At 43.9% G+C, this 72,089-nt stretch overlaps 1 protein-coding gene and 3 long non-coding RNA genes across 4 annotated transcripts; 2 read left to right on the forward strand and 2 right to left on the reverse strand.

The window, feature by feature from the left end:
- The first annotated feature begins 18,068 nt into the window (after positions 1-18,068).
- On the forward strand, positions 18,069-19,721 carry LOC118473109 (uncharacterized). The gene is made up of 7 exons (XM_035961718.1): positions 18,069-18,311; positions 18,387-18,510; positions 18,599-18,869; positions 18,955-19,039; positions 19,119-19,243; positions 19,328-19,399; positions 19,475-19,721. The coding sequence occupies exons 1-7, from the start codon at positions 18,223-18,225 to the stop codon at positions 19,573-19,575; spliced, it is 867 nt and encodes a 288-aa protein (XP_035817611.1). The 5' UTR covers positions 18,069-18,222; the 3' UTR covers positions 19,576-19,721.
- Positions 19,722-30,839: 11,118 nt separating this feature from the next.
- Positions 30,840-31,510, reverse strand: LOC103635388 (uncharacterized). The gene is made up of 4 exons (XR_557354.3): positions 31,394-31,510; positions 31,147-31,316; positions 30,980-31,057; positions 30,840-30,868 (listed from the first exon to the last, which is right to left on the reverse strand). It is a non-coding gene; the product is annotated as an uncharacterized lncRNA (long non-coding RNA).
- Positions 31,511-35,465: 3,955 nt separating this feature from the next.
- LOC103635390 (uncharacterized) lies at positions 35,466-35,858 on the forward strand. Its single transcript, XR_557356.3, has 3 exons — positions 35,466-35,599; positions 35,673-35,748; positions 35,839-35,858. It is a non-coding gene; the product is annotated as an uncharacterized lncRNA (long non-coding RNA).
- A 15,371-nt stretch (positions 35,859-51,229) lies between these two features.
- LOC103635384 (uncharacterized) lies at positions 51,230-53,128 on the reverse strand. The gene is made up of 3 exons (XR_557350.4): positions 52,630-53,128; positions 51,883-52,558; positions 51,230-51,787 (listed from the first exon to the last, which is right to left on the reverse strand). It is a non-coding gene; the product is annotated as an uncharacterized lncRNA (long non-coding RNA).
- Between the last annotated feature and the right edge of the window lie 18,961 nt (positions 53,129-72,089).

Consider the following 72,089-nt stretch of genomic DNA (forward strand, 5'->3'; position numbering starts at 1 on the left):
AACTCGTCGGTGACGAAGACGGCTAGGTTTCTGGGTGTCTTAGGGCGATTGGTGTGGTCTAGGGAGGTCAGGGAGGGTCCATGGAATCTAGTGGCAAGGGCCAAATCACAGTAGGAGCACCGAAGGTCGGAGATCCACGGTGAGGCGACAAGGCGGCGACGGTAGTAGCTCTAACGAGCAATTGCGCATGACAGAGTGCAAGGGAGGGAAATGGAGGGGCAGGGGAAGTTCCTTACCTCAAGGCGAGACTCGGGGTCCCCTCGAAGGCTACAACGGCACGATGGCAGCTTGGAGTGATGGCGGCGACTCCAGGACTGCACCAGGGAAGAGGTTAAGCGAGGATAGGGCGAAGAGACCAGGAAAAAAAAGAAACTGAGGTGGGTTCCTAGTGCATCGCACTCAGGCAGAGCGCACCATGGCAAAGGCGACGACAAGAGCTCAGCGACGACGACGTAACGACCTTTGCGATGATAGCAGTGTTGTTGTATGCTTTGGTGGGGAAAACGGGTAGGGAGAGTGCAAATGAGAAGAGGGGAGGATGTTGGAGGTCTGGGGTCTTCATTTCAAGTCGGGGTGAGGCATGTGGGATGGGGTCATGGTGTGCGGGCGACAGTTTATCTGTGCGCAACGCATGATGTGGGCGCGACCACGGTGGACCGGTCAGTTGCGGGCAGGGGGACAGGGCTAACGAGTAGGGTCCGCTGGTCAGAGAGAAGTGAGAGAGAGCGCGAGAGTGAGCACTGACAGAGTGGGTCCATGGCGCAGAGTGTGGCGGAACCGCCCGAATTATTCCAGCTTAAGTGCCCAAGTCACACCCTTAAAGGCAGCAACACACTTAAATCGGAATAACCCGTCACTCCCTTGGATCTAGTCCGATAAAGCTACTTATCCAGGATCGAATACCACTAGCTCACTCGAAGGTGAGGCACAGAGAAATACAATAAAGCATAATACCACAATTTTAAGAAGTATCATTAGTGATTACATTACCGGAGTTTCAGAAATAATAACCATAAATTTTAATGCAGCGGAAATAACTAACGGAGAAAACCGAGTAACATGGCGAAGCCTGGCCACGCTACTCCTCCTGGTCCTCTCCTGCGGAAGCAGTAACCCTCTCGACCATCTATCCCGGTGGCAGGGATGAAGGCCAAGTCACACCAGCAACCAATCATCCTAAGGAGTACCTGCAAAAATTATGCCACAAGCAAGGTTGAGTATACTAATACTCAGCTAGACTTACCCGGTGTGAGGAGTCTACTCCTCTACCTCTAGACATGCAATTGTTTGGCTGAGGGGTTTGGTTTGTCAAAATCACTAGCTGAGTCTAAAATCAAGTTTTAGCTTTTCAAGTTCTAGAATAATAATTTAGACTAGATGAGTACCTAGCTATCCATTCATGGTAGCAAGCAATTTAGTCAACCAACATCTTTTGCCAGTATCCTCATTTCCACTTATTACTCAATGCAGTACAATGGATCAAGCAGTCTCATTAGATGTGAGAAGCAGACGATTCGAATCGAGTTTTAACCTTGCAAGCTAAGGTAAACCTAAACACACGACATGTAGGGCACTCCGTCCCCACACATATCAACCGTCTCCATCGATTCCCAGTTCGCGGCCAGGCCTCACCACCTTGGCATACAATGCTCCACTGACCCCGCCCGCCGCCGTGCAGTGGCCGCACTTGTACCCACCATATCTAGAATGGGAGACCCAGTCTCAGGACAAGTGAGGGGTAAAGTCCGCGCCCAGCTTCACTCAGGTACTAGGCTTACCGGTTACCATATTTCCCGACATGTGTTTAGTACGTTCAAACGCTTGACACAGGTATCCGCACGTTAATCCTTATTCCAATTTCGTAAAATAGCATATATAAACGGTTATGCATAAAACCGGGGCTTGCCTGGAATTCAACACTTAGATAGTGTTTGCTGGGGGATACTCGCTTGGCGAGCATCAACTGATTAGGTCCATCGTTCTTCAGGTCGTCCACCAACTGCATCTTGTGGTTGGCACCACATCACTTGCACGATCATCATCTCTCGGTCCTAAATGAGATGCAAGATGCATATGTATGAATATAATGAAAGTAGCACAAGATATACAAATACACGGTAGCAAACTAAACATTAAATTGTAAGCCACAGTAAACAACCATACGCTAGAATTAGTTATCTACACGTCATCGGGCATATGTAATCAATATCATTAGAAAGACGACAAATACTTTCTAAAATTAACCAGCGCAAACTTGACATCACAAGTATGGGCATTTATTTTGTTCACTTTAATCATCCATTAGTTACTTAGCATTAAATTAGTTAAGTACCTAAGTTCACTACGACTTATATATAGACAAACTTAGTTGAAAAGAAATTAGTCACTTAATCGGGCTTTACAATTATTCACTAGGCAACGCTTGTTAGACTCTAACTAATCTGGTTCACTAATTTAGCGAGACATGTACTAGTTACTTATATATTTAGGCTCAATTATATTAGTCACTATCATTATTACTCATGTTCAATTAACACCCAAAATAAGCAAGCAGTCACTCAAGGCAGCACAATAGAGTAGACCAATCAATCGCATCTAACACATTTGGGACAGCAGCACCGCAGTTATTTGTTTTAATCATAACTCTTAAAATATTAATCCAAAAATAGCAAACTAGAACTTTCTAGAAAGCTTAAAAAGTGATCTACAACTTTGGTATTTTTACCCCCGCAGGATTCAGCACTTAGCAAGGTCAAAAGTGTTAACACAACAGCTCTGTCCAGATTTGGACAGATTCGGACTTTCAACTTCAAAAATTCACAATTAAAGATTCAGACATCCAAACAAAGTGATTCTAGACTTTCTGGAAAGATAATGAAATTGTCTACAAATAATTTATAAACATCTCAAGGTTATTTAATATGCAATTTAGGATAAAAGACATTAGAATGCTTTGCTGTCCAGAACTGGGCAGATTTAGACTTCACACTTTAAACATCCATAATTAAATCTTCAGATCACCAAAAAGAGTGATCCAAGACTTTTTGGAAAGCTTAGCAAATGTACTACATAATTTTATAATCACCAAGAAGTGATTCCATGTTTAACTAAATCAAACAATACAGTTTTCGAAATCTGTTCTGTCAGTGGACAGAACACAGCAACCAGTTTGTAAAATTCATAATTCTCAAACTGTCAGGCCTATGGTTGTGAAATTTTAACACAAGCAAGATAAGAAAAGCATCTACAACTTTCTTATAACGACCATGAACAGATTTGTCGGTGTTTCGGACCCGCGAGGACCCTCAACCGACTAGTGAATTTGTCGTTGCGTGTCCCTGCCCAGATGGGTTGATGCAAGATGGAACACAAGAGGGAGGATGAGGCTTATATTATCTTGCACCGGGTTGCTCGTAGTAGGGGTTACAAGCGTCGCGAGAGAGAGAGAGAGGGAGAGAGTTCCGCCTTGAGGTGAGGTGTCTGAGTTAGCCTCCTCCGTGTCTCTCCCACTCTGCCTGCCTCCTTTAGGAAGGCCCTGGACATCCCCTTTTATAGATACAAGGAGATGGTCCAGCTGTACAATGGGGGTGTAGTTATGTGCTAACGTGGCCGGCGGAGAAGTACTTGAGCCCTGTAGAAGTGCAGATGGCGTTGCGGCCCGGGGTCCTGCTGACGTTTCTTTGCTTTCGTAGAGAGTTGAGAACAACTAATGTCATGGACGCACGCAGGGAACCATCATTACCTGTTACCGGAGTAACCTATATGGGACACTGGTCTTGTTCCTTCGTAGACTGCGGCAGCTAGCTAGGGGTAGGGTAATGATGTATCCCTTGTGGCGTGGTCGGTCCGAGGCCGAGGTCGGGTGAGGCGGAGACTTCTCCTGAGGCCGAGGCTGAGGTCGGGCGAGGTTGTGACTCCTCCCAAGGCCGAGGCTGAGGCCGAGGCCCGATGTCGGGCGAGGCGGAGACCTTCTCCCGAGGCCGAGGCTGAGGCCAAGGCCTGGGGTCAGGCGAGGCGGAGCTCCCTGTTGCGCCCGAGGCTGAACTCGGGGGAGGTCGTGACTTACTGTCGTTAATTTTACCCTGGTGGTTGGCACAGTAGTCGGAACAGGGTGAATAATGTTGTTTTCCTGTCAGAACGATCAGTAAAGGGGCGAAGTGACTGCGGTCATTTCGACCTTGCCGACTGAGGCGCGCGTGTCAGGATAAGGTGTCAGGCGATCCCCGCATTAAATGCGCATGCGATACGGTCGGTTGGTAAGGCGATTTGGCCGAGGTTGCTGCACGACAAAGTTTGCCCGAGCTTGGCTTCGGGCGAGCCGAGGGTGCGCCCACTGCCTGAGGAGGCCCTCGGGCGAGGCGTGAGTCCGTCCGGGACTGTAGTTCTTGCCCGAGGCCGGGCTCGGGCGAGGCGAGATCGCGTCCCTTGGTAGACGAGGCCTTGACTTGAACCATGCCTATCAGTCTTTACGGTTTGTTCTGAAGATGTTTTCCAGCCATGTTAAGGAGTATTGGGGGTACCCCTAATTACGGTACCCGACAGTAGCCCCCGAGCCTCGAAGGGAGTGTAGGTACTCGCTTGGAGGTTCTGCCGGATTTTTTGCAAGGGGACCAGCCTTTCTCGGTTATATTTTGTTCTGATGGGTGCGCGCGAGCGCACCCGTCGGGTGTAGCCCCCGATGCCTCGGAAGAGTGGTTTGACTCCTCTGAGGTCTTAATTCTTTTTGTGGTTCCTCGGTCGGCCTTGTTGTTCCCTCATGCGGCCTGGCCGCGGCCCGGGTGCATGGTCAGGCTTTGAGCTTTTAAGTTGGTTTTATCGACATGGTCGACAATTTGGCCGTAGCCTGGTGCGAGAGCAGCCTCCGAGCCTCTGCACGGAGCGAGAGGACGATCGAGGACTATCTCGGCTTTTTATTGTACGCCCCTTCGTCGCCTTTCCGCAAGGAGAAGGGGGAACGCGCCACGTTACCCTTGGTGGGCGCCGAACATGGTGTTTCCAGTGAGTTGCTATCGGGTGATCCGAGTGGACTCCCGAGCCCCGTTCGATAAGGGTCGGCTAGTGACCCAGAGGCGCGCTCCAAAAGTACCTGCAGGTGATTTGCTGGACCCGGACCCATTTGATAGGGTCCGAGGGCTCAGTGCCTCCCTCCGGTGGGATTCCATTACAAATCGTTCTCGTTGGTCTTGGAAATGTCCTAGGGTATCTTGGGAGCGTAGCCCGAGCCTTAGCCATGTAACAGATGTACCCAGGGTCATCCCTGACTCTGCATGCTCTGGGGCGGCTGTCGAACCCTTCTGAGGGGCCAGCCTTCGATCCCCTGATCAGTAAAGGGCTCGGAGTCCGAGTGCTCTGAGGCGGTTGCCGAACCCCGCAGGGCGCAACCTTCGAACCCCTGATCAGTAGGAGGGCTCGAGGCCCGTTTCCTTCGCTGAGAAGGATCCTTTCAAAATATCCCCTTTACCGATCCCTGTGGCAAGAGAGAGAGAGGGAAAAGGAAAACATGATATAAATTTAAGCAATGTGGCGCACCTTTTTTGAGGCGGTCATCATGACGAAGACGAAACGGCGCCCGCTTCGCCTGCCAGAGGTGTCGCGTGCCCTGCCAGGGAGTTAATGCAGCGGGACGGGCGACTCGTGGGGCACCTGTTGCGCGTGCGTGAGTCGTTCAAGGAACGGAAAAACCGTTTTGCCTTCGAGTTTGAATTTCACGAAGGGTTCGGGCGAAGTTTTGGGTGGATCTCGCCCGGGCCTTTATATACCCGGAAGAGGGGCCGGCGGTGGTTCTTTACCCTGCCATCTGCGCTTGCCTTCTGCTTTCGTTTTCGCAACCTAAGAGAGTAGACAGAGAAGAGAAAATCGCGCACCTCATCCCCTTCGCCTCCACCGCTCCTGCTCGGCGATGGCCGACAAGGCGACCGTCATTCCGCCGCGTGACCCGTGGCCTTTCTCCACCGTTATCGTGGAGGATCTGGAGGCCCTTGTCACTGATGGTTTGCTCCGTCCTCTCTCCGGTGGGCCGCAGCCTGAGTGGATGGCCCCCGGGAGCGAGGCCGACCTGACTCCGCCGCCGGGGTACGTGGTCAGTTTCATCCCTTTCCATGAGCAGGGGTTTGGGATGTCGGCGAGCCGCTTTATGTGGGCGCTCCCGCATTACTACGGGGTGGAGCTGCATAATTTCAACCATAACTCCAAAGCGCAAGCGGCCATTTTCGCGGCGGTTTGCGAGGGGTTTCTAGGGATTGACCCCCACTGGGACCTGTGGACCCATCTCTTCTCCACGGAGTTCTTCGCTGCGTCGACAGACGTGAAGAAGGTCCATATGGCGGTGCGGGCTGGCGGCTGCACCCTCCAGCTGAGGTCGGGGCGGGCAGCGCAGTACATCCCCGCCTCCCTTGCATCTTCGAACAAGGGGTGGCAGAACCGGTGGTTTTATCTCCAGAACGACGACAGGATGCTTCCGCCATTTTCTCAATGAGTGGTGATCGCCGCCGGTGATAACTGGCGCTGGGAGGCCACCCGCGAGAACCAGGAGAAGCTCCAGCCCATTCTACGTGCCTTGCAGAAGTTACAAGCCGAGGGCCTTACCGCTGCGGGGGTCGTCGCCTCTATCCATAGCCGGAGGGTGCTCCCCTTGGCAGAGCGGTGGTTGCGGCTTTCGGAGATGAAGTCGGGGGGTCAATTTGTAGGGTTCGCGGATGTCCTCGACTCCCCTCTCCGCCGATGACCTCCTCAGGCGGGTGGCGGGTACGGTAGGGAGGCTGGATGCTGGCGCCCTTAGCCAGCCCCCGATGCGTCCTGACCGTGGGTATGTGTCCCTTGTAAGTGTCCGGTCCTCCTCCTGTTTTGGGCTGAGTTTTTTATGTTTTTAGCTCTTACTGTTGGGATTTTCGTTCGTCCCTAGGGGTTGAGGAGTTTTAAACTCTCCCTGCCACCGGTCCCGGAGGACGCGGCGGACCAAGCCACGCGTAGGCTCGCCGTGGATTAGGACAAGGAGAAGAAGGACGTGGAAAAGGCCCGAGCTCGCGAGAGGATGCGAGCTCAAGAAGCCTTGGAGAAGCGCCGTTGGAGGCAAGAAAGGGACGGGCTCCCGTTGGAGTCGTCGCTGGACACGCCTGACGACGACGACGATGATGATGATGATGATGAAGATGATGACATGGCGGTCTGGCTTGGCCTCAGTCCGGACCCGAGGCTGGGCCAGGGGTCGTCAAGCCAGCATCCAGGTGGGCTGACGCCACCAACGTTTGGGGTCGGGACGCCGAGGTCCCGGTCCGAGGAGCGGAGGCGGGCCGAGGGGGTACTTGACCCCTTGGCCGAGATAATCGGGGTGGCTCCAGGGGGTCAGGCCGAACCGCATGTCCCCCAAGAGCAAGCGCCTATGCCGGCCGTACAGGAGGTTGGTTCCTCGACCGTCGTGGCGTCGCCTGGGCAGGCCGCCCCCTCGGCGCCTCGGGCGTCCGAGGTGGAAGCGGCGTCGAAGCCGGCTGCGGGGCAACCTTCAGCAGCGCCTGCGGAGACCGAGACCCGAGGGGTCTTCCCGCAGGCACGATTGGCCTTGCCCGGAGTGGGTAAGTATCTGAGGGAACCTCTGTTTTGGTTTTTTCGCTGTGTGTCTTGAACTTTCCCTCTCCCTCTTTCAGCAAGCGGAGGCAGGGCTCAACTGGTCTGGCCCCCACGAAGGCCCTTAAGACGAGTCCGGCCTCTGCAGCCGGTGATGTGGCGCGCCACGCCGGTTGGCTGGCCTCCGCACAAGGCGCCCTCCGGCAGGGGGCCCAGGCAGCACGGGTTGCCCTGGGGCAAGCCTCCCAGGTTGACCCCCTGTTGGAGCGGCCATCATGCCAAGGGAGGCCGTTGACGCGGCCGCGGCTCCGAGCCTTCCTGCCTTGTTGCCGGCGCCGACATCGATTCCCGCCGGGGCCGTCGCTGATTCGCCCGTGGATCCACCCGTTGCCATCGATGTCGGGATGGCTGAGGCGCCCCCGCCCCTGGTCATCCCCGACCTCCCCATTCTCGACCATGAGGAGAGGGCGGCCGTCGTTGCTGAGGTCGGTGAGCGGAGGCCAGTCACCTTAGCCGAGGAGAGGCCCAGTACGTCGACTGCGATGGTACCCGATGCATCGACTGTAGGGGGACTCGACGCCTCGGTGGAGGGGCGCGCAGAACCGTGTCCCGTCTTGGGGAGCAGTGGCCTTATCCCCGCGCAACTCAATCCCAATGAGTGGTGTGGGCAGCCGCTCCTGTTCTGGAGTCACGACACCTCAGAGCCCCTCCCCTCCCTCAACGATGAGTTGGAGGAGCAGTCTCGGAATAATTTCCGTGAATATACCGAGGCGGCGATGAGGTCGCTTCGGTCGACCATGGAAATCCTTTCCAGAGACGTCCCCAGGGTCTTCCAGGTAAGGATTTAGACGTACACCTCGCGTGACCAGGGCATTCTTTGTGATATCTTGTTTTCCTCCCTCAGGAACTTGCGGACGTGAGCACCGCTAAGTCGCTGTTCATCTGCCGCGAGAGCGACGTCTGGGATTCGCTGCGGTCCTAGTGGGCCGCGCTTACCGAGGCCAATGAGCGCCTTGCCCAACGGAGCGCCGAGGTGGCGGACCTTTGGCTGCTCTGTGATGAGCTGAAGTCGGTATGTCGACACTAAAGATCTCTTGAGTAGACTGAATTATAATCCGCTTTGGATTAGATGGAGGTCGGTCTACGTTCTTCATGTATGATGTTCCTGCCAAATCAAACAACACATATACATATAAAACGTAATGGAGCAATAAAAATTCTGCTCATATGCAACATCCAATTAATGTATAAGCTGGCTATTTCATGCGTACTGGCCCTAAATGTACGACGAGATGTTTATGGCATAACATGTTGACGTATATATCATAATTTTGTCAACAAAACAGCATAACACGGTATTGTTTAGAGCATAAACGTGTGAGACGTTGAAGAGTATAAATTTGTGTATCCATTTAACAATGAATTTATGCTGAATTGTTTTTTGATAAATGAAACAATCACTATACCACAACACCAAATTAGCGTCGGACAACTGTCGCTATAAATATACTATTATCGTTGAACCGTTAGTCGGCATATCTTGCCACAGATGGTGAGTCGGTATAAATCTATAGTCCAACTGAGCATCAGTTGTTATATGTATACGTGAATAGCGTCGCTTCGTTAGTCGGCAATTCGTACCAATAGTTTCACACCGTGAGTCGGCATAAAAGCAGTGTGCAATTTGGGGCGCCGTGCCCGCGCGAAAACACAAAAGCAAACCCTACTCCAACCATTTCCCCCTTCCCCCAAATATTGAGCCGCCGGCGCGCGTCGTAGCCACACAAACGTGCCTCCCAAAATCCACCAGAGCGCGCCCCTGCCAAATCCCCGACTGCGTGCCCTCTACCCAGATCCACGAGCACTTCCCAGCTCCCTCTCACCACCACGCCACGCACAGGCCCTGCTCGGAGCTCGATCGGTTATTTGGCCTGCTGGTTCCACCGCTTGGAGCTCGGTAATTATCACTGCAAAATATTTTTCTTGTTTCTTATTCTCACAACAAGTTCCTTCTCACGTTTTGTTAGATCCCATTCTAGAATATTTGATTTTCTAATTTCTACCTCTCAAAAGCATGTCCTTGCTGTTCTGATATGTGAGCCAGGAAGGTGTACGAGCTTGCAAAATTAGGAATGAGGTACATTGAACCAATGAGGAGAAGCTACTAGTACGAGCTAGCTATCATTTTGGTGAACGCTCAAAGTTCTGGTATGTTCTTGGCTGCCCGTCCTTTGTCTTTTTTTGTTTTTAGATGTGCTCACAATAAAAGAATATTTTTATTAGCCAGCAAGTAGTATTTCCAGTAGTATTCTTGGATCCATCCTGTAATGTCTCGATTGGTCTTCATCACTCAATTTTGAAAGCCAAATCTGCTACCCAACTATATCAAAACTGGTGTTGCATCCTGGTGTTGCCAGCAGCACGGAGAAGTGCCGGCGCGGGCACTGCTCTTCATGCAAGCGGGCCTGGTGCACACTGCCTTCTGGGCCTGCGGTGTTGTCGATCACAGGCAAGTTCCATTGATAGGGTTGCACGGGGAGGATTTTTTTCTTTCTTTACTTCAATGCAACTCCATCGGCTATTCTGTTGTCTGCTTTTCGCTGACAGTGATGGCATGGAATGGCTGCTTTTTTTTGTTTGTTAATTAATCATAGGATCTTCGATGGTATAATTTAAGATTTTTTCTATTTTTCCGTCGGTGTGTGTACAGAACTGTAAGATTATATGCCATTAGTTGTGCTTTCAGATTGTGCGGATTGTTCAGTTGATTTTGCATAAAACGAACTAGCTAAGATGGGAGACGTTTTTATTGGTGGTTTTTAAACTGAAGTCAATAAAAATATGGTCTTTTATATTGGCGGTTTGTTGTAGCTCTCTATGTTCCAAGGGCTGTTTGTAGCTATGAAGCGCTTCCTAAACTGAAGTCAGTGAAAACAGTTTAAGACTATAATCCATCCTTCCTAAACTGAAGGGTTCTTAAACTGAAGTCAATGAAAACAGTTTACCTATATAGGATTATGTGAAATCAAAATTTAAGATGCTTCATTTGTAGAGATATAAAATCAAAATGGTTCACTAAAATAACTTCAGTTCTACCCATAAAGCTATTCATAAAGACTTTAACTGGAACCATGCTGCAACAAAAGAAGAGAAATCAGACTTCTAGTAGCTCAATTTATTTGTAGAGGTATAGTATCTTGTGTCCTGTAGTGACTTGCAGATCACACACATTATACTATCACACTTTCAAACTAGCAGAGTTGTTCTTCATGTCATTTATTTGCCCTCAATGATGACCGAACTATTCTATTCTAAATTTCCGGTACAATATACTATTGTTCTACAGTCTATGTAAATTGTAGATCACTTCTAATAGCTCAATTTGCATAAAAAATATTAATCATGTTTGGCATATATCTATATCAAAACTTCAAACTGGTTCTATTGTCCCCTTTTGCAGTACTAAACCAATTGTAAACACCTGCAAAGTATTTTTTTCAGCACAGATATTCTTGATTTTTTTCAGCTGTTAACTTACAAGATATTGAGACTGAAGCAGTAAATAAGTCACCAGCTAAATACATCTCTTTTCCTACTAGCTGGACAACATACATTTCAACGTAGATATTAACTAAATGAAAGGACACTTGAGTAGCTGCTGTCTAAAATTCATGCAGCTCAATAAGCAGCAGCAAGGTGTTGTGATCATGCAGTTCTGTTGCGTTCAACTATTGTATATTTAACTTAATCATGGAGCATTGGTGGTAGCTATTCTATAGTTTATTTTGGAATGGATTTCTAAGTAGTCTACTAATGATTTGGGTTTTAATTTTGTCAGGAGGGAGGTCCTAGAGGTAGTAAGTCACTTGTTTACTCCATGATGACAATAGCAAGCAGATCGCGGTGGTGCCTATGGATGCTACAAGCCTACAACAAGAAAGATCAAAAGTTCTTTTGGATGGATGCAGCTACATATTTTGTGTTTTGCAAGTGAACTTAAAATTCTGAAACCAACATGTGGTTGTACTAGCTAGTATCTCTGAGCTTTGACAAGCCAAACTTAGTGTTGTTGCTGCTTATTTTGATCTTTATTACAACAAAAGCAAACTTGTGAACTTTATGTATGAATGCAGTACAATTGTTATTGTCATGAATGAAAATATGAGCTATATCAACATGAGCTATGTATGAATGCAGTACAATTGTTATCTGATGTTGATGATAATTGGAAACTGCTAGTAATATATTTTTTTAGGTTCATATAGCCGTAGCGTTTGATTGTTAGTCGGTAAAAATACATATATCGCGTCGGACAGTGTGTCGGTATAAGTTCTAACAGACTGTCCGTCGGTATAAATATGTTAGTCGGTATATCTTTTTAACGTCTAACCGTCCGTCGGTATAAACATGTCTGTCGCTATACATTTATGCCGACGCCACTTACAGCGTCAGAAAGTGTTAGTCGGTATAACTCTATAGCGACTGATAGTACGTTGCTATAACGGCTTATACCGACTGTAAGTAAGTCGTTATTGCTAGGTTGTGGTATAGTGAATTGAGTTACTAATAAGGTGAAACCGATTTACGATTCAGATTGTGTAAATATGCAAATGTAAGAGTTGGCGGTTGAGGACTTACCCATGTGTGAGATGCCTGAAGGCCGGCCGATTTCGGGACCCTCTGCAGTGGAGAAGCCCAAGGCGACGCGCGGTTCGGTCAATGCGTAGGAGACACTGAAGTTGACGGCGGGTCGGACTCAGCGTTGGAGACGGTGCTCGCGATGGCGGGTGGATTCCCTAGGGTTCGACCACCGCGGTGGATCAAATGCGGCTTGGTCTCTGCGGTGGAGAAGAACAAGGGGGCAGCGGCTAAGTCTCCGCGATTTCGGGTCCCTCCCCGGTGAAAAAGAATGAGGCGATGGCGTCTCCCTCTATGCGGTGGAGAAGGTGAAGGCGACGACGGTCGGTCTCTGCGTTGGAGACGGTGAAGGCGACGACGGGTAGAATCTCTAGGGTTCGGCAGTCGCGGTGGAGAAGAAGCAGACGACGGCGATAAAGCTAGGGTTCGGCCGCCGCGAGCGTTACGGGTGAGGAGAGCTGAAAAAACTGCGTGCTCATGGGCCCGATACACGTAATCTGCTGAGCGAAATCAACGCGAAGGCCCATGGACCGACACGTGGATTACTGTTTCGTAAACGAAAACATAAGACATCGTAATATCAATATTTGTGTGGGGACTAGTACGGCTGCCCAGATTGCGGGAACACAATCTTCTCATGGGCCCGGATGCCCGAAACATGCGCATACCAAAAAGTGTGTAAATCGTTGCACGAATGAGCATAACACGTAATAATATTTGACGTAAGCAGGTGGTACAGTGAGCCAAAAAGTCTGCGCACCTGGTCGGGGCTTCCAATAGTTATACAGAGCCCAGGCTATATATATATATATATATATATATATATATATATATATATATATATATATATATATATATATATATATATATATATATATATATATATATATATATATATATATATATATATATAGGGCAGGTATAACGGGAGCCCTAGGCTTCGAATATTAAAGGAAGCCCAGGTCGGTTCCCGGTCTGGTCGATGGAACAGGCGCGCCTGTGTTTTAACGTGGGGCTGAGAGGCGGCATGCAGGACAAACGGCGTCGTGACGCGGTTGTTTAAATGGTAAGGGAATTGCGCAGAATTAAAGGGAATATATGCCACATGCAAACGTGATTAGTGGGATACGTGGGCGCGTAAATTATGGATCTTGCATGGTAAGTAATGTGCGGAAGGCAAAAAAACCTGAAGCATAAGATGTTGAAAGATATGGCATAAAACCGAAGCTGTATAATAGATGCATAAACATTATATACCGATTGGCGTAAAACGTTGTGTCATTGTGCGTAAATTTTATATTATGAATTTTAGTTTGACAAAGACGTCGCCATAATATCGGGACGGTTTCGGAAATAATGGGGAGACCCTGTAAACGTGGATGCGGTTACTTTTATAGTATCCGAGATTTACTTTCATTCGGAAAAAAAGACCACTAAGCCTGCATAACTAATCGGAGTTGGAGATGGCCGGCTCTGGAGGGTCGCCGGCGATGGAAGGAGATGGCGTTCGTCTTGATCCAGATACAGAGGGAGGAGTTGGTGGTAACTCACTGGTGACACCACCGCCTGCTCTAATGGGTCCTGCGATCGCCGAGATGAGCATAGGGGAAGAAGGAGAACAAAGGGTTCGACCTCCTATGTCCAATATTAGCTCCAGGGAGATGGATACGCCACAGATACTGCGTTCACATGTAAGTCCAGTCGCTGTATTTGATTATCGATTGATTATATTGTTGTGAACATATTCAATGGTACAAACAACAATGACAATGAAATAGCAGGCAAAAAACATTGATCCAACTATAGTGCCAACGGTAGGGATGACTTTCAAGGATGTTGATGATGCATATAAATTCTATAAAAGGTATGCATATGAAGTTGGATTTCCACTGAAGAAATACAGAGAGAAGACATTCAGTAAGTGGATAAATTGTTCACGTGAAGGTAAAAGTGCAGCAAAATCAAATGATACACCTAGGATGAGGAATAGATCATCGGGGCGTACACAATGCAAAGCTGGAATAAAATTAAAAAAAATATATGATGATGAAAACAAAATGGTTGTAGCTACAAAAATTGAACTGGTAAACTTGGAGCATAACCATGAGTTCATAACTGACGAAGCAGAGAAACAACATTTACGTTGCAACAAAATTAGGGATGCTGAGTACATAAATTTTGTGGATGCAATGCATGATAGCCGAGTGCCGCAGCATTGCATAGTTGATTTCATATCAGAAATGCATGATGGGCCGGAGAACGTACCGGTAACTGCTCAAGATCTGAAAAATATGTAAGCAATACTTTTTTGTTACATGTGTATATATCAATAGCCAGGAATTTTACTATAGTAAATGTGTGTGTAACAATTTTTTGTTAAAACAAATGTAGGAGGGCAGCCAGGAGAAGAGAAAATTGCTCAAATGATGTAGCCAAACTTTTGGCTTTCTTTAGAGAATGCAAACAACAGAATCCACAATTTTTTTGTGATTTCCAGCTAGACGATGATGGGAAAATAGTTAGTATTTTTTGGTCACACGCAAGCATGCAGGGGGAATACGCAGATTATGGTGATGCTGTGACATTTGATACAACACACAAGACAAATATATATGATAAACCACTGGGCATGTTTGTTGGAGCTAACAGCCATCTGCAGTGTACAGTGTTTGGATTTGTTTTGTTGGGAGATGAAACAGTACAGACTTTTGAATGGGCTTTCAATTCATTCAAAACATGTATGGGAGGCGAGGGTCCAAGAGTTATGCTTACAGGTATGTGATATATAAATTTGTTAAACAAAACAATGAATTAATTTATTGTGAAGATAACTGAATAATCTGTGAACAATTACAGATCAAGGTCCTGCAATGCCAATTGCTCTGAGAACTGTATTTCCAAAAACAGTTCACAGACTGTGCTTATGGCATGTACAGAACAGATTTATGCCATTCCTGAATGAGATATATGCCAGGTTTGCTGTTAAGGATTTTAAAACAACAGTCCAGTCTATTATACATCATCCATTAACTCCTCATGAGTTTGAATGTGCCTGGGAAATGATGCTAGAGGAGTTCAATCTTCATGAAGATATAACTCTACGCAAATTATATGAAATAAGAAAAGAATGGATACCTGCATTTTTTAAAAATGACTTCTGTGGGGTAATGGTATCTACACAACGAAGTGAGAGCATGAACAGATTAGTGAAGCAATCACATGTAGATGCGAACACCCCACTGCATGAGTTCGCTAAACAAATGATGAAAATGTTGCACAGCAGGAAAATGAAAGAATCAAAGGAGGCATTGGTGAGCAAGGTATGTCGTGCTTGTTAGCAATAACGGTTTGCATATAATTATGTAAATAATTTGTTTAATTATGATAATAATGTGTTATAGGCACCAAGGACAACAAATACATTATATGGGTTCGAAGTGAGAGTCTCTAGAGCATACACCAGAGCTGTTATGAATAGATTCGAGGAATCAATGAAATACGCCACTGCATACAAAATATTAAAGGACCTAGACGGATGTGATAATGAATGGATCGTACAGCATACAAAACGGTCTAATAAAATTGTGTGGGGACAACATCAATTCAAGATATCAGCAGACATAGAAGCTGGGGAGTATACATGCGAGTGCAAACAGTGGGAACATACAGGTTTGTACGTATTATGTTGGTTAGCATAAAAAATTTGCATACTAGAGAATTTGATGATTGTAGTACAATTAATGTATATTTTTGAAATAATGGTTCGTTTTCATGTTTTCAGGTCTATTGTGTGTTCATCTTTTAAGAGCCTTCATGCATCTTCAAATTGAAAAGATACCTTCAAAGTATATATTGCAAAGGTACACTGTCTCATCAAGAAAAGATGTTCCGTTTGAAAGAATTGATAAGAGCTTCAGGGGGAAGGGTGGAGTTACTAAATCATACAGACAGAAAATGTTGTTAACGAAAACTATGAAAGTAGTTCGTCAGGCGTGTATGTCAAAAGCAGGGTACGATAAGGCGATGGATGTGTTGGATGAGCTCGATGTCGTTCTAAGCCGATTGGAGCCAGATATTGGATGTAATGAGTCAACAGATGTTAGTGATAATGAGGAAGACAAGGTAATAATATTGCAGATGTTTTAGTGTTATACTATTTGTAACATAAATTATGCATAAGTAACATGTTATTTTGTACCAGGAAGAAGAGTTGAATAAAATTAATGCTAGCGATGGGATGGAAGATGACAATACAATTACATGTCATAATAAGGTATGTAAAAGATATCTCTACTAATCCTTAAGTGGCAACGGAGGGCGTCCACCAGCGAATCCATGCCCCCGCCCGCGATGTTTTAGCCACCGCGCGCGTCTTCCCCCACACCCGCGCGCCGTCCGCGCGCAATCCCGTCCCCCAGCTCCCGCGCGCAGTGATGACCGCCGCCAGCGTCGCTCGCGTCTTCATCCCGCGCGCGTCGCACGCGCCGCGCGCAATCCCGCTCGCGCGCCGTGATGCCCGCCCCACCACCCCGCCCACCATCCCGGCGAGGAGAACTTCCCGCGCGCGGCGCCCGCTCCAGGTACCCTGCCCCACCACCCCGCCCGCGCGCCGTGATGCCCGCCCCACCACCCCGCCCACCATCCCGGCGAGGAGAACATCCCGCGCGCGGCGCCGGCGCCAGGCACCCTGCCCCACCACCCCGCCCGCGCGAGCCCCCCCACCCGCCATCCCCGGCCACCACGCCCTGGCCCGCCATCCCCGGCGAGGACAGCATCCCGCGCGCGTCGCCCGCGCCAGGCACCCCGCCTCCCACCCCCTCCCCCGGCGCGCCGTGATGACCGCTGTGGGGTATCCCGCCCACAGCAAACCGCGACGTGAAATGGAAGGCGAGATTCGCGGACTAATCTGACAGCGACGACATTTCCACAGCTATTAAAAGGATGGACAGAGGTACCGTCTGCAACCCATCCCCACTCTCCTCAGATTCACCGATTCAATCACCCTCATCCATCTTATTGTGTTTTAATTCGTGCCGGTATTGCAGTCTGTAGATTTTGGTTGCATCTGTTTATTGGCTAGGTATTTCACCCTCATCCTTGCATCTGCTTCAAGGTTGCATCTGTTTATTTCAGGTACACTCTCGCATGAACTTGTGAACAACATTCTTGGAGTGACTGAGCAAGCTTGGCGAACTTCCCTGACCAATCAAAGGTACAATTTTTCCACTTCCTAGACACTGAATTTTAGAGTGCCTAATAATATTGCCTTCACTGAATTTTAGTGTAGAAGCAATTTCAGTGTCTATGTTAATTCAGTTTTGTGTTGAGAGTGTTCATGTTATTTGTACTTCAAATTTCAAGTCAGTTTTAATGTTTAATGTAGTGTTGAGTGACTGTTACCTTATATATGTGCGAGATGTTTTACATTTTTTTGCACGTACATCTATACACGTACACCTATTGTGGATTCATGTTTCTGGAAGCATGGGAAATGGATACTGACAATACCTCAATGGTGTACTTAACAAACAAAAGGGGATACCTTTGAAGGCCGAGTTTGGCTTCTTTCGCATTGCTGACGAACTGTCTTGTGGCCTGGTACTTTGGTGGAAGCCCCTTCACCAGATGCTTGCCACTGCTATGACTTTCGTTAGTGCTGACAATAGTTTCATCAGAACTTACTAATTTGTCAGTGTTTGCATTCATCTCTTCTGGACTCTGCCCAGCAGCTTCTTTTGAAGTGTTGCAGGTGAGAGAGTTCCTCCTCTCAATCCTCTTCTTCTTAACCTCGAGCCTCTTCAGGCTCTGTGCTTCCTTTCGTTTCAGTGAATATACTTGGTAGGAGAAACATTCACTATACATGGTTTTGATTTATTTCATGATTAAGAAAGCATATTTCATGTTATAAACCTCAAATCTATGTTTTTTTGGTTTATTTTTCTACTTTGTTTCATACTTCCTTCAAATGTGGAGATTTACATGGCTTTTTTTATGTTTTGATTTATTTCAAACATATTTGTAACTATGATCAATACTATAAGATCAATGGCACCATCTACACTTAACCAACATAGGTCGGTTGCAGCCCTACATCACGTCCCTACAAAGTTTCCGTAAGTACACAGTTCACTTGTCGCATATATATATATATGCGTGGACAAAAGAATCTAAACTCACTTTTAATGTAGTTTCGTGTTATTTGATGACGTTGAGAGCGATGACTTACCAAAATTTAAGAGTATCGTAGCCAGAATCGTTGTTAAGTTCCCTAGACGTCATGACAGCCAACATTTTATTCTACAAGACATCACTGTAAGTCACTGGGTCAAACATTAAAACATAAATAAATGAAGTCAACGTATTTCTCTTACTCATACGACGTGCATTCTGAAATGACTAGGGGTCAAAAATAGAAGCAATTTCATACCGCGCTAATGTCCAAAGATTTGACACCTTACTCCAACAAGGATCTACATATACATTATATGGAGTGGCGTTCTATGTAAGCTGGGGGCCGTATCTATTTCGGAATTTTGGACATAGGCTAGAATTGACCTTGGCATCTCGGACTGTTGTGGAACCATTCCACTTGCCAATTCAGTTCCCGCCTTATCCAAAACATCTTATGCCATTTCATGAGGTCCTCCAACAACCTCATAAGAGGTTTATAGGTATGTGCCCGTCTTTCTATATGGAGTATACTTATACCGCACTAAACCATAAAAAAATTTAATCCCTCATATATGAATGTCTCAGATGTAATAGGAATTGTCATTCATTTGGCGCCGTTAGAGCACATCGGTGGAAGGCCGTACAGAGAGGCCATACTAATGGATTCCAGGTCATTAATTTATAATACAATCTTTTTTAAACTGCAGACATGTTATATTTTATTCAAACAATACAAGCTTTGTTTATAGGTGGGATATAATCGTCGTGGGTATATGGCCTGAACTGTTGCAAAGAAATGCTCTACGGTGGGTGTTAGCTAGAGAAAACAAGAGCATAATTATCGGAACTATGCTGCGTCGTAACAAGCTACACAGTAAATTATATTATCCTTGAACATCTTTGTTGGAGTAAACGCAATGACCTTCTTTAGTAACTAAGTCTACTACTATAACAATAGGATGCTTGCAAACCTCGGACCATAGCACTGTTGAATTCGATCCAGATCATCACACCACACAACGGTTGCAGAGTGAGTGTTTCTTGCAATAATTTAGAAACTATAATTAAGTAATCATGTTATTACATATCATTTACTAAATTGCAGCAATTCGGCGCTCCATGATCCAAAATCCGAGGAGTGCTTTAATCAACAATTATCTAGAGAGGAGACGCGCTTATCTGGCGACAGTGGTTCCGGATGTGTAGTGTGATAGCTTGTTATCAACTAAAGATGGTCACAATTATTTGTATTTCGCCGTTTATGTATTAAAAACTGGCTCTTTGTTGTGTTGAATTCGATACGTATAATGTTATCGAACCCTCGCAGTCAGAAATAAATTATGTTATCATTCCTTGTAAGATCTCAAAAACAGCAATAAGAATGAGTATGACCAGGCAACTTTCACTATACATGTCATATTTTGACAGATTAAGAACACACGAGACATGTAGGTCTGAAGGAGATGTTGTATTTCCAGTCTTCTAGGTAGCCACAGCTTCATCCTGAGCCATGACAATATCTGCTGGTCTGTCATGTAAAAGTTCAGACTATCACAAAATACAATCTGCCAGCCAATTTACACACGGTTGCAGAGTGAGTGTCTCTGACAATGAGCACAGATTGTCTGCTAATTTAAGCTAATTTAAGCTATCTTGGAGAGTGAGTCTTTTAAGCCATTGTCTGCTAATTTAATCTAGGCACAGATTGTGCCAGTAAGTACATAATCAACCAACTTCAGTTTATAGCTAGGACACCAATCATCAATGTGGGGTGACTACTGTAGTTATTCAGTCACCCCAACAACCTACATACTGTAGTATCGCAGTCAGAAAAGCATGCTAACCTTTTCGACAGTAAGATCAGTGATCTCCCCATGAACTATCTTGGAGTGCCTGTAAGTCCTAGCAGGCTTCGTGTGAATGACTGGGTTAAGCTGGTGGAAAAGGTTGATAAAAGGACTTCAAAGTTGTAAAATCAGTGTTCTGACTATAGTTGGGAGAATTACACATATTAATGCTTGCCTATCTAATACTCATATATACCACATGTCCATGTACCTGATGCCAAAAACTGCAATTAAAAAGCTCGATATGAAAAGGAGACGTTTCCTTTAACATGGGGGAGATACAAAACGATACTATAAGTAACAATTGTCATTTCGAGTTCTTCAGATTTTATTACAACAACGCATGACAATGCCCGACACATATCTCTATCAACTGTAGCTATGGACCCTTCTTTATATATGACAACTTTTGTTATTGCTTGGTTCTAATATTATAGTGTTTATCTAAGGCTTAGTATCTCGTAATGAAAGGTAGTTTTAGCTATATTGAAATTCTAGGGAAAAAACTTGTTCAATAGCACATAAAGCAGAGTTAAGGAACTGTGAAAAAAGAAAATACTCACTGAGCATCATTAGTTTTGCCATAGCTGAAATAAACACCAGTCAGAATTCAACATGGAAAACCACCAGTGGATTCTTCATGTTTGGCCTGCATCATGTGTGTTTTCATCCTATCCTTCCAGCAGGATCCTCAATTACTCATCCTTGCTGGGCTGGTAAAGTGGTAAGGATTAATAGTCAGTCAAGTGTTAATAGACAACGTAATAGTCAGTCAAGTGTTACTGAATACGATAACACAATAATAAATAGTATACAGTACTCAAAGAATCGCTAAATGTGCGACGAAATTTCAAGAGCAGAAATAAATCCCAGTCAAACTGATTGAGGGCCTCTCTAAACAGGTTTCAAGTTCATGAAATCTGTTCAATCAGACGTTATGAGGCTAAAAATCTTTTGGTCTACCATGTGTTGGGTGTTTCTAGCATGTCACTTGGCTGGTATGAGGCTAAAAATAATTTGTTAGCTCCTATGAATCTGGGCACTGCTTCACCATCTTGTTATGTTTAGTGAACTCAATTTTCTATGTTCCAATCACTGCTCTTAGTTAATTTTGATACTTGCAGTCTGTAGATCTTGTTTCCTGTTGATTCACTTGTAATTAAACTGTTTGGTTCACTAGACTTGTAATTTCCTGTTGATTCGACTGCTCATTTGGTTTAAATCTTTGCTTCTCAGCTACATTTGTTGGTCAATGAGTTCTTTTCTTTCTTTAGTACTCTCCTGGTCCTTTGACAGACTGCACTTCTGAACTACATTTTAGATTGGTCCTGTGGACATGTTTGTTTGAAATGGTCTGTGAACCTTGACGGACTTGAAAATTATTTAAAAAGTCCATTGCCCCTATCAGGTTTTCTTTATGGAGAACAGAGAACAAACACAAACAAATCAGATGGCACATAATGTTGCTCGCACACCATGTGCAGACATCTCAAACACCATTAATACAGGTAAAGCTTAGTACATGCGTGTAGATTAATGAATGCAACGTAGTATGTAATAGAACACTAATATACAAAGTTACATTGTAGGTGATCAAAATGGATCAAACTCGTTACGACCAATTGTTGATGCTAAGGAACGTAAGAGGCAAAGAGATAAGGAAAGATATGCCACGATGTCTGATGAACAGAAAAACGAGAAAAACAAAAAGCGTCGAGAAGCACGTCTACGGAATAAAGAGTTGAATAAGAAGCGTCCTGAAGCAAGTCAACGAAATGATTGCCAAAATATGATGCCCAACGCGCCAAGAGGTGATGAAATTCGTCAACTTTAGAGTAATGTTTCTGTGCATAAACCTACTACTGAAAGTAATGTGTTCATATTTTGTAGGTGGAGACGAAAAAGTAATTGTTGATCCAGATAATGATTCCGACTGGTTGCATATCAATTATACATTACAGTCAAACGACATTGATGCAACGACAGAAGTTCTAACACCAGGTACATGACTGTTCATTAGACTAAACATGCAAAAAAATATAAAGTTTCATACGGTTTAACGTAGTATGCCTTATTACAGGCAGTGTGCACGAAAATGTTGGCCACACACCTAAGCATACTAGACAGAGGACCACCTACTTTAGCGAGCGGTACAAAAACTTAACTCCCGTCGAGAGGGAGTTTAGGCGTGAACGCCTTAGGTTGTATAATAGAACACCAAGGCGAAAAGAGGCAAAGGTAGACCACAACAGGAGACGTAGAGTTATGCAAGCCGACACTTTGAATCCCACATCCATCGCCATGGAGGACCCAACATATACCCCTGAGTTGGTACACCCTACAACAGATGTAAAGGGATCTGATGGATCCATATTAACTGTCTGCGACTGGGTTATCCCTGAATTCGTCAACGCACCTTTCTTGCCATCTCCAACCCAGACCGAGGATGTCGCTTCGCCCGATATGTCTACCAATACACTAAAGCGTAAACATCATGTTCCTCGTGGGGAAAGACAAGCTATATTAGCTCGTCGAAACCAGCAATTTGAATCAGCCATATCAAGGAAGGTGGGTACTTCGATTGAGGATACTAGCGGTGACGCTGTTGAAGGGGACGATTGGACACAGCGCCATACGCCTATGAAGATCACCAACAATGGTAATTACTATCCAAGTTTATATGGATCTTGCAAGACATCGATAGTATGTAGTCTGACTAAACATGTGCTTACATCATCTTGGATCCATTTAGGTGATGACGATGAGGGTGTCATATTTGAAGACGACGATGATGAGAACGAGGGATACCTATTCGCTGCGCAATGTACTATTTTCGATTATTATTATCCTAGCAAGGCTTATGTAAATATTCATGTCTTACTCATTGTTTTCAAAAAAATATCAGATGAGGATACCGATGAGGATATCGAGATCGATGGTACTCAAGAAGAATCTACTGCCACTTATGTTTCTGACCCGTACGACAAGGTGTACAGCAACATCCCTGAAGAAACACATATGCTCAAGCTTGTTCCCAACTGCGGTTATTGCACCGCGAAGAAGTTTGAGTATGAGCCACCTGGGTTTTGTTGTCGTGGTGGGAAGGTTGAGCTAGCTCCAGTGGAGACCCCTCCCCAACTCAAGAGGTTGTGGGATAGTGCAGACTCTGATGCTAGGCACTTTCGTGATAACATTAGGTTTTTCAATGGCCATTTCTCTTTCACTTCCCTATACTGTTGCCTCGATAGTATGACAACTAATGTAAGGGGTTCTGGTATATACACGTTTCGAGCACAGGGCATGATGTACCACAATATCAAGTCATTTGGTAGGGAAGGTGGGGCAGAGCATAAACACCTTGAGCTTTACTTTTATGATGACGATCCCAGCCTCGAGCATCGGTACCGTAAGTGCCGTGAAGAGCATCAACAGAAAGACAAGGAGGTTATCAAACAGATAGTCGACATACTACGTGGAAACCCGTACTCCGAGCACCTTAGGACCATGGGCCACGTTGACAACCTTGATGACTATCGTATCGCGTTGAACCTTGACCAGACGTTGAACCAGAAGACATATAACACACCTCTCACTTCGGAGGTGGCCGCTGTCTGGATCGAAGGGAGCGAAGGGCGAGGCCAATTCAGCAAGAGTGTTATGCTCCATGGGAAGGACAGTTCAAGCCACTGCATCCGCTCATACCATGGATGCTACGATGCACTATCATATCCATTGTTCTTCCCTAGAGGCGAACTTGGATGGCATTCAAATATCCCAAAGGTTGGAGTATCCATGGACGAAGTGGATGCATACCGCGCGACACATAGGGCAAGTAATGCAAATGATGAAGATGCGGGTTAGTTGTTAATTTGATATTTGAGATATTTGCACATTATTAACTATGCTTTCGACATCACTCACTTTTCAATCCTTGCATATGCAGAATCTCCTAGCCATTTATGTGTGTCTGTACGTGACTACTACTGCTACAAATTCCAGATTCGTCCCGGGGTATTCAATCCAATACTTCATGGAAAGCGGCTTTTCCAGCAGTTCGCGGTCGACACATACATAAAGATTGAGAGCTCTCGTTTAGATTTCATACGTAAGAACCAAGATCGATTAAGGGCAGACCTATATCAGGGCTTGGTGGATAGCATGCTAGATGGAGATATTAGAGCAGAGAAGATTGGCAAGCGAACTGTGCTGTCGACATCGTTTATTGGCGGTCCTCGTGACATGAGACGTCGGTATATGGATGCTATGGCTCTGGTGCGCAAGTTTGGTAAACCAGACATCTTTCTTACCATGACATGTAACCCAAACTGGGATGAGATAAGGAGGGAGCTTCTCCCTGGGCAAACACCGCAAGATCGTTCGGATCTTGTAGTGCGTGTCTTTCATGCAAAGCTACAGGAGTTAAAGCATAGGCTGACTAAACAGGATATTCTTGGTAAGGTCCGAGCCTACGTCTATGTCGTGGAGTTTCAGAAGCGGGGTTTGCCGCATGCCCATTTTCTACTCATAATGCAGAGGAAGTACAAGCTCACATGCCCTAAGCAGTATGACCTTTTGATCTCAGCTGAGATCCCAAGCAACAAGTACCCTGAACTACGAAAGATGGTTATCAAGCATATGATGCATGGCCCGTGTGGGTCGCTAAACCCTAACTGCCCATGCACTAAGGGTCGTAAATCGTGCAAGAATCATTACCCTCGGAATTTCAGTGACACAACCTTGCAAGGGAAGGATTCGTACCCTGTTTACAGACGTCGTGACGATGGTCGTACTGAAAAGGTTCGAGGGTGCGAATTGGACAATAGATGGGTTGTCCCTTACAACCCATACCTCCTTCGTATCTTCAACTGTCACATCAATGTTGAGGCATGTGGGAGCATCAAGGCTGTTAAATACCTGTTCAAGTACATATACAAAGGCCATGATCGTGCTTCTGTTGTTATGAGAGATGCGAGCAAGGCAGATGATGATGTAGATGAGATCAAGCAGTACAGAGATGCAAGGTGGGTGACTCCTCCAGAAGCCTTATGGAGGATATACGGCTTTGAGCTTAGTTAGATATATCCATCTGTGATGCAGTTGCAACTCCATCTTCCAAACATGCACATGGTGTCGTTTCACGAGCGGCAAATGGTCGAGCGAGTCGTCAACCGTCCAGGTGTTGATAGGTCAATGCTCACAGCATATTTTGAGGCGAATAGTCTACACAAGGAGGCTCGTGGCATCCTGTATCGTGACTTCCCTGAATGGTACACTTGGCAGAGTGGTAAGGGAAAAGTATGGCAACAGAGGAAACGAGATACGGGTGGACAAGTCGGTAGAATAGTCTCTGCTCATCCGGCCGAGGGGGAGCGCTACTATCTTCGTGTTCTCCTAAACCATGTGACTGGCGCCACTTCCTATGTCGATCTAAGGACAGTAGATGGTGTCACGCTACCGACTTTTCGTGAGGCAGCAGAGAGAAGGGGACTGCTTGAGTCGGACAACACACTGGATGAGTGTCTCACTGAACGTGCTCTTTTCCAGATGCCATCGGCGCTGCGCCGACTTTTTGCCACAATACTTGTGTACTGTGAGCCAAGCGATGTGGTTGTACTCTGGCAGAAACACCTAGATTCTATGTCCGAGGACTATCAACACAGGAATCCGTGCAAAACTCATGTTGAGCAGATGGTATTGATTGACATTAGGAACATGCTGCAGTCAATGGGAAAGGACATAAAGACATTCCCTCTTCCTCCTATCATGGATGCGTATGACGATGCTATTGGTACTGCTAGGGAGGTTTACGAGGAGGAAATTATCGAACCGGCAGCAGGAGATGTGGCTCTCAAAGACTGTCTTAACAAGGAACAGAGGGCCGCCTATGATAAGATTCTGTCTGCCGTTGACACTGATCAGGGCGGATTATTCTTTGTGGATGGACCTGGTGGCACCGGAAAGACTTACCTATATAGAGTGCTTCTCGCGACGCTACGCAGCCAGGGCAAGATTGCAGTGGCAACAGCTACATCTGGCGTTGCTGCTTCCATAATGCCTGGAGGAAGAACCGCCCATTCACGCTTCAAGATACCTCTCACTATTGACGATGGCGCTGTATGTAGCTTCACGAAGCAGAGTGGAACCGCAGAGTTGCTACGGAAAGCATCTCTCATTATCTGGGACGAGGCTTCTATGACTAAGAGACAAGCCGTGGAGGCACTGGACAATAGCATGCGCGATATAATGGGTCGACCCGGACTGCCATTCGGTGGTAAAACCATTGTCTTCGGTGGGGATTTCAGACAGGTCTTGCCTGTTGTTCGTAAAGGGTCAAGGGCTCAAGTGGTCGCTTCTTCGCTACGAATGTCTTACCTATGGGAGTCCATGTCCCACTTAAAGCTTGTTACCAATATGAGGGCAAAAAACGACCCTTGGTTTGCGGAGTATTTGCTGCGTGTAGGCGGTGGAACTGAGGACACAAATACTGACGGCGACATCCGTCTTCCTGACGAGGTATGTGTGCCTTACAGTGGGAGTGACAACGATCTTGACAACCTAATAGACTTCGTTTTCCCAAATCTCAACAAAAATATGTCTGATTCGACCTACATCACTTCAAGGGCGATACTGTCAACACGGAACGAATGGGTGGATATGATAAATGTTAAGATGATTGATCGTTTTCAAGGGGAGCATATGGTGTACCATAGTTTCGATAGCGCCATGGATGATCCCCATAACTACTACCCACCCGAGTTCCTAAACACACTGACGCCTAATGGGCTGCCACCACATGTTTTGAAGCTCAAGATTGGATGCCCTGTTATATTGCTTCGGAATATAAACCCTGCGAATGGACTTTGCAATGGCACCAGGCTGGTCGTTCGTGGTTTCCAAAGAAATAGCATTGACGTAGAAATTGTACTGGGTCAACACGCTGGAAAACGCATTTTCCTACCGCGTATACCTCTGTGTCCCTCCGATGAAGAGATGTTCCCTTTCCAGTTCAAAAGAAAGCAGTTTCCTGTACGGCTTAGCTTTGCAATGACGGTTAACAAAGCACAGGGTCAGACCATTCCCAATGTTGGTGTATACTTGCCCGAACCAGTGTTCTCTCATGGCCAACTATATGTTGCTCTATCTAGAGCGACTGCCCGATCAAACATAAAGATTCTTGCAATCCCACCCGTTGATGGGAAAAAACGTCGAGGAAGGGTGTAAGAAAGAACCCCACAGTAGATTGTGGGACATATACTAAGAACATCGTCTACAAGGAGGTCCTAACAAACTAGACCTACGGTAAGTCTGTCAAAACTCAATTGTTTGTTTCAATAAAAATACACCGACACAAGACTAACACTCAAATGTAATTGTGACGTTTTGATGAGGAGATGTTAATGAGCTTTATAAAATAATATTGATTTGTTTGTAACTGTTCTGTTTGATAGGTTGGGGTATTCATGCTTCACTTCTTGAGCTTGGTATATATTGCTTCCAGATGCTACGATCTCCTGTGCTTGGTATGTTGCTTCCAGACACTACCGCAAGCGTAATCTAACCCATTTTAACTAAAATACTCTTGCGTGGACCTGAAGATGATAGCTAGTTGAACACTTTTTACGATAATTTTTAGATTCATCAGTAGAACTGCTCTATGATAAATCTAGATCTAGATTCAGTTTCTAAGCGGTGATAGGTTCATGTTTATGCTTGTGCATTCAAAGGACATATGCTGTTACTCTGAAACTTATGTCTGCCTTCCTGCCCATGTGCCCATCGGAACTGGGACCCTTCTATTGTTCTTGCCTTTTTTATTATCTTTTTACTTGCCCTCTCTGCATGTTTGTTCCTTTTACTACTGCTTCAGTCGTAGTTCAGTTCATCACTCTCCCGCTGTTCACTTTCAGACTTGACACAAGCACGGATCGGAACACTCGAGTGTTTTTGCGCTTGTGCAGCACATATCTTTTTGAGCAAATATGACAAAAGAAAGTTGTATATAGGAATGGTAATGATATAGAACATTGATGTATAAACTAATGTAGCCATATGTGGAACTTACCAAGATTCGTTGGGCATGCCTGGCATACTATAGAACCACAGTTTTCTTATGAAGACTATCACAAGTGATATTTTGAGTTATACTGATGCTTAACCATAAATCTCAGTAAGTCCAGAGCAGCACTGGTATCTGACATGTCTGGCATATACACATGCGCCTGTGTCTAGGATAAATCTCAGTACTTCTGTGTCATTTATTGGTGTCACTCATTTATTGGCGCCTGAGATTGTTGGTGTCACTTATTACTATGTTGGTGTATTGTGTTTCTGTGCCGATTTCAGGATAACTGTCCGGATAGGAACTCCTTGCAACATATCACTGTCCCCGTCCCCATGGAGAGGAGCGAGAGGAGCAGGAGGGCGAGGCAGGACAACAAGTGGCGCTCTCGACGGGGATGAAGTCGGTCATGTACACGCAGGAGCTGCTGGACACGGATGACGCTGACGGCGCCCCAGACTCAGCGGCTCAACTGGATAGACTTCCTAGAGCGGCTGCACGGCAAGCGGATGCTGCTCATGGACAACTCGATGAACTGGAACCAGTTCGAGTCCATGCTCTATGCGAGGCTTTACGGAACAAGGCCAGATGTTCGAGATGCACTAGCATTGTCAGGTTCCATTTTTTTTACATATAATGCTGTAATAGAAGTCATGTCCTTGACCAGCTGAACTATTGAATCAATGATTATGGATTCATGTGATTTTGGCATAATGACGCCACGTGATCTTCATGAAGCTGTGGCCTGTGAGTGTCCCACACTGAAGGTGATCAGAATGGAGCACTGTGAGAGAACTATCTTGTAATGGGTCAACATAGTGTGTCGAGGGCTTAAGGAGCTTAGGCTTGTTGGCTTTCCAAAATCTGTTCAGGCTTATCACATGGAACACATTTTATGTGACATATGTGACATCCTGTACTACAATGGGGTCAGAAAGGTTGAGCTGCAATCCTACCATTTTACAGACACGCATGTTTGCACTGTAGCTCGTTCATGCCAGGGAGCTCTGCAGGAACTTATATTGGATGAGTGCCCGAACGTCCTGGGCAACTTTGTGGTGTGCCTCAGAGAGTCTTGGCCCAACCTAACCAAGTTGACCTTGAATCGTATTGGAATCAGTGATGTCCAAATCAGGATCCTTATGCTTGTAGGATTTGACCAACTTGAGGAGTTTAATTTAATGTGGTGCTGGTGCCCCTTGATCACTGACAGGTTACTGGCTATCTTACATGCATCAACATTGCCTAATGTCACCCAGGAGTCTGTTGACTACTACCAGCATCGCTGTGAAGTCGAGTACTAAGCGAGAGCTGAACCTCAAGAAGGAAAATAAACTTGGCTGCGTGCTTCTGTTTGCTTGCAGGTAATATATTGTAGGGCCATCGTAAAGTTAAGATTTCACCTTTGAAGTTTTGTCGCCTTTTGGAACCAAAGCATGTGGTATATAATACTTGACAATGTCGGTCCTGTTGCTTCTTATGTTCATCTTAGATGCTGTGCTGCTTGCTTCTGTTTCCGGAGTGGTGCGGTGCTGGACTGCTTAAATCAGACAATTAGCTGAGGATGGAGCTTAGCTTAGGTCCTAGGCCTGTTGATGAGTTGATCTGACTGAACGTTTCGCGTTACAGCGATGCGGTTGCCTGGTCCGGTCAGTCACTCTCTCCTTCCTTAACGCAGTGGTCGAAGATTATTCTTCTTTAGCGAAAAGCCATAACCTTTTGGCAATTCAGCTTACTCAAATACTCAATTGAAACCAACTACAAAAAATGATCCGTCTTCTCTACCAATCCACCCCATTTTGATTACAAACACATCAACATATGGAGAAAATAGTAAACAACTGCAATTTGCAAATCTCAACAGTGATTACGAATTAAAAGTTCTCTGACCAAACTATAGAGTAACGGCCAATGATACTACATAACTACGAATAGCACGAGTAGCAGTTTTAGTAAGATTTACATGGAGAAGTACATGTGAGTACCCATAGCACGAGTAGCATTTATATACTACAAAATGAAAAATGAAAATGTACGTAGAGCCGCCCACTGGCCTCCTGAGGCCTGAGCACTATTGTGTTGGACGGTAGGCCTAATTTCTGACAGGTAGGCTCGCACACTTCTGAAAATGCTGCTCCCACCGTGCGCTTAAGGCCGAAGAGCCGCCCACTGGCCTCCTGAGGCCTGAGCACTGCTCGACTGAGGCTTGACCACCGCCCATCGCGCCGCCGAGCACCAGCTTCTGAAAATGCTGCTCCCACCGTGCGCTTGAGGCCGAAGAGCCGCCCACTGGCCTCCTGAGGCCTGAGCACTGCTCGACTCAGGCTTGACCACCGCCCATCGCGCCGCCGAGCACCAGCTTGACCAAACAAACTCAATTCACTAAGTAAAAAATGGGACAGGCACGGGTGGGGCCTTACCTTAGAGTCATGAATCCTAGCAGGCGATTTAGTGGTGGTGGTTGCCGGAGGGGCGCTTAAGGATCACCAATAAATGAGTAGGTGAGCATCTTCGCTATCCTCTCATTGAGCGTTTTTCATTCAAATAGATGATGTGTGATCTCTTTTAGTTCAGTTTCTGTTTGTGCTCCCACCTGTCAAGCAACACTATACATGAATTATGGTTATCCACCATACCTGCAACATTGAATGATGAAAAGAACATTGAACAAATAACACATTGCGATCCCTGGACTTCACATTACCTGAATGACAGCAACACCACCAGCAAGCTTCACTATCCTCTCATTGAGCTTTTCCTTTTCGTATTCTTGTTCTGCAGCCTGCAAATTTAGGTTCAGAAAAACAGAGCTTCAGACTTTCACCTGAGCAGTAAAGTCAAGTGAGCAAATAGAACAGGAAAAGGTCAGACCTCAATGAGATTTTTAATCTGTGCAACCCTCTTAGTAACTTCTTCCTGGGTGCTGCCATCACCAACAATTGTTGTCGACTCTTTCGTAAGGACAACCTTTGCAGCTGTTCCAAGAACTGATTTGTCGGCCTTGTCAAGTGACAGCCCAACTTCATCTCTGATTACAGTTGCTGCAGAAACAAAGTATGTTTATGGATAAGGTGCATACATGATCAAAATGAAGCTTTAGAATGGAAGTTTAGCTGACCTCCAGTAAGGATGGCAATATCATCCAAGTACTGAGTCTTGCGCTCTCCAAAACCAGGGGCTTTGATGGCAGCGATCTTCAGTGATCCTCTGAGCTTGCAACGTCCAAATGGAGGTCACTGAAGATCGCTGCCATAACTAAATGATGTGTGACCAAATTATTAGAGCGAAGATATCATGATATAAATAATTCGGTTCAGTTGAAAATGCTGCTCCCACCGTGCGCTTAAGGCCGAAGAGCCGCCCACTGGCCTCAGGGGCCTGAGCACTGCTTGACTGAGGCTTGACCACCGCCCATCGCGCTGCCGAGTACCAGCTTGACCAAACAAACTCAATTCACTAAGTAAACAATGGGACAGGCACGGGTGGGGCCTTACCTTAGTGGTCAATACAATCGCCTTTTCAGATTTTTGATAATTCAGTTATAGTTTGATTATTCTCAATTGTTTTAGTTCAGTATAGATACATTTTCCCAAAAAGTCTAAAACCCATCAAAACATGCAATTTACTCACGTCCCAACCATGGAAGGAAATCCACCAAACCGCATTGACATCACGATTCGCGACATTGCTCATTTACTTACAGTGATTATACTCGATAACGAACTGCCCACTGTCCTCCAACTAACCACATAGTGCTAACACATGTTACATCCTTGAAAATTAAGCTAACTCAAATTTGCTACTATTTCATATCGCCTCCCAATCCACCTATTCAAAACAAGCAGTGAAAGAGCATCATATATAAATGACGCATTGCTGAATCCTATACAAAAATGAACAAAGAGATAGATGGAGAGCACAATTAATAAGCAGGGATGCAACAAGCAAGCACATAGACACAATTGTGCAGAAAACTAATCTTATCAATCTCTTGTGTTGATTTTTTCTTCCAAGCAACAATCTCTTGGTCTAACTTTCTCCATATGGTCTCTAGAAAAGATACTAAGGATAGCTCACTTGAAAACTGAAGATGCCAGCAAAGTACTATCTCCAGAAAGTAAGAACACTTTGCTAAACTACTTAAGCAAGCAGACACTTGTAATTGCTGCACAGGAGAGTGCAAAAACTTGCATATTGATTATATCAAAATGCTTTTGCCTTGTTAGGAAGAGATGTGGCTCAAGGATCTCCAGGTGCAGCGGCAACTTCTACACCACCAGCAGCACACATCATACCTGTTGTCATGTCTCGTCTGAGAGCTTTCTTAGTTGTCTCTGTCCAAAACTTGAACCTAGGGATCCGTAGGGGATCAAACCAGCTCCTATAAAAATTGAAGAAAACATGTTATCGAAGACTTAAACTAACACAAATTGTGTTTGTGGTTCATTATCCCGTTTCCCAAAGCCAATTGTGGCTAGGACAATACAAGGCTACCAGCTCAGACTCTATGTAGGCAAGTTGTCTAAACATGAAGGCTGAAACTTAGATAGGATTCTGTGGAAGTGGAACCGAATAGTTTTGGATGGCCCCTAAAAAATGGCAAGATATGGTATTTTACTCTTTTTATATTTTCTCCAATACTATTAATATAGTGTACTTATGTGCAAAAATAACACAATCATGTCCAAATTAATTGTACCATTCTAGAAAGGATACTGAAGCAAGATTATCACATGAGAATTTCGAGCACATTTCGGAAGGTGGTCGACCTCTAATGTATTGATCAATGTATTATGTCGAGCCCGGGTGTGGTGTGGCGCAGTGGGTTTCCCACCATCGGGTGCCTCCTCCACTCGTCCCTCCGCGGACTGCTGGTGTGTGCGCGGAGGTGGTTGAGCGACAGTCGCGGAGGATGCGGACGGGTGGATGACGCTGAGATGGCGCGAGCAGCGGAGCGGAGGATGCGAGCGGGCGGGCAGGAAGCGTGGGGCGAGGATGGCAGGGCACGACCATGGAGGATCCCTGGGATGCGCCTTCCGTCGAAGGTCAGCGAGGCGGGGGCGAGAGGATCCCTGGGATGCGCCTTCCATCGACCGAGCGTCGACGCGGGGCGAGAATGGCGGAGCGACCAAGAGTGGATTTCCCTTGCTGGATTTAGAGTTCAGCTACCTATGTTAAGTCAAAAAAAGGAAACCCAACGATCGTCAATCTCGTCATGTCTCTGCCGCACCTCAGTCTCCGCCGCACAGATCGGCATGCCACCGTGCGCCCTGGACTGCAGCCCCTGCACCTCCCTCCATCACCCTCGTCAATCCCGTCATGGAAGGCCCGTCCTCGCCTCCCCGCGCGCGGCGCCTCCCTGGATCTTCCCCACCATCCTCGCCTCTCGGCGCGCGGCGATTCCCTGGATCTTCCTCACTTCCCGTCAACAAAACAAAAGGAAACACAACGGCCTCTTACCATCTTTTTCCTCGCCTCCCGTTCCTCCTCCTACCTTGTACGGCGACTCCAAACAGCAAAAGTGAGGAGGAAGATAGTGGCACTGCATGTAATAAGCGCTCGTGGAAGAAGAAGCGGTGAAGCAGGCAGAGGGGTTCGAGGCTGTGGAGGCAAGGGCAAAGAACGACGACAAGTTTGGTCTCAGCTACCTTGACAACAAGTCTTCTTTTGGTCTGTCCGCGACATCTTCAACAGGGATCTCCTCAATAAAAAAAGGTGCTCATTGCCTTGCGCCTTTATTTTTTCTTGTATTCAGATTCCATTTTGACTTGCCAAGGTGTCGTGTTTTCCTTGCGTTTGGTTAGTTCTGTTTCAGCATGTGTGTGGTCCTCTGCTGCATGAAGCCAGCAACTTGTCTGGTTTTGAGCTCATGCTTCAAAATCGTTGGGTGTTTTTTGTGTGATACCCCCGGATTATATACGAAATCCGAGAATATATGTGTTCATATGTTATAGCCAAATCAAGCAGACTCAAAGAATATACTTATCACTTAGGTACGAAGTCACCTTCTAAACTGCAGCTAACAATTTAGAAACTAGGTGATTTATTTATTACTAGGTGATATGAAACAACTAAAGGGGGTTTCCATTTCCCGAGTAGGCCTGTACGTATATGAAACTAGGTGATTTATATTTATTAGTTTATTATGCATCTAACAATTTGCTATGCATGTTGGCTTACTATCCTAAATCGTCATTTATTTTTTCCACTAACATGGCAAAGCATGGACACTGGCCTACCTTACCTTATAAAATGTAGGTTTTTGTCCCGCGAGAATGGAATTTCTATCTGTAGGCTTGTGTCATAACAAGCCAAAAAAATCGGTGGCAACCGCAATAGTTCCGGAAGGTATTATAATTTCCGTAGTTCTGTATGGATTAATTTGTATTTTATTGTAATAACTAATTTTAGTTGTATCTCACGATTGTTTGCTCTAGACTATATTTGCACGCAGGGCGACCTTGCACTCATCGATTTTATTAAGGAAATCCCTTGTGCACCAAGGGTGGAAGTCGTGCTTATTGATGATGCCTTTGTTGAAAGAAAGTCGATGGAATGTTTATTTCAGCCGAATGCATATCTAGGTGACGAGGTAATCCATGCTTAGTTTTTAAATTTGGCGACCTTGTTATGTATAGATTTTTTTACTCATCTTGGTATTTTTAACCACAACTTACACACTTACAGGTTATAGACTGTTATATAAATTTGATAAAAGCTCAAAAGCATCTAAAGTGCCGATCTGGAGGTCGCGTTCACATAGAAAATGCTTTCCAGTTTAATTTCTTGAAGCGAGATGGCGATGTTGACATTAAAACAGAGGAGCTATATCCAATTGAAGACATGACACAAATATGTAGCGCTGAACGAAGGGTGTTACTTTACCTAGACCATGACATGGTACATATGAGTTTAAATCTAAACAAAACAGTTAGTGTTTACATGTATTTTATTCTTATGCAAGTATTTATAACTATTTTGTAGGTGTTTATTCCGATAAACATCCGAGAGACGCACTGGTATCTTGCCGTGATCCATGCAAGAAATATGGAGATACAAGTGCTCGATTCACTTGGTACTTTACAAGATCGTAAAGACCTCGCTGACTCTGTGAGTATGCACAAACTAAACAATTATAAATTCACTATTAACTTATCCCAATCTCTAATTTTGTTTTACAATATATAAAGATTAAAGGACTCCAAAGACAAATTGATATGATATCTCAACGTAAGGAGTTAAAAGACCACAGGTGGCCAAACCTCCAAGTTGCTTCTTGGCCGCTCAGAGAAATAGACATGGGATATGCAAAGCAGACAGATAGGTACGTCCTAAAATCTTCTTTACCTATTTTTTCATTCATACTAATCTTTATGTTGATATTAATGTATATGTAGCTCTTCATGTGGCCTCTTTCTTTTGAACTATATCGAATACTGGACAGGGGATGAACTGTCTGACAGTTTTACCCAGGTATATTATTACTACTACGACATATATGCACATCTACAGTCAGTGTTACATATATAATGCTAATATATAATAATTATTTCTTATTTGTAGGATGACATGTCACACTTTAGAAAGAAAATGGCTGCTATATTACTATCTTCAGAACTGAATAAGAGAAGGGGGTGTCTATTATACAAAAATGATAAAGAAGTTGACTCTGGAAGCCCATCGGATGTTGAGATATTAGAAAACCCAACAGATTCTAAGAAGAGGAAGCTACTCCACGTGCTTGATGATAACGAAGTAGTGTATGAAGATGAGGAAGGCCCTATTACTCAAGCAGACTTGCAAAAGTGGTTTGTTGATGATTGGGATAAAAGAACTCCTGTAAAAGTATCTAACGATGGGTGCACCAATGACTTTTTAATGGTTGGTCTTTCCACAAAGGACATGCCAGTGACCAAAGCCGATTCAATAGATGTTTTATGTGATTATATCATGACAATAGAAGACGATACGACACTAGAGTAAGTGCTCATTGATTTATCTATTTTATGTATATCAACTACTTAGATTCTTGATATAGACTTTCGTCATGCTACATTACAGGATGACATGGGTGCGAAGTTTCAATCCTTTTAAGATAGAAATATCTGTTAAAGACCTACAAAACATATTAACGATAAATAAAGATATGACTCTAAGATGTTTTGACATGGCTGTTCGGCTGCTTGCCAATAAAGAGTCATGTAGGCCGAAAGGAGAAATCATAAATAATAGAAAGCATTATATGGACATGCGTTTCTGGGTAAGTTTGTTTCCAATCATTAATCTATTAATATATAGTATCTACATCTAATCCTCATGTGGACATGTATATATACTCTCCAGAGAATGGTTGGTTTTGGTAAACTTCCAAAGTACCATCAGGATCCTACAGCAGAAGAGTTAGCCAAAACACTCGATTGTTGGCCATCAATGAATTATTATATCACGGGTTGTAGATATGTAAGTATGTGTTCATTTAAAATGTATTTATAAAGGACACTTCTTTGCAATCCTAATGACTGATATTTTGCAGGTTCTTATGCCGTGGAAATTCAACGGATGTCACGCCCTTTTCGTAATAGATCATGTTAAAAAGCATGTGACTTTTATCGACTTTACACCGACTCAAGATTGGTGTAAACACATGCCATACAAGAGGTTTGCGGAAGCGATTATCATGGCCTCAAAGAAATATAAGATTGCTTACAGCAAAAAACGTTCTGGATGGGCGGAGGATATCTTTAAGTGGGAACATACAATTCAGACTGGCGTTCCAATTGACTTAAGAGGGTATTTTCTTCGTACCACCTTCTCAGCAGTTTAAATTTTTTCTATGATAATCATTGTATAAAACATAGTTGCCTAAACATTATATATATATATATATATATATATATATATTATAGGTTTAATACCAGCTACCTCGTTCTACAAGCTATGGCCATGTGGGGGAATGACAGACGAATGAAATTTGTTGGGGTAAGTGTAGTATGTTCGTTCTATGTTCAAAACATATATTCCAGTTATCTCTTTTTACAATATAATATGTTTTGTTCTCTTATGTCTTTGTCTGTAGGATGCAAAGATTGTTCGAAGGAGCTTTGTGATTGATCTGTTAAGTTATGAGGATAATTCGTGCCGATATGCCATCCCTGCAAACATACAACAGAGACTTATCGATATCGCTAAAAAGGATTAGCTGATTAGTGTGATATTGATAATGTTTTCCACACGGATTTTGCATGTTATAGTGATGTTTGTCGTTCCGTATTAATGTTTCATACAAATCTTTTACTTCTGTCGCAACGCACGGACACATATCTATAACATACAACAGAGACATGTAAGTTATCGTGTTATAATTCGGTTCCGTTGCAACGCACGGGCACCCTACTAGTATATATATAAGATTGCATGAAGTATTGTGTATAATGAATATATAATATCAATGTAATAAGCAAATAATATTTTGTAGGATTCGCATAACACCAGGACTGGATGTGAACATGCATTAACAATAATAACAACTGGTAACCAGGTACATATTAAAATAATATTGTTTATTTGTCTAAAATGAAAATATAATTTTATGCTGCATGTAAATGTTGATGTATTTGGGTTGGGCTTTAAAGGAGGACAACATGAGATTTTCACATGAGGTTGGTGATACAAGTTCTCCGTGTCACGTAGCACATGAACAAATGGAAAATATTGCTGCATCGTCAGAAGCTAAAAAGGTGAGCATTGATAAATGATTTTACTGATTGGTATAAATATATGTAAATATGCCTATACTAAATAGTAACGTCTATTATTATGCAGAGGTTGGATTTTAATGTGGATGTTATAAATCTGAGTATGCCGGATCGTGCAAGACCAAAGGGACGGACAATCAAAAATTCAGAAGATAGGATTATGAGACTAGGTGCGAAAGGAGAGAAAAAGAAGAATAGGAGATGCCATTTGTGTGGAATAGCAGATGGGCATAACAGCAGAACATGTCTGTCTGTGGAAGAGAACAAGGCAAGGCTAGCAAAACTGTCTAATCGAAAGAGAGGACGGCCAGCCGGATCAAGACTAAACAATAAAACAACTGCTCCACAGTGGAATGAAACATCGACTGCAAAAAAACATCGTATTGATGAAGAAGTGGAAAATGAAGAAGCCGATGAGCATATGGATTTGGGCGAATAATTTGAAGTGTGACTAACGAGTGGTCGATTTAGAAGAAACTTGTAATATCACAATGACTTATGCTTTATTTTGTTCGAAATTCAGTAGTTTGCATGAAAGGGTTATATAATGCGTAGATATAAAACTATAAAATGCTGCGTAAATATAGACAATTACACAAATTATGTAACTGAATATGCACAACAAATTGGCATTGAATGTTTAGCAATCGGAAGGTCTGGACATTAATGTTATATAAAACTGTATACACTTAACAATACTAATCTAATGGGAGTGCATACGTCGGTTTCACACTTCAAATACAACAAATAGGATATAGCATAAACACTTGTTACGATTAGCATAATTAGCGTGAAAAATGTATAAAAGATGAACCTAGTGTATATAAAATAAGGAAGTATATATTATGCATAAAACTTGAATATTGAAACAATATGATAATACAAAAAGCCAAACCTTGGAAGCAAAAAGATTAACCAACTCACAAACTGGAGATGAACTAACATAGAATTTGTTAACAGATAACATAAATAGCCATTCTGGTAACAATTATGTTTGACACACTTCAGATAAAAACTGATGCGAAGTAGCATAGACATTAGCCACATTGAACATAAGTGGCACACAGAGTATCAAACACATTATCAGAGGCCTGACATAAGTGACTTAACAAGTAACATAAACAGTTTAGTTCATCGCACAGGGAATCATGTTCAGCTATGCTATCTAAGTATTGGCTTTCAAACCGCGGCGTCTCCTTGGAGAATACTTGAAAGGCAGCAGTTCTGCAGGAAGGGGGGCAACCATGTTGTTGCGATGAAAGGTAAGGTAATGCAGAACAAAGGCACGTTGGTCCAATGGTTCATCCTGAAATAGCCATAATATCAATTTAATGGTAGAATAAAATCTGAAGGAGTAATATATGCAAGATTAGAAAACTAATTTAGTGACATACCGGAGTATAAAATTCTGATAAGTCGCCATCATCAAAATCGTAGTAGTGGAGGAAGTTTGCGACAAAAAAACCACAATCATTTGACCCTGGTGTCATGGTTGGACAATTGGGAAGAAGCCCAATCTTGTAGTTGCCAAACTTTGGTACAGTTGACTCAGGTCGAGCTTCATGTAAGGCAATGCTAAGTCTTCTCATTATTAGTCTGGACCAAGGTATCTTCGTTCCATTTATCATCATTTGATCATTATGGATTTGTTTCCATGTAGTGCCTCCAAGCAATGTACCATAAGGGTTTGAATCTAAGATGTCTATTCGACGACGTTCAAAATTGATTGCATAAAGGGTCCAGTGGCCTCGGCGTAGCATAGGAACCAGGATCTGTTAAATATATATGTAAAATTATGAATGATTTATACTATGCATATGAAAAATTAAAACTAATACAACATAAAACTAGTAACCAAAAGTACACTCTAACATTTGTACAAATGAAACGGATTAGAACTCACCAATTTAATCTGGTTAAGAACATCATCTGAAGGTAGAGTCGGTTCAAGATGTTCTTTAAGAAGTGATGTTGTGAAGGGCTGTGGATTTGAACTGTGTTGTTCAAACTCCTCAATATTCAAAACGGTCTGGACAAAGAAAATAACTTGATTGGTATTATATATTTATAAAGTAAGTGTTGCAATAAGATACAAAGTTGTGGAGAAACAATTACCCCAACGTTGATGTTCAGTATTAGAGTGTTGATTATAGAATCTGGATTGTATAATACATCATCCTGACGAATACAGTCGATAAATCCCTGCATGAAAATATTCTCAAGACATTTGTTGGGACCAAACGACTGGACAACATCAATGACAGACCCTCCAAATCCTCCAAAATTAATGATAGACCTGGGGAAAAAAATTTGATTTAAATCCTTCTAATTATACTTAATTGGAATTTGAATAACGAATACATACATGCTCGGATCTAGTTTTCCTGACAAAATAAACTTAAGCAGGTTGCGAGCACAGTCTTCACGTGACACGTGTGGATGTTCAGCAACTGCAGCTTTACAGGAACTATCCTTTGCAACCAGGTCAGTAGTTGCCTAATATATGAATAAATGTTAGTAAACAGTTGCATAAATATGTATGTATTATTGTATAAATAGGAAAAAGATGAAAATTACAACATGTATTACATATGTCAATGGGGTTTTATCGAACAGAGGTGCACCAGATACAGGAGTATCATGTGTAACAGATTTTTGTCCTTCCTGTAACCAATAAATTTATTAATATAAACGTAATGAAACATAGGGAAAAATTAATATTAGCATAATATGATGAAGGTGTAAATACTTACACTATTTATATTTGGTGTTAACTTAGGATCAGCATGCTTGTCTGTTGTGGGGGCCTGGGAAGTTAAAAAAAATAAAGCATGCATATATATTAATGTTACTTGCATACATTGTAAATGAAATAATGATAATAATGATATAAGGAAGTCAAACATTAGATTTTGGAGTCTTGTCAAAAATAGGATCATCCATAGCTTCAGCTTTTTTGCAGACGTTCCCACTGACAATCTATAATGGAAACAACTGAGATTTGAATAAACGGTAACTTGTATGCAGAATAGAATATATGCACAGTATATATAGTTTGTATGAGAAAACTTACATCATCTGATACTTTGATATGATCAGTAGGAACATGGCTTTCCTGATCATGTTGTTGTTTATCAGGTGTTGGAACAGTTGGTGTGGATACTGGATCATTTGTTGGAGGCATTGAGGGAGTGGGGGGTTATCTACATTTGGAACATATAATAATATATTAGTTGTTACTGAATATAACAGCATTATAAATGTATCGTTATAAAAAATGGTTTAAAATACAAATTTGCAAACTACATCAGTATACTATCAGGATGCATAAATAGAATACAGTTTTCATAAATGAAATACACTAGAAAAATATGTTGCTGCTTGTATGAGTATAAATTAATATATATAATAGTTTCTGGAAATAATTCGTGAACTTGATTAGTTTAAAAAAAATAAACATAAATACTAAAACCTTCTGGCTGTGAATCGCGCTGCGTTGCAGCTCTCAAAACTTCATCGATCATTTCACCAAATGTTTCAGAGAGTTCAATCTGCTTCGAAACAATCATCTGATGGCTCAGCTGTAGGGAATCACAGTATTTATCCACCTCTTTGTCATGAGCATCAAACAATGATTGAAACATTGGACGCTGCTGGGAGGGCAAACATTGCAACTTGTTGCCAATCAAATTCTTGATACGTGGCACATATATGTTGAAAACGGCAGAAGCAGGCCGTTCTGGAGCAATGACGTAACACGTTTCTGAACGGCTACGAAACTGTATAAAATCAAATAGAATAGTTAGCAGTAATAATATTTTAACATATGCATAACAGGACAAAAAAATTGTTTGTGTCTAACCTCTGCATATCCGAATGGTTCACCAGTTTTACGGGGGGGGGGGGGGGGGGGGGCGTCTGTCACCCCGAGCCAACTCTCTTATGGTCTCATTATCAAAAAACTTAATGTGTGGAGTACCATATTTGTTATCCGGAGCAGCAGGGTGATGTAGGTGATCAAGATAGTAAATCTGAAAATAAGGAATGCACAAATATATAAAATTAGTACATAACAAATATTTGCATACCATATATATGCACAGTAAACAAGAGAAAATTACTTACTAAAACAATGAGTGAGCATCCATATATTGTTGCTGTGATGTTTGTTTTGTTCCTTTTATGCCAACGTGCGGCAGCATCGCACAAATCCGTGTAAACTAGTTGACACCAGTCAATATCAGCCATTCGGGCCATGTTTGAAGTCATGAGTACCTCATTGTTTGTAATGCCCCAAGAAGCAGAAGGAAACAGAAGTCGATTGAATAGAATGAGAAAAAACATCTAATTGATAGCTCATCATCGTTGCCAAGCACTATCTTTTCTTGAAGCTTGACAACATCAAATTCTTCTTTACAGACATTGAGATGACGTCTCAGATTAGCAGCAGCATCGATTTCACCGTACCAATCAGTAAACTCTCTACCTCCTCCGGCACATGGCAACCCCAAAATCAGATGAACCGTATCTTTTGTTATCTTAAGTTCTTTGCCAGCCCCTGGGCGTATGGTCATGTCATTTGGATCTAATTTGTCCATCAACCACCTGATAAGTGATCTGCTCTCCAATGCATCAGTTCGCAAATCAAATATGCTAGAAAATCCCAACCTAGCGACGGCATCACGCTGCCGATCGCTCATTATCCATGATGATACAATAACATCAAAGGGAATGCATCGGATATTCAATTTCTGGAAGCATAAATGAATATGCATTAATACAGAAAGTATATATATAGGTAGAACTAATGATACTATATTTATTACAGGCTTGTAAATAACTAGTCTACAACACTAAAAAAGTAAACACCATATTTGTTGATAATAATATACATAAATGTAAAGTGGGGGAAAATTCAAAATTGATTGGGCACCATGATTAACACATGAATAAACATAAAATATATAAATATTACCTGTGATTTGACAGGAGACTTCTTTTTAGGAGAGTTTTTTTTGCAATGATATTATACTTTGGGCTTCTTTTCACGGTCGGAACTTGAGGAGAAGGTACTTTTAACTTCTTTGAGCTGATTTGGTCTGGAGGAGAAGGTGATGCAGATCTGAATTGACGCTTTAACGATGGAGCATCCATGAAGTCGTCGTCAGAGAGAGCGGCTGGAGCAGGAGGTTTTCTTTTTAAACGACAAGCTAAAGCCTTTCTGCGAACACGATGGATTGGGGCTGGCTGTGGCTCATTCTGTTCCTGATTTTGAGGAATATCATCTTGGTGAGCTGAGCTGCTGGATCTTGTACGTCTGGAAATGTCAATTGAAAAAACCTCCTGACTGGATTCAATAGTTAATCTTTTTGGATTACTGGGCGGGCGATCAACAGACTTTATGACTAAATACTGAATAAATCTGTAGAAAAAGGAAGTTGTTTTTAAATACTTTGATTTATGCAAGAATATATGCCAGAAAAAAACTAATTTTTACTATAACTATCTGAAATGCATACTATATAATGCTAAATGGAATTACATGACTTAAACTACCTTTTACATTTATGCGAGATCATTTAATGAGCAATTGTTATATACAAGCATAAAGATTGATTTAATATTTCATATAATTGTAAATGGATCAGGCTAAAATAAGAGCCTTTATGCATCAACTAACTATACAACATATTTTAATAACTGGTTCGTAGTAATAAAAACATTTAGCTCAAATAACATGAATATTTAAATAACATTTGCTTAAATAACAGCATCTGTATGTATTTATATATAATGAACAGGAGTGTAAACTAATTATGCAAGTAAATAGAACAATTCAAATATGCTTAATATATGTTCACAAACTTGTGTATGAATGAGCATACACATTACTGCCAATATGCATATATATCAAATCCAATGGGTATATTTTATATATAATAAAACAGATGTGTACACAAAATGATTTAATTGAATGGGCATAAAAAGTAATGAGGATATGCATATAAATGATATACAATAAGCATATTAGATAATTAAATGGGTGTGAAAACAAATCGTTAGAGTAAATGTGCATAAAGAATACTGACTATATGCATGTATAATAAAACAAATGTTTGAACAAATGACTCAAGTGAATGTGCATAAACAGTACTGAGGATATGCATATATATCAAATACAAATAAGCATATTTGACAATAAAATATATGTGAAAACAAATCATTAAAGTAAATGTGCATAAAGAGTACTGACTATATGCATATATAATAAACCAAATATGTAAACAAATGACTCAGGTGAATGTGCATAAACAGAACTGAAGATATGCATATATATTACATACAAACAGCATATATATGTTACTTGGGTTGTATAAAAATACTATCTGCTAACTAATCAGTAAATACCTAATCCACAGCCTTTGCCTAAATACAGAATGTCGGGCGATAATAGGAATACAGAATAAATACACATACCCTAATATCGGGGCTCCTAAACAAAAAACAGATGTAATGCGCGATGCAATGACCCGATTATAGTGATGTATAAGCGGATACAAATCACACATTTAGCTGGATAATAAGGGTTACCATCAAATCCACTTCAAATCGACCGATAGGGCTCAAAAAATCGACGGCAAACTCGGAGTATTTCAATGTTGGATTACCTGGAACTTCTTGAATCGGCTCCAATGTTGGGAGATTGAAGGATGTAAGGAGTAATGGAATGGCGCTGGATTGGAGCGGCGGTGGATTGGCGCTGCGCTGGTTTGGAGGCGCTGAAATCGCCTGGGGAGTCGCCTCCCACGAAAGGAAAATCTGCGCGGCTGGGGTTTTCTTCAAATGGACGCTGGTTTATCTCCGTTGAATGCGCGAGTACGGTTTTAGAAACATGAAACGTGGGAGAGTGGCTGGTTGACGGGGGTAACGGCGCCGTGACTATGCCCAGTTGACTCGGTGTGGTTCAACCAAAATGCCCATATTGACTAGCCTGGGCTTCCTTTATTATTGGAAGCCCAGGGCTCTTAATATATATATATATATATATTTAAAATCTTAAAAATATTTTAAATAACATATTTTAAATTAGTAAAATAGATATATCACTAATATAATATAGAAAATAGATTATTTTTTATAGTAATATCAAATAACATAAATTGATTGTCTACTCGGTACTAATATTATATGTTAATTAATATTTTATGTAACAATTTGTTGTTAGGACGAGCCACGAGCTAGCTCGCGAGCTGCACCGAGCCGAGCCGAGCTGGCTCGCTCTTTTCATGAGCCGCAAAAACAGGCTTGGCTCAGGCTCGTTCTGTGCGTCGAGCCGGACCGAGCCGAGCCGAGCTGCTGCGAGCCCCGAGCTCGAGCTTTTTTTCCAGCCCTATTTACGGGCGTAATCTGAGTCTTAGGAATCTTTACACCGAGGCCCCTGGATTTTTGTTTAATCATGTGCGCAATCCAGTGAGTAGAAAAGAAGAATAAAGTCAATATAAAAAATGATTATGACATTAAAATAATCCTAGAAAATCAATTAAATCATAGTAAATTCATTTTTATTCCTTTTTAATCCATTCTAGTTTCTATAATTTTGTATTAATATTGTCGATCACTTGGTAACACTGTTTTAACATGAAAACCATATTAGATATGATCACTCAATTAATTTTGTACCAAACACTTAAGAACTTCGGAAATTCATAACTCGATAACAGTAACTCCGAATTCAGTGATTCTTGTTCCTACGATCTCGTTTCGATGCATAGATTATTATTATGTATTTTATATTTATGTTTAGTGTGATGTTAATTTCTGCTATATCATGTTTATTTGTACTGTTGCAAGTAGACGAGCAAGCCACAGAGGATCCGGGTGTTCAGCAGGTAGAAGTTGCTGAGCAAGAGCTCATTGAAGGCAAGTTGTGCCCTTGACCACTTTTATTTACCCAATAATGTTCTCTATAATCATTCTATCATGTATAGGCTTAATTTTGATGGAACCCAATAGGTCACCTGGTCTGGTTATCTTTTCATCTTGTTTACCCCTGAATTTTTGGGTAGTCATTGCTATTGCTATATATGATTTTGGGTGTTGAGATAACTATTACACTTGATCATTCTTTATTACTGTTCTATTTTTGTTCATAATAAGACAACTATGTTAATTGGAACATCGAGCTTAACTTGAGAAACACGTGCCACCACAAGGGAGGAATGGGACGCCCTTGGCTGACTAACTAGGAAAGCTAGTGGAGGACTACCTTACCCGAAAGGGGCAAGGGCTATAGGGGAGTAGGCGTGTAGGGAGGTTCTCGGGTTGATTTTGCTGCGATGGCGGTCAGACAGGGATTCCTGCATTGCTCTTCCTAGAAACTATAGCGGGTTTTCTGAAGCTAATGGAACTTTGTAAAGGCCTCGTAGTGGATCCCTAGCCATTCACCTCAGCAGTGTCTAAGGGCCTTGCAAACCTAAGCTAGACGGGATACACGACTTGTGGGTATAGGGTACAACCTCTGCAGAGTGTAAAACTGGTATACTAGCCGTGCTCGCGGTCATGAGCAGCTCAAGACTCTTGCATGATTAATTTATGAAATTAAATTCAATTTGTCATTTGCATCACATTGGGATTTATTATTAATTTTGATCCATTATTACTCTGGTTTGGTATCTACTTACATTTACTAACTACTAATAAAACTTGACCAACTTATTAAAAGCAATGCTCAGCTTTAACCCTTATTTGTTGATCAGTCTTACACTTCACATGAGCTCCCACCTTTGGAGAGTTCATGCACATTATCCCCCACAACTTGTTGAGCTATGATCTTTTGTGAGCTCACCCTTGTGATATATAAACCCTCCCACACACAGGAGAAGAACAGGTGGTCCAGGAGGAGCCATACAATGAGGAGTACGAGTTGATCTAGGTGGCGTCTCCCAGTCAGCTTGATGGCGCCAAGAAATAATATTTAGTTTGCTTTATTGATATCATTTATTTTTGTAAGACTTCTGCTATGTAATAATGATACTTGTGACATTTATCTCTATACACTTTGTTATTATATGTGATGTTCTTCGTTGCCGCACATATGAGACGCACCCGACTTTATTCCCTTAAATCTGGGTGTGAAATGTTGCTTGGTTGTGCTTTCTTCATCTCTTTCTAAACTCTCTAAGTGATTTGTAAAGCTAGCAAGAGACACCTAAGTATGTGGTGATTCTTGCGGGGTCTTTGTGACCCTTGAGATTAAGAAGAAGTACTCAACCGGTCTAGGTGATCAATTGAGAGAGGGAAAGGGTTGAAAAGACTCAGCCTCCGTGGCCCCCTCAACGGGGAGTAGATTCATTGGAACCGAACCTCGGGAAACAAATCGTCATGTTCATTTGTGTTGATCACCACCATTCGATTTATTTCTTCACTCTCCCCTCTCTATAAAAGTTCTCTTGCTCATAATCCTTTTGAGTTAGCTCCCAAAGTTATCTGCATTGATTGAGCAACTCATAGCAAGAAGAACTCTCTTCTGCACTCCGTATTCATTATTATTTGTTTCTAGTCCTAACCCTAGGTAAAGTACGTGTTCAAAGTTTACAATTTACAGGTTTCGCCTATTCACCCCCTCTAAGCGACTTTCAAAATCATACCTTGCTTTTACATTTGCATCTCTTTAAGCCTTAGCCCATATTCAGACAAAACAATATGTGTTGAGCATCTAATCACCAAAACATAATAGAAATGGCCAAAGGGCACATTTCCCTTTCAGTATTACACGCGACAAACACATTTGCCGGCTCAAGCCCTCTAGACCATTCCCATTATCTGGCATTTGCGATTTGGGGACTAGACTTGGTCGGGCCTTTCAAGAAAGCGGCCAGGGGCTGCACCCACCTGCTTGTGGTGGTGGACACGTTCACTAAATGGATTGAGGCCAGACTTGTTGCCAAGATCACATCGTCGGAGGCCGCCTCCTTTTTCAGCGACATCGTCTACCATTTTGGGGTGCCCAAGTCTGACTCCATCATCATTGACAATGGAACCCAGTTTATCGGAGAGCCGTCCCTACAGTTTTGCGATGATTTCAACATCCGTGTCGACAAGGCCGCGGTGGCGCACCCGGAAGCCAATGGATAGGGCGAGCGAGCAAATAGCCTAATCCTACAGAGCCTCAAACCGCGGATTTTCGACAAGCTGAAAAAATCCACCGGACGGTGGCCGACCTAGCTACCAGCGGTACTCTAGAGCCATCGGACCACATCGTCCAGAGCGTTAGGCTGCACGCCTTTCTTCCTGGCATTTGGCACGGAAGCCATGTTAACATCAAAGATAGAATATGGTTCCCCGAGGACCGAGGCTTACCATGACGCGCGAGCGACCACTGACGCACACCTCGCAGTCGACCTACTCGATAGAGAACACAACTCAGTCGTGGTTTGCTCCGCCAAGTATCAACAAGACCTGCGACGCTACCATGACCGATAGGTGCACGCTAGATCGTTCAACGTTGGAGACCTAGTGCAATAAAGGGTGATGACCACCAAGGACAAACATAAGCTCTCGCCTCCATGGGAGAGGCCCTACATCATCGCCAAGATCATGCGTCTCAGAGCCTGCCAACTCAAGGACAACGATGGCAACCTAATTTCTAATGCATGGAACATCGAAAACCTGAGGAGGTTCTACGCCTGAGCCGTCGTACTCAGTCAATTTCGTCGTCGCACAAAGGAAAGCGGAACACGCCAACCTAATCGTCGTATCCCGCTCGGGGGCTGGAGGACAGGTACCCAAGATTCACAGTCCGCTACAAGACATCCTCATCCAAAAGGACCACAACATCAAAGGAACCGATCACAAGGCGTCATAAATAACACAACGTTCAAACATCCACCCATCCAGTTAGAAGGTTTGCTACAAAACATCAAAACAAGAAAAGAACATAACCCTTAGGCACTGGGAGGCGGCACCGGGCTCAGAGGCCCCCTTAGAAGCATCTTCACGTCAACCCGGCTGGCAAGTGAGCAGGCGTGAGGGTGCACTTGTTCTTCAATAGCAACCAAATCTTTGTCGCTCTGGCCAGTGACGAACCCCTTCGCGATCATGCATGTGTCAATCTCGTTGAAATGGGATACCATCTGGCCCAAGGCTAGGCTACCCCCATGGAACGCCCCTTCGAAGACCACACGTTCCACGTGACCAGGAAGTGCCCGTAGCCGGTCAAGTAGAGGCGTCTAGGCTCATGGTGGAGGAGCGAGGTGGTCGTACACCTCACTCGTAGGTAGGTGCAGCTCTTGCAGTTCGGCACCGCACTCCTTCAGTGAGATTTGCACTTGAGCCTACGCGACAATGGCACCGCCGCACACAATTGAGAGCTTGCGTGCTTCATACTCTACCGCCTTCTTTGCCTCCTCGACTACCTTCGTAGCGTAGTGAGCCTCGAAAACTCCTTCTGAAGATCTATTGGAGACAAACCGTGGAAGCGACCATTAGCACCAAAGACCAAACAAAAGCATGACCCAAACAAAGGGTGCCTACCTGTAACGCCCTGAATTTGAGGGTATAAAATTTCTTCTCCAATATTCACCAAATTCAGGCATTACCTTCTTTCTCTCTTTCTTTTCTGCTCCTTCCTCCCATTTTCAAAGTAATATTGAGATTTATGTCCGTGCCATGTGTAAGCAAAACCCTAAGGTGATATCGTTGTTGCATCATGTTGGAGCATATTTATTTTTGTTTGATGTCATGCTTAGGTGTGCATCCAATTAATTTAGGGTTCTATTCGATAAGTAAATTTAATTATAAAGAAGCGAGGATGATTAATTAAAGGAAGGAAGAGGAGAAGTGGCCTGACGTGTGGCCCCACGCGGCCTAGCCCCCCCCCCCATGCGCGCCCAACCACCCTCCCCCTCCTCTCCCACACACCCATGATCTAGGTCATGTGTCTGTATAATTGATATGTTTCATTGTGTGGTGTATTTTTTCTTTCTATGTTAAGAATGTGGAATGTATGTTTGCACTCGTATAGATAATAGTACGTTGGCGGAGTTTGAGGAAGTTGCAGGAGAGGACCCTAAGCAGCAGCTGGTTGGTGAAGGCAAGTGTCCTCTGACCTATCTATGTCCTACTCATTTTATAATTCATCTCCCCCTAATTTACATAATTTGTACCTAAGGATTTACTAATCTTTTGTTTATCTTTTCCTTGATCACCTAATTGGGTTGGATTATATCTGGATTAGCTTTATGCTAGTGCTCTAATCTAATCAATGAACATGGTGAGACTATTTATGATACGACATTTACTTCTGGATATGGTTATGGCATTGTGATACTTAAGGGGGATCGAGCTGTTTCTTGAGTGCCTCTCTGTAAGGACTTGTTCATTGGATGACCACCCAGGATAAAAGTACAACCATGAGGGTGGAATGCGACGCCCTTATCTAATTAATTAGAGGAACTAAGGTGTAGTTTGCTTCGTCGTCGTGCCGTCAATGGGGCTCAGTGTACGAGGCTCGCTCTGCCAAGGTTGGTTTGCCCCTTGGGGAGGAGTGCGATACATTTACGAAACCTAACGGGTGACTGTATCTGCGAGTAATCTTTGTAAAGGCTTCGTAGTGAATCTATAGCCACTCACCTCGAGAGTGAACAAGGGTCTTGCAAACCTCGTGGGTAAAGTGTGTGACATCTACAGAGGGCTAGAAACTGATATATCAGTCGTGCTCACGGTTGTGAGCGACCTTGAGAGCTCCTTTGATTACAGATACTCTGAGTACGGATGATGATGAGGAGGAGGATAATGGTTATAATGGTGATGATTATGGATTCCGGTATTCTTTCCATTTAGAGGGAGCATCTTTGGGTCAATAACTTGGGATTGTTGCTAAAACTTGGCTCCCTACTAGTAATAATTATCTAACCAACTAAAAACAAATGCTCTGAGCTTCACCCCACATATAGCTAGTCCACTTTAGCCAAACGAGATATTTACTGAGTACGTTGATGTGTACTCACCCTTAATTAAAACACTAAAACACCAGGTTGTCCGCATTGCAACCCCTACTAAGGAGAAGATGAAGGCATAGCGGAGGACTTTCAGGAGTTTCAAGACTATGATAAGTTCTAGGTGTGGGTTAGCGACAAACCCGCAGTCGGCTGCCTGTGAAGGCCGTATTTTACTACGATTCGTATTCACACTTTGATCTATGTTCAAGACTTTTGTACTTTGATATATGTTCAAGACTATGTGGATGTCTCGTACATCATGATGTAATCAAATTAATACATTTTACGTTATTATCTGAGCACTGTGTGATGACGTCCAGTTATGTAATCAATGTGTCTATAAAATTCTGATTCTGGCACGTACATGGTTCGCATTCAGTTTACTTTTTAAAATCGGGTGTGACACTACCTCCAACCACCCCTGCTCTCGCTGAAGGTCCAAGTTCACCTCCTCCAAGCGAGCGTTTGTCGCCCGCAGGGACCATCGGCGTCCTCGACCTGCAAGCTCGCCTCGCGTAGATCTCACCGAAGATGGGCCTCTCCCCACGAAGTTGTCTGACATCGTTACACGCCGCATCGCGCCCCGAGTGAAGGCATGTTGCCTCACTCTCGAGACGCTCGGCCTTGGCTTGAAGGGTGGAGACTGGAGAGCTGGTGGTCCCTCTTCTCCCAGCGGGCGATCTGCGGCCGCAGCCTCTCCACCTCCTGCTAGGTGGCCCGCAGCGCCTCCCTCCTAGACGATGACCGAGAATAAACAAGCTACGAAGAATAGCCTGATGATCAGAATTGACCACAACAACAAAAACTCGAACAAAAAGCCTGAACAAAGAAAACAGGTAGTGAGGGGGACCTACCTGGCCGTGTGGGATGATGTCAAGTGTCATGGACGAACGAGCGATTGAAACTGCCAGACCAAAATAGTGGAGAAAACGCTCCACCAACTATAGGCTCCTGTCAGCCTGGTCAAAAGCTGCCTCAATCAGGTGCCACTCCTTCGCCTACATTTCCTCCCCCTTCGAGCCATCAAGGATGAACATGGGAAGGTTTCCATGGCCACTCCAGAAGCCGAAAGGGGAGGCGTTGACAGCACACGCGAGGAGGAGACAACAGGAGGTGGCAGCGACGGAGCCCGAGGCATGAGTCATGACGGACGCCGCAGCTACCACCGCCGTAGCGCCCAAAGACAGCAACAGCGGTGGTAGGGAAACAACCGTCGAACCCACCGTGGGAGGGGCACCAGCAGTGATAGCTGTGTCACGGGAACCACCTCGAGGTCAGGCAAGAACTCCTGTATCTCTGGAACAGGGACGCCGACAGTATGCTCCCAACACTTCCCGGACAATGGAGGTCGCCGATGCACCCACGTCAGCAGCAGCGGACGTCGAGGCTGCAGGCAAGACGACCGGGACGGCCGAGAGAGTCACCCTGGCAGATGTATGGCAGATGTAGGAGGGGGAGGATTTGAGAGGCCGATGCGCCCCCTTCGCCGCAAGGGCAGCAGCCTTCACTGTCTTCCCCGGAACATACGCTCTGACAAAATAAACATAATCAGGGCAACGAACAGGGGCGAGTAATAAGGAAACAAACAAATGATGGCATACCGGGAAGAGAGCGTCCCGGTGAATACACTCCACCGCGTCCGGGAGGCTCCGGCGTCCGGCGCCGGAGGAGGTGGAGTGGGCGCGATTGGTGGCAAAACCTCCTCGTGACGCGTCGCATGATCAGCTGGCACAGAAGGAGGCGACACGGTCTCGTGAACTGCCAATGTGGGGGAGTGGAAGACAGCCCAGCCGCCTCCAATGTCCTTTCGCGGGGGCCATCGACAAGGTCGTTAGGGCAACAGGTGTCGTGGTGGCATCACCCTCCAGGGGAGGCCGGGAGGGCAATGGAGCTCGCCTCAGCGTCATCAGGGTGGGAGGAGATGCCCATAGACGAAGGGTTCCCCGCTCCAACGGAGGCCATAAAGGTCATGTCATCTACATCCGTGGACGGGGTGATGCTCTCCCCTGGCCTGGCATGAGCAAGACCACTGCTTCATCTGCCTCCCACTTCCGTTTCTTCTTCGCTTTGATGGCGGCGTCCTCAAGAAGAGGGGGCAGAGAAACCGTGACATTCCCAAGCCCCAACAGAGACGCACGAATGCACGATGGTGAAACATCGAACAAAGCCGAAGAGAGAAAAAGAAGAATCTAAGACTCACCAGGTCACTCAACCTCCCATGGTTGAAAAGCAGGGGCCATTTTCGTCCATAAAGTCTGACGTCACATTTGTCGTGACGATAAGTACGCGGGCCACGACTTCATATTGGATCTTTTATGGACTTGACCTATTTATTTAATAAATTCTATGGTGTATAGTGATATAGAATACCAATAGTACCATATTGAAAGTCCAAGGGTCTCTGGCTTGACCTATATGGTGAGAATTATTCCATTTAATTTGAGAAGTCAAAAACGGTCAAGGACGTGCCACACGCTCACGCGCGCGCCGCCGCCTGGGCCGGGCGTGGCATGGCGTTGGCAGGCGGCGGGCGTGGTGTGGTTTTTGTGTTAATTTGAGAAGTCAAGAAACGGCCAAGAACGTGCCACACGCTCACGCGCGCGCCGCCGCCTGGGCCGGGCGTGGCAGACGACGGGCGTGGTGTGGTTGTGTTAATTTTTAGCATTTATTAACCGCGGGAGTTTCGCTTCTCCTTCAGCTTCCCTCTGCGAGAGGTTAAGTAGGGGAGAACCCATGTCACTTGGTACACGAGAGAACAGAACCTTCAGAGTCACAGTCCAGCCGCAAGTGAGGGTATTTCCATCTCGTGACTCTGCGCGCACAGAGAGCGAGAGGGCAGGTGCCTCCGAATTCCTTGCCATTCGAGACCTTGCACAGGGGATCAACAATTAGGTTTTTGGGGAGCGTCTACGCGACTGCCCAAAACATCTTCTTCCTGACGACATGACAAGAGAAGCTGGACAAAGATCTGGATCCTCAGAGCGCATAGGAGGTTATGATCAATTTATCTCCTTACTGTTTTGCGTTCTACAGATTATATATGTTTCATATATTCATCTATGTTGTTTCATATGTAGCAATGATTTTATCTTATATGTTATGTCTTATTATAATATATTATATCTGTTTGTTTTAATTTTTCAGTCATCCTGTTTATATTGCTATCTGTTTATTTTCAATTGTTCCGTCAGTTTACATGCTTATTATATTTATATGATTTATATGCTTCATAAGATTTATGTTCTCATGATCCATATTGTTATGAATATATTTGAGATCACGATTTCTATGGTTAATTATCTTTTATATGTCATCATCATAATGTTAATTTATGGAATTAAAATGATATGGAAAATGCCTATATTTCTAACAATCGAAAAACCTAATTTTAGGCATTTTTCTGTCAGAGGTTTTGCTGCTGTGCTAAAGCCTGATCCTTTTGATGGTAAAAACTTCTTGATCTGGAAAGCTAAAATGGAATTGTGGCTTACTGCAATGTCTTGTTTTCATGTCGATGAGGGCAAGCCTGTCAACTTACCTCCTGAGGATGAGGCTAAGTTTAAGGCTGAAGACAACCTCTTTCGAGGAGCAGTAATTAGCGCACTTGATACAAAATTCCAGAAAAGCTATATAATCCTTCCTACAGGGAAAGAGTTGTGGGATGCACTTGTTGGAAAGTTTGGAGTAACTGACGCTGGTAGCGAGCTGTATCTCATGGAGCAGTTGTATGACTACAAGATGGTTGAGAACCGATCTGTAGTGGAACAGACTCATGAGTTTCAGGCACTAGCTAAGGAACTCGAACTTTTTCCTTGTCCTTTGCCTGACAAGTTTGTGGCTGGCGGTATAATCGCCAAGTTGCCACCTTCTTGGAAGGACTTTGCTACCTCTCTCAAACATAAGAGACAAGAGTTCAATGTGGAAGAGCTCATTGGTACTCTTGATGTTGAGGAAAGGGCTAGAACAAAGGACAATGGAAAAGGTGTGGAGACCTCTACTGCTAATGTGGTGCAGAAGAGAAACTTCCGCAAGTTCAACAACAAGAAAAACCAGAACAAACAAGAGAATACAAATAAACCTGTTCAAACAGCACAGTTTAAAAAGAAGAAGAACAACAACAAGGAAAGGGAGGATGCTTTGTCTATGACAGTGATCAACATTGGGCGAGAGAGTGCCCTGATCGCAAGTTCACACAGGACAAGAAATCAGCTAATGTTGTAACCACTGAAACTGAAGATGGAACATCTGGGTATGGTAATTCTTTACCATTTGTTCTTTCAGTTTGTAATTCACCTGAGTGGTGGATGGATAGTGGTGCAAACATTCATGTGTGTGCTGATGTCTCTATGTTCACTTCCTACCAGGTCGGGAGGTCTGGCGCCTTGTTAATGGGAAATGGGTCACGTGCTCATGTTCTTGGTGTTGGTACGGTCATTCTAAAGTTTACTTCGGGAAAGACGGTGCCATTGAAGAGCGTGCAACATGTGCCCTCTATTAAGAAGAATCTCGTTAGTGCTTATATGCTATGTCGAGATGGATACAAAATTGTTCTTGAGTCTAATAAATGTGTTGTGTCGAAACATGGTACTTTTGTTGGTAAAGGATATGACTGCGGAGGCTTGTTCCGCTTATCACTTCATGATGTGTGTAATAAAATGGTGAATTCTTTTGATTTTTCTGATGAGTCAGATTTATGGCATTCACGTTTTTGTCATGCAAGCTTTGGCTGTCTTATGCGGTTAGCAAATCTAAATCTAATTCCTAAATTTAAATTGGTCAAAAAGTCTAAGTGCCATGTGTGTGTTGAATCAAAACAACCCCGCAAGCCTCACAAGGCTGCTGAGGCGAGGAATTTGGCACCTCTAGAACTTGTTCATTCTGATTTGTGCGAGATGAATGGAATTTTGACAAAAGGTGGTAAAAGATACTTTCTCACTTTTATAGATGACTCCACCAGTTTTTGCTATGTGTATCTCTTAAAAGCAAAAGATGAAGCGTTTAATTATTTTAAGACCTATAAAGCTGAAGTTGAGAACCAACTTGAGAGGAAAATAAAACGGTTAAGGTCCGATCGAGGTGGAGAATATTTCTCTAATGTGTTCGATGAGTTCTGCGTGGAACATGGTATTATTCATGAGAGGACACCACCATTCTCACCATAATCCAATGGGATTGCTGAAAGGAAAAACCACACTCTAACAGATTTGATGAATGCCATGTTGAGTACAGCGGGATTATCCAAGGCATGGTGGGGTGAGGCGATTTTGACGGCATGTCATGTCCTAAATAGAGTTCCAACAAAGAACAAAGAGATCACACCATTTGAGGAATGGGAAAAGAGAAGATTAAATCTCTCCTATTTGCACACTTGGGGTTGCTTGGATAAAGTGAATGTGCCAATCAACAAAAAGCGTAAACTTGGGCCTAAAACTGTTGATTGTATATTCCTTGGGTACTCTTTTCACAGCACTGGGTATAGGTTCTTAATTATAAAATCTGATGTACCTGATATGTATGTTGATACTATCATGGAATCAAGAGACGCAACATTTTTTGAGAATGAGTTTCCCATGAAGAATATACCTAGTGATACAAGTCATGAGACTATAATTCCCCATGAGCACGAACTGTCTATTCCTATAGATCATGCTGAGGATCTTCACGTGCACATCCCTGAGGAGGATGACACTATAGTCACTCGAAAGAGCAAGAGACAGAGGGTTGCAAAATCCTTTGGTAATGACTTTATAGTGTACCTTGTGGAAGACACACCAAATACCATTAGTGAGGCATATTCCTCTCCTGATGCTGACTTATGGAAGGAAGCAGTAAGGAGTGAGATGAAATCTATTATGTCTAATGGAACTTGGGAGGTCGTTGACCGTCCTTATGGTTGTCAACCTATAGGCGGCAAATGGATCTTTAAGAAAAAGCTTAGGCCTGATGGTACAATTGAGAGGTACAAGGCAAGGCTTGTGGCCAAAGGATATACCCAAAAAGTGAGTGAAGATTTCTTTGATACCTACTCACCAGTAGCTCGATTGACTACAATTCGCACATTAATAGCCGTGGCAGCCTCTTATGGTCTTATCATTCATCAGATGGATGTTAAGACAACTTTCCTAAATGGAGAGTTGGATGAGGAGATCTACATGGATTAGCCAGAAGGGTTCATTATGGATGGTCAAGAGAACAAGGTTTGCAGGTTGATAAAATCATTGTATGGCCTAAAACAAGCACCTAAGAAATGGCATGAAAAGTTTGATAATACACTTACAACTACTGGTTTTACTATATATGAATCTGACACATGTGTGTATTATCAGTATGGTGGGGGTGAGTTTGTTATGCTGTGCCTTTATGTTGATGGCATCTTGATCTTTGGATCAAATCTCAATGTGATTGAGGAAGTTAAAAGCTTCTATCGAGCAATTTCGAAATGAAAGATTTCGGAGAAGCTGATGTCATTCTAAACATCAAGCTTGTTAGAGAAGGTGATGGTGGGGTAACTCTGTTACAATCTCACTATGTGGAAAAAGTATTGAGTCGCTTTGGTTTTAGTGACTGTGATCCTGCTCCAACACCTTATGACCCTAGCATGCTATTGAGAAAGAATCAAAGAATAGCAAGGGATCAATTGACATACTCCCAGATCATTGGCTCTCTCATGTACCTTGCAAGTGCAACAAGGCCAGACATCTCTTATGCTGTGAGTAAGCTGAGACGGTTTGTGTCGAAACCAGGAGATGATCACTGGCGTGCTCTTGAGAGAGTGTTGCGGTATTTGAAAGGTACTATGACATACGGTATTCATTATACTGAAAACCCAAAAGTGCTGGAAGGCTATTGTGATGCCAACTGGATTTCTGATGCTGATGAGCTTTATGCCACAAGCGAATATGTGTTTCTGTTTGGAGGTGGCGCTGTTTCCTGGAAGTCTTGCAAGCAGACTATCTTAACGAAGTCTACAATGGAAGCAGAACTTGCAGCATTAGACACTGCTGGGGCTGAGGCCGAGTGGCTTCGTGATTTCCTATTGGATTTACCGGTAGTTGAAAAACCGATACCGGCTATTTCCATGAACTGTGACAACCAAACTGTGATTACAAAGGTCAACAGTTCCAGGAATAACATGAAGTCTACAAGGCATGTTAAGAGGAGATTGAAATCTATCAGAAAGCTGAAAAACTCCGGAGTTATAACGATGGATTATGTCCACACATCGAATAATCTGGCAGATCAATTCACTAAGGGTCTGTCACGCAATGTGATAGAAAGTGCATCGAGAGAAATGGGTATGAGACCCATGTGAAATCTACTCTAGTGGTAACCTGCTCTATGTGATCGGAGATCCCATGAAGTAAAGTGGAGAAACAAACTAGGAGTAGATTGTGAGGAAAGATCCCTTCTTTAACTCATTTCTGATGCACATCTTTCCTATCTGTAAGGCAGGATGGTTTTTACCTTAATGTATTCCAAGAGTCTTATAAAGGTGAGATGTTGTCCTACAGAACATCTTCTGAGGAATACACCTATATGAGTCAGACTGCTGGTCACAGTCTATGGGACTTGGGTAATCCCTAAATACTCATGAAAGGCACTGAAGTGTGACTTATATGCTTCTAAACAGCGGGAATACCCTTTTGCAGCCTAGTATCAGCAAATGATTTGAGCGAATCTCATTTTGCACAAAACTCTCAATTCAAGGCTTAGTCCATTGTTCAGTTGTGAATGAGTGAAACTCTTATTCTAGATGGATGTTCAACTTAACAGTCTCCATCGAAACATGTGACACCCCAGTGTCACCTAGGGTTTCTCTTACAAATGCCAAACCAAGAACCATTATTTTATGTGAACCAAAGTAAGCATGAGCATCAAATTATCTTAGCAATAAAGAATTCACCAAGCATATACTTAAAAGTATCATGATCAAAGCAAATGGGTCCTTCAAAAAGGTAATAATGTTGCAACCCTAATAAAAACCCTAAGTAAGCCCCATGAGCAAAATTCAAGAAAATAAGGAAAAGGGTATGAAAAATTTAAAATTATGACTTGAGCCAATTATAAAAATTAAACTATATTTAATAAGCAACAAGAAAGGTTGAGAAAGCTTAGCCAAAATAACTCAAATAAATTCCCAAATCAGCCCTTGAACCATGAACCCTTGGAGAAATTCAGATTTCTGAATTTCTGAAATTCAGACCTCTTTCCAAAGATCAACTGCGTTCTCTATTTTTCGAATCTCAAAACTAGGAGATCCAAATATCAAAGTTGTGCCAAATTCCCTTGAACACGTCCTGGAAAAGTTTGAACTCAAACCAAATTCATTTGACACGGTTTTGGCGCAGTTTGACCTCGGGACCAGACATTCTGACACTGGCACCTTGGTGACGCTACAACTCCCTGTCCCTAGCCTAAAACCGCGCGACGTCCATACACAAAAGACAAAACATGGTCAGGTAAACAAATCCTTCACAGCGATCTTGCCCAAATTCGCGAAGATTTGCACCCAACCAGCGCTTGAACATGGGCAGAGGCAACGGGCACACGTGTTCGACCGTGGCTGACACCTCCGGTTCACGCCAGTTCGCGCACCGCGCCTCCCAGTGCACGCCCGCGCGCGCTCGCCGGTCCACGACAGCCCGTGCACCGCGTCGTGCCTATAAAGCCTCCCCAGGCGCGCCCCACTTCACCCCGCGCTCACCTTCACCGGCCAGCCGCCTCTCTTTAGCTCCGGCGAGCTCAATTCCGCCCGCCATTGCCGCCAGAGCTTCGGCCACCGTGGCCAGCCCACTCCAGCCACCCCCGAGTCGAGCCAGTGCTTCGGCTAGCTCCGCCAGTAGCCCGTGAAGCTTGCCAAGCCCTCGGACCAGGCCGGACTTCACCGGAAGCCCGAGATCACCCTCACCGGACTTCGGTCTTTCGCCGCCGCGCGTGGACAGAGCTAACCGGTGAGTCTCCGCCCAATTCCTTGCACCCACATCTTCTCTAGCATCCCATGAACCTCTCTGACCCATCCAATTGATCTATCTCATCGTGAGCAGGCCGAACTCCTCGCCGCCGATGAGCATCCCCGCCTGCGCACGTGGACCGACCAACTCCGGCCATCCCCGACGGCGTCCTGCACACCGTTGTGATCCCCGAGACCTCCCCTACGTCCTCGAACACTTCACCGGAGCCATCTCGCCGCCTGTAAGCCCCTCCGCCCTTTCTTCCGCCGCGGTTACTGTTTAAGTTAGGAGAAGGACCTCGGGTTAGGATTAGAAGAACCCGAGGGGTTTTCTGTAACGTCAGTGACCCATGTGAATAGTAGCCTAAGGACTGATCCGCGAAGAAAACTTAAAATACCGCCAGGGACCCAGTGCAAAGTGGTTTTCCATTTAATCAATTCTGTAAATCTTTTTAAAATGACCAGAGAACTTAGAAAACCCATAACTTGATGAATTTTTAATAAAAAGTTGTCAGACTAATTTTGCTAGCTCCTGAATATTATGAACTATCATTTAAAAATGATGAACCCTATGCTTTCTGTTCTGAATTTTTGAGTTTAAAATTAAAAACAGAAACCCACCAAACCTTGTTTAATTAAGGAAAATTAGTTTTTCTTCTGTGCTGAACTTAAGAAAATTTGTAGATGTTCAAACCTCATTTAGACACTGTTTAAAAATAGTAGGAACCCCAGCATTGGAAAATATGATGTAGATATTCAATTAAAGCTATTTTTCCCAAAACTTAGGAAAAATTAGAAAGACATTAGAAATTAATTAACAGTAATTAAAATTATTTTTCCTAGTTTACTTATGTAACAGAGAACCTAGGAAAAATACAGAGACCATTAGTTCAGATCAGTTTTAAATTAAAATGTTTTATTTAGCCTTATTTGGACTGAGAATCAATTATTAGAGTTACAAAACTATAACCAAACTGAGTAATAAAAATCCAGTGGACTTACAACCACTAGAGCCCCACTACAAAAATAAAGAACACCTCAGCCCAACTTTTTAAGTAAGGAAAATAAATATACAATGCTAATGAGGTATTTTCCAAATAAATCATGAACAACCCCTAATGATGTGATAATGGGCAACCAAAAATTTGCTAAGTCCATAATGAGATAAACCACCAGAGAAAAATGCAAACCCATGAAAAAGAAGCAAACTCATACCTATTGCTAGTGTCTTATGAGAAAGGCCACTAAATTCAAATAATGCATACCACCCCTTAAGCAAAAAGATGCCAAACTTCAGAATGATTGCTCTTGCGCAAAACAATAACTAAGAAAAATAAGAACTTTGTTGTTTGATATTTTCCAAATATAGTAGTAGTAGAAAGCACCTATTTGGCTAGAAACTTGTGAAAACCATAGAAAAATAATTAAAATGTATTAATGACTAGAAATTTGTATCAAGTCATGTTATAACACCTAAAAGCCAGCAAAATAAGTTTTAGAGAATTACCCACTGTTAAATAATAGTTGTAGTTCAAAGCACCCTTCTGTCCTAGAATTTAATAATTCTGTCCAGAGAAAACTACTCACTTTCTGATCCCCAATTTTTGAGACAGAGAAACATACACCAGTACCAAGCCACTGAAATTTTTACAGAATTTTTAGAATTTTATAAAAGCAACTTGTAGTTCAAACCTACTCCAAGACCTTTAAGAGAATAAAAGAAAAGGAAAGAAGAAATAAACCCCACCCCAATAAGTCTAACTTGAGTACTTATCAACTCTCACTAAGACTTAAAAGGAATTCAGTGGAACCCCAAAAATAAACCTGCCACTTACCTTAGCTAAGTTTAACCCAATTTACCAAGTATACCACCCAAAGGTCTCACATAAGTAAAGTCAACCTTGTTTAACTCAAGTAGATCATACATCGTCAAAAGTTGTAATTTCTAAAAGCACCTATCATATCATGCATATATCTTACGCATTGCATTCATTAGATTGTAATCTTGCCGACGGAGAGTACGTGCTCATCCCTGAGCAAGGACCTGTCCAAGAGGAGGACCAGGAGCGGGCTTCAGAGGCTGCTATTGAGGATCTCCCCGCAGCCCCAGCAATTGAAGGCAAGCCCCGGTTTTATGCATAACCGTATTATTATATGCTACTTTACTACACTTAATGCTTGTAGGATTGTAATGTGCACTTAAGTGTAGGAGTTGCTTGAAACCTCTAGTTGCATGAACTTAGGATTCCTTTTTGAGATGAATACTAGTATGCTAGGTCGAGTAGCTGCTTGCTAATCAGGATCTCGGTAGAAGTCGAGTGATTTTTCTAGCACTCGCGCGAGGTCAGGAATTGATTGTATTCATCTTGATAACGGGATATATGTTAGTCTATGGACTTGGATCTAGGGAGGATGCCTTGTCCATGAGATGGGAAAAAGGAATTAAGGATTAATGTGTGGATACCTGAGTCAAGCTTTTGAACGTACTAAGCACATGCCGGGAAAAATGGTAACCGGTAAACCTAGTACCTGAGTGAAGCCGGGCGCGGACTTTATCCCTCATGCGACCTGAGACTAGGTCTCCCATGCTAGCTATGGTGGGTACAAGTGCGGTCACTGCACGGCGGCAGCCGGGGTCAGTGGAGCATTGTATGCCAAGGCGGTGAGGCCTGGACGCGAACGGGGAATCGATGGGGACGATTGTCATGTGTGGGGTCGGAGTACCCTGACATGCCGTGTGTTTAGGTTTACCTTGCAAGGTTAAAACTCGATTCGAATCGTCTACTTCTCGCAGCTAATGAGACTGCTTGACCCCTTGTACTGCATCGAGTAAGAAGTGAAATGAGGTTACATGAGATAATTTGTTGATTAAACTAAATGCTTGTCACCATGTATGCTTAGAAGGAGCAAATCTAGCTAAGCTAATGATGATAGAATCTGAAAAGCTAAAAATTGATTTTAGAAACGGCTAGTGCTTTTGACAAACCAAACCCCTCAGCCAAACAGCTGCATAGTCTAGAGGTAGAGGAGTAGACTCCTCACACCGATTAAGTCTAGCTGAGTATTAGTATATTCAGCCTTGCTTGTGGCATAATTTTTGCAGGTACCATTCAGGAAATGGTTGATGGTGTGACTTGGCCTACCACCCTGCCACCGGGTTGGACGGTCGAGTGGGATGTTGCTCCGGCAGGAGCGGAGCACGAGGAGTAGTGGGCTAGGCCTTGCCCATTTCCTCGATACCGACGACATCGATTATCCGCTGCACTTTATTTTGTGAACTTTATTTGCTACTCAAAAACTCCGATCTATGTAATAATTCAACACTTAATTTGAGGTTTCATGTTTTATTGTATTTCTTCTGTGACTCACCTTCGAGTGAGATTGTGGAATTTGATCCTGGTTAAGTGGCTCTATCAGACTAGATCTGAGGGACTGACGGGTTATTCCGATTTAAGTGTGTTACGGCCCCTGAGGCGTGACTTAGGCACTTAAGCTGGAATAATTCGGGTGGTTCCGCCACAAAACACTGGTATATCAAAGGATTGTGATTCTGATACTTCATCATTACAAACCCTAGAGTTTGGTGGGGATTGTTGGATCTTTTATGGGCTTGGCCCATTTATTGAATAAACTCTATGGTGTGTAATGGTGGAGAATACCAATAGTACCATATTGGAAGTGAAAGGGTCTTTGGCTTGACTTATATGGTGGGAATTATTCCACTTAATTTGAGAAGTCAAGAAACGGTCAAGGGCGTGCCACACGCGCGCGCCGCTGCCGCCGCCGGCCGGGCCGGGCTTGGGCCGGGCGTGGTGTGGCGAGGCAGACATGCGGCGAGCGGGCGTGGTGTGGTTGTGTTAATTTTTAGCACTCATTAACCGCGGGAGTTTCAACTCCGGGTTAAACCTTTCAGTTGCCTGTCTCTTCGTCAGCTGCATGCGAGACCCTTGTCCTTCAGCTGCCCGCCTCTTGGCGTGCCGCATGCGACCCTTCTCCTTCAGCTTCTCTCTGTGAGAGGTTAAGTAGGGGAGAACCCCTTTCACTTGGTACACGAGAGAACAGAACCTTCAGAGTCAGAGTTCAGCCGCAAGTGAGGGTATTTCCATCTCGTGACTCTGCACGCACAGAAGCGAGAGGGCAGGTGCCTCTGAAGCCCTTGCCATTCGAGACCTTGCACGGGGGATCAGCAATTAGGTTTTTGGGGAGCATCTACGCGACTGCCCAAAACATCTTATTCCTGACGACATGACAAGAGAAGCTGGACAAGGATCTGGATCCTCAGAGCGCATAGGAGGGTATGATCAATTTATCTCCTTACTGTTTTGTGTTCTACAGATTATATATGTTTCATATATTCATCTATGATGTTTCATATGTAGCAATGATTTTATCTTATATGTTCTGTCTTATTATAATATGTTATATCTATTTGTTTTAATTTTTCAGTCATCCTGTTTATATTGCTATCTGTTTATTTTCAATTGTTCCATCAGTTTATATGCTTATTATATTTATATGATTTATATGCTTCATAAGATTTATGTTCTCATGATCCATATTGTTATGGATATATTTGAGATCACGATTTCTATGGTTAATTATCTTTTATATGTCATCATCATAATGTTAATTTATGGAATTAAAATGATATGGAAAATGTCTATATTTCTAACACCTCATCCTTCGTCAAAATCGTGCCAATATGGCGATTAGAGTTGCCCGCGCCGGTGATCTGCCACATCGTCCTCTAGCGGGTCGCAAGAGGCTGAAGGCAACACTGCATGATGGTTTGGACTAACCTCTTGCCGGTTTGGCCCCGCCCACGCTGCTTGGCAATGGCAGCCATCATGTATTCGATCTTCCGCCTTAACTTCTGGTCTGCGCTATAAGACCAATGCGGCTAAGCGACCAAGATGTAGCCAGTGAACGCGTGCGCACTCCCTGCTAGGTTCCGAACATAGAACCACTCGCCATCATAGCCACACACCGAGGAATGAGGCGAAATGGGCAGATAGGACGCCATTTGCGATCCATGGAGCTGGATGTTGAAGGAACCGATGAACGACTGGCCACCCCGACCAGGGCTCACCCGCGCACTGAAGAGGTGCTTCCAAAACATCCAGTGAGGGGCCATGCTGAGGTAGGCCTCACACTGTGTCATGAAGCATGCTATGTGGAGGATGTTGTTGGGGTGAAGATTCCACAGCTCCAGCCCGTAGTAGAACATGATCCCTAGAACGAATGGATGCAAGGGAAATCCGAATCCGCGCTCGTAAAAGAAGGCAAGAACCACCACCTTGTCATCCCATGGCACCAGAACGCCGCCTCCTTCTTCAAGATGTCACCTAGAAATCATAGCGGGGGAACCCCTTCCTCTCCAGTGCCTCGAGCCGATCGCGGGTCAAGGTGCAGGAGGGCAAGGAAGCCATGGAACCAGTGGGGGACAAGAGCAGAGAAGAGCTATAGAGCATAAGAAGGCTTGGAAACATGGGAAGAAGGAAACGCTTGGGCACGACTGCACGAGTCTGAGGTAAGCATAATCGAATACAGGCACCCTCCCCCTTTGTTTTATGCACAGGAGCAAAAACCCTAGGTGGTGCTTGGGAGGTGGGCCCGCACAAACCACTCGAAAAATCCGTCGCCCGATGCCTTTGGCCCCAGGTGCAAAACTGAGCGATTCATAGGGAATCAACTTCCTCAAGGCCCCGTTCGGTTAGGATGGAACAAGACTAGGAACTATTCCAGGTTACCAATTTATACTACAAATTATACAATTATTTCAGCTAGAATATTTTCTGGAGTACATTCCTGAATAACCGAACGGGCCCCAAACGAAGCACCGAGAGTGCACACGATGGGAAAGGCACGAGTGGTAGGGAGGTTGGCCACCCGATCACGCCACCTACGAGTGATACGCCAAGCGGACTGTTTCGTGTCCCATCGAACCGTCCATGCCAAGCAGCGCAATGATGACTCCACATTTTTACCGTGCCGCCGCAAAAGTTACACCACACTAAACATGTAAAAACTGAAACACGCTCCAACTTAGCATGCAGAGCGAGGGATGGGCCGAGCAAACTCCCAACGAGTCGCAAGATAGGTGGTCAGGTCATAGGAAATTTGCTCAACGCCACATCCAAGGTCGTACCTCAAATTCTCCCATAGAAACCCTGGCTGACAGGGTAGCCACGAGGCCCTTCTGTGGTCAACCATGCCACCAGAGGGCCATAACAGGATCGAATAAGGATACACTCAATGAGATTCCCTCAGTGTGTTGAGCACCCCCAGAGGGTTCACTCACGAGACCTAACCCTGCCGAGGGTGGTCAGATCTGAAAGTCTCATAGAGGGGGGTTGATAGGCGAAACCTAAAAATTATAAACTTTTGAACGCAAACTTTACTCGGGGTTAGAGTTAGAATGAGTAATAATGAAATCGGAGTGCGGAAAAGAGTTCTTCTTGCTATGAGTTGCTCAATCAATACGGATAACTTTGGGAGCTAATCTAAAAAGATTATAAGCAAGAGAATTTAGGGAGAGGGGAGAGGAAGAATCAAATTGTAAGGTAATGATTTGGTTCCCGAGGTTCAGTTCCAAAGAACCTACTCCTTGTTAAGGAGGCCATGTAGGTCGGGTCTCTTTCAACCCTTTCCCTCTCTCAAACGGCCATTTAGACCAATTGAGTGCTTCTTCTTAATCTCGAGGGTCACTCAGACCCCGCTAGGATCACCACACAATTAGATGTCTCTTGCTAGCTTTACAAGTCACTTGAGAGTTTAGAAGGAGATGAAGAAAGCATGGTTAAGAAAGCCAAGCAACAATAGCAATAAGAAAATCACAAGATAACACTCTCTCTAGACTTTCCAAGGCACTAATCACTAATTATCACTAGTCACAATTATGGCACTTGTAGGATCTTGGAAGCTTTGAATGTGTCTTGGGATGAAGTGCTTGCTCTTGTATTGTATGAGAATTAATGGGATGCTTGGATGAAGTGAATGAAGGTGGTTGGGTTGTATTTATAGCCACCAACCACTTCCTAGCTGTTGTCCACTTTTTGCCAACTGCGAACGGTCCGCGCTCCTGGCTCGGACGGCCTCTGCACATCAATGGCTGAAATCACAATGGTCAGCACTAATGACTATATCAACAGCTATAAGTGCATTAAATGTGTCATCAGATGTCAGATAAAGCAGTCGCGGACGGTCCAGCCGTGCACCTAGGATGGTCCACGAGGACGCTAAAAATGCATTTTACCGAACACGTCACCTCCGGGTTTCTCTAGTTTTCAATGGGCGAACGGTCCGCGCCAGAGGCCAGACGGTCCGAGCTTGGTCCTGGACGGTGCTCTCTTCTCCTTCGGACAATCCATAGTGTAAATGTGAGTTTTGCATAGTTCCTGTCTGAGGCACACCTTGGTGTCGCGGATGGTCCACCGGAAGGGCCCGGACGGTCCGCGCACAGGTGAATTCTCCAAAAAGCTTCTCTTGTCCAGAATAATCTACGGTATTCCAGAGAGTTGACTTATAATTGAGATTGATGGACTTATGCACCTAAGAATTAATCAACTAGTCAAACTAGTTAGTCCATAAGATTTGTGATGGTCATCAAGCGCCAAAATCAATTATAGAAAATGGTTAAGGCCATTTCCCTTTCAGGATCTCACTTGGATAAGTCGTTTGTAGTTTGACGGCCTCCCTCCCTGCACCGACTAGGTCGAAGGAGGGAGGCCCTCCCCTTGGGAAGAAGACTTCAGAAAGAAACCGACCTAAGGGGAGACACGTGCACACAAAGGAAAGAAATAACAACTGGAAGGATCACACTCAAGGACGACGACTCAATGCTGAATGGATGGGCTCTCACCTAAAAACAAAAACAAGGAGTTCCATCAAGGATTGACCCCTGAAAATATGCACAGACTATGTGAAAACCCAAGCAATCCTCATGTATTACTCGGGGGCTACATCTAGCATATGCGCTTGCGTGCACCGAGGAATTCAACTTCCTCCCAGTATAAATGTTTCCACCCATTCAATCCATTTGGGCGAGAAACCCTTCAATCTAAGGGTTTGGAATAGGAAGTGACATTTTACTTTATCGTAAGCCTTCTCGAAATCAATCTTGAAAATCACTTCGTCTTGATTTTTTCTATGTATCTCATGAACCGTTTCATGCAAGATAACGACACCTTCTAAGATGTTTTGTCCTTTCATGAAACCTGCTTGAGATTGGTTGATAACACGTTCAGCCATTGAGCTTAATCTAATAGACGCCACCTTAATAAAAATCTTAAAGCTTATATTCAAAAGGAATATGGGTCTGTATTGCTGAATCAAATTAGCCTCTTGAACTTTGTAATAGGAATGGGGGTGCCCGATCTTCCGTCAGGTGAAGATAACTATTGATTTGGTGGAGATGTCACACAAATGATCCGGCTTCCAATCAACACGACTAGAACCCCGCAATCGCAGCACCACTTCTCCTCTGGTTATCAACCGTGCACTGCGCGATTGACCTTGCCACGAAGGCTAATTCCTGCCTGAGAATCAAATACACAAGCAAGAACAAGAAAGAACACAATCTAGAATATTGCGGATGAATGATTAAGCTCACAAGTTGGGGTCTCACAAACCGATCGACGGCGGCTGTTCTCGACAGATCTAAACTTAAGCAAAACCCAACCCTAATGTGACGACGGCTGCTGAATAAATAGAGTATTAGGGTGTGTGTGACCCCTGGACTCGCCCCTAATGAGCTCTGACGCGATACACGGGCCAACGGCCCAACAGACGGTGTCGCAGCACCAAAACAGAATCTAAACTCTGACTTGTTTCGACGATTCCCGTTGACTCCGGACGAATTTTAGGGTGGAACCAGTTGGGTTGGTTAGATAATCTCCTTATCTTTCCAACCATATCAAGTCCGTCGCAATCGGAGTCCGGATGCATCTTGGACGTCCATTTTAGTGTAGACTGGTCCTGGAACCCGAGATGGAGTTGCAGACGAGTCGGACTTGATCTCCTTCCTGTTGTGGCGCCCTTGCTCCCCTCCTCAACACCTAGGCCTTTCCCAAGTCCTTGCTGGTCCTCTCCAAAGTTCCTAATCATCAGAACATCCATGGCCCCAAGCGTAAGCTCTGAAACACAATTGACTAGGGTAGAACGTACCTGGAGATTTAGCTGTCGTGCACGCGATCGTGTTATCGGTCCATTCATTGTATGTATAGAAGTGACGTCCTCATCATCCTCCTCCTCTTGAATTGGAGTCGTCCTCGACTCGATCTCATCTTCGTCACCCATATATGGTTTCAAATCTGAAATGTTAAAGGTGGAACTAACCCGAAAATTTGGAGGCAACTCAGGTGGTAATCCAGGGGTATCTCGGAGGGAAACACATCCATGTCCTCATCATCCTCCCCCTCTTGAAGTGGAGTCGTCCTCGACTCAAGCTCATCTTCTTTTCCCAAATATGGCTTTAAATCTGAAATATTAAATGGTCCAGCAGCATGGTTGGGCAAGCTCGCTCTAGGAATCAAATCAATCTGGTGCTCAATCCCACGAATGGGAGGAAGTCCTGGAGGTAACTCAGAGGGAAAAACATCTCGGAACTGCTGCAAAAGGTTAGTCACAGATGCAGGCAAAGTGCTAGCAATATCATCAATAGAAAAGAAAGCATCTTTGCAAACCAAGACATAGCAACAAGCATCAGTAGCATGAGTTTCAAGAAGATCAGATTTAGTAGCAAGCATGACAGGAGCTTTCAATTTAATTTGTTGCTGAATTTCTGTCTCATTAGTTGGTTCTTTATGGGTACTTGCAGCTCTATCTTTATCAGCTTATACAATTTCAGTAAGGGTCAAAGGTAGCAAGGTAATGTTTTTATCTTTATGCCTAAAAGTGTATGTATTACTCCTACCATGGTGACATGCATCAGTATCATATTCCCGAGGTCTACCCAACAAAAGAGAACAAGCTTCCATAGGTACTACATCGTAATACGCATAATCAGAATACATACCAATGGAGAAATGCACTTGTACCATGTGTGTTACCTTAACCTTGCCTGAATCATTGATCCACTGAATGTGGTATGGATGTGGCCGTGGATGTGTGGTCAAGCCAAGCTTCTTGACCAAATCTGAACTCACCAAATTATTGTAGCTTCCACCATCAATAATAACACGTGCACTCCGATTCTCGATGGAGAAGAAAGTCTGGAACAAATTATGGCGTTGCTGCTTCTCTGATGATTCAGGCTGAGAACTAAGAACACGCTGCACCATGATGCTTCGAAGGTTCGCCGTAGCATCAGCACCAAGCATGGCATCATCATTAGCAGCAACATCACTAGAGTCATCATCGTCACCCTCACCGTCGGAAGCACTAATGTAGCCATCATCCGTAGCAATGTATGTTCGCTGACTCGGGTCCTTCTTCACGTGACCAATCCCATGACAGCGGTGGCAAACAATACCTGAAGAACGACCACTAGAAGGTGCTGCAGGTGCTGGTGAATTCTGTTTCTTGGCGGGTACCTGCAAAGGAAGTTTACCAACATGTGCAGCAGGTGTCGAGGAAGGTGTATGACTCGAGGCAGGTGTGTGCGTCTGTGATGTAGAGGAGGCGCCAAAAGTAGCCCTAGGTCGATGTTGGCGTCCCTGCAATTCCTTCTCTGCAAGCATAGCAAACTGGAACAACTTGTTGACAGTGTTAAATTCTTTGTAATCCACAATGTCCTGAATGTCACGCTGCAAACCTGAATAAAAACGGCAAAGAGCGTCCTCATGTCCCTCTACTATCCCACAACGCTGCAATCCGTTCTGAAGCTCAGCATAATAATTTTGAACAGATTTATCCCCTTACTCTAAACTCATCAATTTCTTACGCAATTCTCTATGATAAGATGGGGGAACAAATCTATCGCGCATAACTACCTTAAGATCTTACCAAGTCGTAGGTGCTCTACCATCCTCAACTAGACCAGTCCACCAGACAATAGCGAAATCTTTAAATTCACTAGTGGCTTGTCTAACTTGATGTCGTTCAGGTACAAGGTGGGCAACAAATTTTTGTTCTATCGTCATCTCCCAATCAAGATATCCCTCAACATCATAATGACCCGAAAAAGATGGTATAGAAAATTTAATCTTAGCATAAGGGTCATCAGGAGCACGATTGTTATTACCTTGCTGGCGGTGTGGCATACCTTCTGTGTTTTGATGAAGACGACGACGGAGGCACAAATCTCTGGTGGCCGCTTCATCATAATTACCTTCTTCATCAATCACCGTATCATCGGGAAGACGTGGACGAGGAGGTGGTGGTGGTGCTTGTTGTTGCGTCTCCAACACAGCAAGTCTGTCGACGATCTGGGACAATCGTCGATCCAGCCTCTCGTAAGTCTTGCCAAGGTCCATGTTAATGAAGGCATCATGCACTGACTTGTGGACCGTCTCCTCCATTTGCTCCTTCAGGAGCTTGTTGTTTGCCTCAAGATCTTGGCGGCTAACACATTCATCGAAGTCTGTAGGGATCCTTGCTTCTTCGTCGTCGTCTGCCATCAAAACACAAAAACAGGAAACAAACGGTGAAGGTTATCCCTAATAATCTCACTACACGCTCCTCTCGGGTGGAACACAGGAACACGCGCTAATGTATCTTACCAAGCTCTTACAAGTGTCTGATGAAATACAAGCAAAGAATGGTACAATCGGAGGCTGGTTCGTGATACTTACCAAGAGGTAGTGAAACCGCGATTGCAAGGTCAAATCTGTATTGATCAGAAGATATAGTATGTGGAGCTGTAGGACAGGCACAATATGTATGTGAATGTGGAACAAAATCGAGTGCACATTAGCGAAGTTCAATAAGTGTCCAAAGCACAAGTCACAATTGCTAGCTAAGACGTGTCCTATCGAAGCACAACAAGATAAAAGTAACAAACTAGCAGAATGGCAGTTCTGTAAATAGCGCAGATTTTTCAGCACTAGTAGAAATTAAAGGCGCGTTTCCAAAGGAGTACCAGCAAACGAGCTCGAAATATTCTGATTTTTTTATCACTGATCCAAAATCACAATTGATGGAAGCACACAAAATTTCACTTGAAACAGAGTT

This window comes from Zea mays, chromosome 8 (genome assembly GCF_902167145.1).
Source record: "Zea mays cultivar B73 chromosome 8, Zm-B73-REFERENCE-NAM-5.0, whole genome shotgun sequence".
Taxonomy (NCBI): Eukaryota; Viridiplantae; Streptophyta; class Magnoliopsida; order Poales; family Poaceae; genus Zea; species Zea mays.

What these genes read in the sequence shown, in the direction of transcription:
- LOC118473109 (XM_035961718.1), top strand. Translation starts at nt 18,223, where the DNA reads ATGATCAATACTATAAGATCAATGGCACCATCTACACTTAACCAACAT. An exon ending in ACCTCATAAGAGGTTTATAG is followed by an intron (nt 18,870 to 18,954) that starts GTATGTGCCCGT and finishes TGAATGTCTCAG; the next exon opens with ATGTAATAGGAATTGTCATT. An exon ending in GCCATACTAATGGATTCCAG is followed by an intron (nt 19,040 to 19,118) that starts GTCATTAATTTA and finishes CTTTGTTTATAG; the next exon opens with GTGGGATATAATCGTCGTGG.